The 72,089-nt window shown below is 33.1% G+C and overlaps 5 protein-coding genes, 1 non-coding gene and 1 pseudogene across 7 annotated transcripts; 5 read left to right on the plus strand and 2 right to left on the minus strand.

Moving 5' to 3' along the window:
* Window positions 1-9,506: 9,506 nt before the first annotated feature.
* LOC147929835 (uncharacterized) lies at window positions 9,507-11,765 on the minus strand. Its single transcript, XM_087480743.1, has 5 exons — window positions 11,488-11,765; window positions 10,637-11,405; window positions 9,994-10,127; window positions 9,806-9,891; window positions 9,507-9,640 (listed from the first exon to the last, which is right to left on the minus strand). The coding sequence occupies exons 1-5, from the start codon at window positions 11,763-11,765 to the stop codon at window positions 9,507-9,509; spliced, it is 1,401 nt and encodes a 466-aa protein (XP_087336869.1).
* A 10,605-nt stretch (window positions 11,766-22,370) lies between these two features.
* LOC104737124 (uncharacterized) lies at window positions 22,371-28,128 on the plus strand. Of its 2 annotated transcripts, XR_015577891.1 has the most exons (10): window positions 22,497-22,739; window positions 22,976-25,409; window positions 25,496-25,549; window positions 25,636-25,739; window positions 25,836-25,893; window positions 26,020-26,823; window positions 26,941-27,143; window positions 27,223-27,346; window positions 27,457-27,663; window positions 27,767-28,128. XR_015577891.1 is itself a non-coding variant. In XM_010457230.3 (9 exons), exons 1-9 carry the CDS (start codon window positions 22,581-22,583, stop codon window positions 27,908-27,910), a joined length of 4,377 nt encoding a protein of 1,458 aa, XP_010455532.2. In that variant the 5' UTR covers window positions 22,371-22,580; the 3' UTR covers window positions 27,911-28,128. The 2 variants fall into 2 exon arrangements, 1 of the variants encoding a protein (XP_010455532.2); XM_010457230.3 differs by having other exon boundaries at window positions 22,371-22,739; window positions 22,976-25,549.
* Window positions 28,129-30,186: 2,058 nt separating this feature from the next.
* Window positions 30,187-32,591, plus strand: LOC104737126 (1-aminocyclopropane-1-carboxylate synthase 6-like). The gene is made up of 4 exons (XM_010457232.2): window positions 30,187-30,813; window positions 30,914-31,045; window positions 31,130-31,290; window positions 31,382-32,591. The coding sequence occupies exons 1-4, from the start codon at window positions 30,634-30,636 to the stop codon at window positions 32,394-32,396; spliced, it is 1,488 nt and encodes a 495-aa protein (XP_010455534.1). The 5' UTR covers window positions 30,187-30,633; the 3' UTR covers window positions 32,397-32,591.
* A 5,080-nt stretch (window positions 32,592-37,671) lies between these two features.
* LOC104737127 (peroxidase 39-like) lies at window positions 37,672-39,450 on the plus strand. The gene is made up of 4 exons (XM_010457233.3): window positions 37,672-38,013; window positions 38,210-38,404; window positions 38,490-38,652; window positions 38,819-39,450. Exons 1-4 carry the CDS (start codon window positions 37,804-37,806, stop codon window positions 39,229-39,231), a joined length of 981 nt encoding a protein of 326 aa, XP_010455535.1. The 5' UTR covers window positions 37,672-37,803; the 3' UTR covers window positions 39,232-39,450.
* Window positions 39,451-61,088: 21,638 nt separating this feature from the next.
* On the plus strand, window positions 61,089-61,574 carry LOC147929836 (uncharacterized). The gene has a single exon (XM_087480744.1). It carries the CDS (start codon window positions 61,089-61,091, stop codon window positions 61,572-61,574), a length of 486 nt encoding a protein of 161 aa, XP_087336870.1.
* A 189-nt stretch (window positions 61,575-61,763) lies between these two features.
* LOC147929837 (uncharacterized) lies at window positions 61,764-62,273 on the plus strand (annotated as a pseudogene).
* Window positions 62,274-65,395: 3,122 nt separating this feature from the next.
* Window positions 65,396-66,984, minus strand: LOC104737129 (protein ROH1A). The gene has a single exon (XR_015577360.1). It is a non-coding gene; the product is annotated as a protein ROH1A (transcript).
* Window positions 66,985-72,089: the final 5,105 nt, after the last annotated feature.

Raw genomic sequence — 72,089 nt, forward strand, 5'->3', positions numbered from 1 at the left:
CTTGAAACAATCCATGATTTCAACACCTTTCTGTTTAAACTCTTATGACTTGGACTTCTCTTTGTGCCATTGTGAAGCCTAACAGAACCCGTCATCAAGCTACCATCTTGCTAGATAAACTTTCGACACAAACCCTGATCCAAACATCTTGTTTAAACTGAACCTTGCTGACAAGTAAACTTCCTGTTGAATCAACTGCAGAAATAACTCTTAAGTCACTCATGCTTCATTTCCTTGAAACAGTCTTTGACTTACTCTTCACCTGTTTGAGCACCTTTGATTTGAGCATCACTTTGTACCGCTGTTGTTACCAACAGAACACGCCGCCTAACTCCACCTAGCTAGGAAGACTTTTGACACAAATTTCTTTGCTTATCCTTTGCTTAAACTATTATGCATCAGTGCACTGCACACTCACATATTCAAAACCATGGTTGCCTCCTTTGAACTTGTCTTACACTTATCACCAGCTTACAGCCTTTTCCACACTTCCTTGTTGTAACCACGACATTTAGCAAAACTGAGATTGAACTAACTGCCTTTGTTTCAACAACCACAACCCTGAATCCATCTTGTACTGCCATCATCATCCCTGAATCCATCTTGTACATTCGTCCAAACTAATCCCATTTGGAAGACGTTTGATACAACTTTCGATTCAGGTATTGTGCTTAAATATCCCCTTTTACTAGCAGGTTTCACCACTAGCAAACTTAATATCAATCTCTTGTCAATTGCTAAACCATAACACAAGAGACTTCTCATTTACAGCAACTTCCTGTCACACCACACTTGTGACAACCTTGTTTTTTCCTGTAAAACCTATTCCACACGATACTATTCCTTGTATTAGGGAATCCACTAACACATCAATGCTTGCTTAACAACCAGCCCTCTATTCTCTTCTTGTGATAAAAAAGGAAAAAACCAAGTATAATCTTTCCTTCTGTCAATGCATCCATGCATTGACCTCCATTAAACCTAAGACTAAAAACTTTCATCCAATACTTCTCAAACCTTACTGAATTCTTTCAGAGTTATCGACCTGCTTTGCCTCAAGCAGTTTCTAGCTTCATACTCATCTGCTCTGAACTTTTTTCCTTGAATCTTCAACATCCTTCTTGAACACCAAACTTACTGACTTTCAACGACTCGACAAGCAAGATACAATCTGATTGTACAGCAAAAAATCTTGACTTTTCCTTTGTTGAAATCAGTCTACCTCCTTGTGTTCTTCCAAGCTAAAGATTCCTTCAACTTAAGCAGCCTTGAGTATCCTGAAACTTAAGTAAAGAACATCACAAATATCTTGTGATGGCAGCGCCGATTTGAGCCTTTTGGATGAGTATTTGATTCCTCTTACCACAACCTTGAGTTAGTCACCTTAACCCATGCTTTCTTAAACTTGAATCGAACTTACTGCAGAGAACCTCCACCTTAAACCAACTCACTGTTGATTTAGTCTTCATAGACCAAGAACGCCTTCAAGATCTTGTGTCTTCTGCAATAGTCTCCAACCTTCTTTTTTTTTTTTTTTTACTGGCATACTTGGACCTGAACCATAACCACAACTCCCGCTTGTTGCAGCTCTCTTGTGTCGTGTCATTAGAGGATTTCCTGATCTCCAAACCTGAGATCTCTGCTACAGACTCAAACTTCACCTGAGAGTCTGTTATCCTCCAAACAAGATGACTTCAACCTTTAACTGTCATCTCCTTCTTCCTCCTTTAGATCTTATGAATCAGAGAGCCTGTGCTCTGATACCACTTGTGAGGATAATTGTTGCTTTTGGTCCCTCATCGCCTCACACCCGATTAAAGATTCATACATCTAAAACTTGAACATAACACATGATGACACAAGAGAATTTGATCACCGAGTTCTCGACCTCTAACCGGTACGTCTCGGGGGGGAACCGTCTCCCACAACTTCCACTATATGAAGAGGTTACACACACCACTAACTTGTGATGTTCTTTTGGTTTATAAATTTTGGCACACAAGAGGATACAAGAACAAGAACACAACAAAGAAATGTGAAAACTTCTTGAAGAGGAACCCTCTTTTCTTCTCTTTCTTTAGAACTCTCTTTAATGTCTTGTCTCTCATCTACCTCCAGTTTCTTGATCGATAAAACACACTTATACTTATATATATGTATGCATATGACCAAATCATTTCCAGAATCTTCTTCTCCTTTCCTTAATGCCAATTTCGTCTGGCCCATTATGGCCCATTTGTTTTGTGTTTGTCAAACCCAACAACAGCTTGCCCCAACACATTCCATTTTCTTCAACTTCTTCGTAATATTTACAATGAAAGATATATATATATATATATATATATATATATATATATATATATATATAATGCTCTTCGATTAAGTCTCTCTCTCTGATACAGATCGATCTCTTAGCACATTGTTATACATTGTTGTTGTGTTTACGATGTAGTATAGTACTTTCTGGAATCTTTGTTGTTGTGTTTACGATGTAGTATAGTACTTTCTGAAATCATTGTTGTCGTCAAGAATTTTATTTTTCCCCCAATTAAAACTGTCCATCCCGTGATCAATTACACGTCGTTTGCTACATCGTTCTCTACTTCTCTTCTTTGTTCAGTAGTGTTCACCTCATCTTTAACTTACATACGATAATTAAGCTATCCCAAATTAACAACTACAATTGAAGGAGGTATATATGGAATGGAATAATCGAAAATTTGATAAATATAGATCGTGAAAGTAGTGGAAGTCGATTTAGAAATACATTTTTATTTGACTTAATTAAATACTGTTTTGTTTTTTAAACATTTAAAAGCACAAAATATCTTAGTTAATACAATGACATTTTTTTTAATTTAAACACAAAGCCTTAGAAAAAGAAAAAAAAACTCTCAAATCGTAATATTGATGTATAACATATTTCTTTACAAAGGATTAAAATAATATATATATATATACTAGATAATCACCAGCGTGGGGTAGCGCGGTTTTTTTTTTTAATTTTGTTATTTATTTATATTTGTTAAGATTATATTTATGTTGTATCATTTATTCACATCCTATATAATATAGTACTATATGGTGAGTTTTAAGTCATATTAAACTACTGATAGGTAGGTCTAGACACTAATATTCGTTACCCGTATGTTACTCGACTTGTATCCATCCTGAAAAAATGATATCTGCAACTTTAGGGTCGAGTGAGAGTATTATAATTATATTACTCGTGAGTAAGGATCTAGTGAGGGTATTAATTTAATTTTTATTACCCGTCCCATTACATATCCTGTTATCCATCCATTTACCCGTTCCGTTACCTGTCCCATTACCCGTTTTGTTACCCAACCCGTAAATATCCGTTAATATTTTGTAGTATTATCATTTATTAATAATATATATATACCCGTTTATATATATATATATATATATTCTAAAATAAAAGTTAAAGCCTAAATTTTATGGAAAATGATTGTTATTTGTACATTTTGTTATTTATATATGAAATTAGTACAAATGATGAAATATGTGGATATTAGAATAAGCATGTGATTAAAGTTGGTTTAAGGTGGTTAATTAGTTTATGTTTGCGGGTCAACAAATTTTTAAAACATTATAAAACATAAAATTGCCAATGAGTTAATAAACTAAGGCATTGTTTTATTTTCCAAAAGTTGTAGTTTTATTGTTTCGGTAGACCCGGCCCAGGCCCACGAAGTAATAGGGAAGTAGTATTTTTTTTTATGTCCGATTCAAGAACAATGAGGATATTTCATACTCTTCTTTTCTTTGCGTTTCGAGCAAAAATATTTTTAGTAAACAGAAATCAATATTTAAGAGACTCCGGAAATCTATCGATTTAGACAATCATCGAAGTATATTTGAAAATAAAATTTGATCCCCGAATTTTGGTTAACTTTGATTGTAAATTTTTCCCCAATTAATTGTTAATCCTCTTGATGATATAATGGACGGAGATTACTGTTATAAGGTGAACATAGATGTTCACGAATACAGAGAAATCATATTGGATTGTATTCTATATGTTATTCAAGTTGCCGTTTAGTTAATCTACTATAGTCTCATAGATGTCCTAATTTCCCTAATATCTAGTTTTTTTTTTTCACAATAGTCTCATTTTATTTCATCCAATGTTACAAAGACAAAGATGGATACTTAAATTGCTAACAAATACGGGAAAGTACCGTAGCGACAAGCCCAAACGAGGGAATCAAAACGCAAAAGAAGGAATCAAAGCCGGAAATATCTGATTTTCCGGAGACAAAAGCTGGCTAGTTGAAAGAACTAAACCCCATAGACAAACCCCAAAAAGGGGAGACAAAAGGAGGAGTTAAATCTCAAAATCAAACATAAAAGATTGAAATTTGAAATTCTATATAATTAAAACCAAAAAATCTATCCAAATGCTTCCGATAAACATTTCCACAGAACAGGTAGATGACGAAGAGGAGCTACAGACAGGAGCCTCGAGCAGAACCGATCAAAAGAAAGCCTCCAAAACTGAAAGCCTAAGAAGGGATCTATATCGAGCTCACACAGCCACAATGACGGAAATGAAAACGACAAAGCAGCAAGGAAAGAGCACATAACCAAACCCATCACAGCCACTTCAAAGAACCAGAAGAATCGAGAAAGCGAAGGTTCAAAGGACAACCTTGAAATCCGATTGGGGAAAACGCCAAAGAGGATACCCATTCCTTAACACGGACATTCGTCGGCCTAGTCAAAGGCCACCTACAGACCAAAAACTGGTAACGCCACGCAAGAGAAGGAATAGAGATCGAACTCACCGCATCGTCTTGAAACCAAACCTGAGCCCAACAAGAACTTAGAGAAGGGTAGTAGATACCTTTGCAGAAAATTACCTTCCGAATGATGAACCCACAAATCGAAACCTTAGCCAACGCAAAACACCAGCAACTCAAGAGGAGGTGACAGAGTCGAAGTAAAAGGAATCACAAATTGCAACCCAACAACTAAAACTAAGACATAACCCACAACAAACCACAAACAGAAGCAAAGAACCCCACATAAGCTAAGCCAACAGAAGCAGAGACAAACAGAGAGATTGAGGCCAACGAAAAAGCCTTCACAACTCCTTCATCAAAGGATGAAGTCGTTGCAAAGAAAGTACCACCGTTAAGAACGTCTGCCGGATGCAGATCTGAAATCGCACCACCACACCCAGAACCTTAATCTCAACATTACCGCTTAGCCTAGATTCATCCGATCCTAGAGAAAAATCTAGAAACAAAAAGCAATTAAACTAACTAATTCCCCTCACAGCGTCGTGGTGGCCGCCGGAGAGGAACCACCGACGATTCTGATTTTTTGAAACCAGAAGAAGAAGAGGAGAGAGAAGAGAGAGTTCCCTCGAAGAAGGAAAATCCCTAATATCTATTTAGAAAACAACTTTAAGAGATTTTGCCCAAAAAGAAAAAAACAACTTTAAAGATATAATTGTTTAAGTTTTGGATTATATATGCTGATAATTCAAATCTCTTTCATTTTCTACGCTCACATACTAAAAAAATACAGAAAATATGTACATCACAATTTTTAATATACTGACTATTTCACTGCCATTATTATGACTAAACTAACGCATAAAAAAAACTTTAGATGATTAACTAATTAGTGCTTAGTTAATTAGTCATAGTCAATGGTTAATAATTAAGTTAAACTACATTTGGTGAAGCATTGTACAAGTTTGCATCTCAGGCAATTTCGACAAAAGCCTATTTTCATGTAAACCCATGCTCATACTGACGTAATTGTCTACTAATTTCTTCATTTATTTGAATTCGATTATGTTATATATAATAGAATTTGTTTTAATTGCTATTTTTGTGGGTAACAATTTACCATCTAGCCTTTTGCATATCTAAATGGTTTCAACATACTGTTTCATTTTAATAGGTTCGGTTTCATTTGCTATTTTTTTGGGTAATCATTTTCTGGTTACAACATATTAATAATAAGATTCTGTTATTATATTTTGTAATTAAATACAGTGATATTTTGTGTAATATATCATATAGAGTAGGGTTAATTGTTTAAAGGGTTGCTTAAATAATATAATAGAGATATATGAACCCAATATTGGACCAAAATTCTTTAATCCATGTTTTAGATATCGTTAGACGCTAGTCGGGCGGTCTGTGTGGGCTTAGCGCCTAGCAAAAAAATCAGAGATTAAATAAGAATTAATCGGGGACTGGTTTTAGGGTTATTTTATTAAATTAATAATGAAATTAAAAGATAGTACCAAATATATGTATAATTCTATTGATGTTAAACTATAAAATATCAAATAAAATATAAAACTATAGCTCTGTCTTTAAAAATTATGGTAAACACATAAAAATATAATTTCAAAAGAAAATTTTATGATTTTTATTAAAAGTTTGTACAGTAATTGTAAAACATTATAAACTCTTTATTTAAATGTTTAAATAACAAAAAATAATATTTGATTTATATTTGTTTCCAAAAACAATCAATATACACAAAATTAAGTGGAAAGTAATCGGATTAGACGGGTTACAATCAAATTAGACAAGCATAATCGGATAATCGATACTTGAGATTAATCATTAATCGAGGCGAACAGGGTGGACCTAACGGTTTTATGAGGCGTAATTGGGATTAGGCGGGGATTTTTAAAACGGGACCAAATTATTGAAATACGATAAGGCCCACTACAACACAAGTGTGAAAACACTGAGCCTAAAGAATGAGGTTCATATGGTTAGCATCCGGGACTTCGACGGCGGCTACATCGGTGTTGGGGTTTACTAGTTGTTCAACTTCTTCAATCACGTCGACGGCGGCGTTGGAGTTTACTAGTGGTTCGATTTCTTCAATCACGTCGACAGCAGCGTTGGTGTTTACTAGTGGTTCGACTTCTTCAACTTCCATTTCGTCACTGAGATCAGATTCGTTATCACCTTGGTAATCTCGAAAAAATCATCTCCAACCTCACTGAGATCAGATTCCATTTCGTCACTGAGATCAGATTCGATTTCTTCGTGATCTTCTTCTAATGTCATTGTCAACCTCGAAAAAATCATCTCCAACCTCAAAAAATTCATCTTCAATGTCGGAATCATCATCGTCAACGTCGAAAACATTATCTTGAACTGAGAGGGGAAACAATTCCGGCTTGAGAAACGTAAATTGGATTACCATTGCCAAGACCAGTGTGTTCAACTGAGAAAGAACTCGACACTAGGTTGCGAAGAGCAAACCATCTGAGACACCAATGTCTTCGTCTACTCCAAACTCAATATCTACGACAAGAACGTAGACGTAAAAGAACGCCGCTGCAAGATAAGGTGACCAACCTTCTTGATCTTTCATATAGCTCCCAATCCAGTAGAAGAAGTTGAAGAACACTACCAACCCTGCAGTTCTAACGACTGCATATACGTCGTTCCTGAGAATCTCCCGGAGATTGATACGATTCTGCGGAGCAAATTTGGGAAGAGTCGCCAGAAACGAAAATAATAATATAGCAGTTATGGATTCTGTATCCCCCAAGCTGTGAGATTATAGAAAACATAGGTTAGAAGAAAACACAAGATATAAAAGTATTCCTCACTTTTATTAGCTTAAGAAAAATGTCTCAACAACTTAAGCTCTCAATCTCTCCTTCTCTCAAACCCTCATAAGTTATGTCACACGTCCACATATCATTATATACTACTTTGCTAATCCTAATCCTAGTAGGAACTCTTATATTTAGATATCTCCTAAATATACATTGATCCTTATCTCTTGTAAACACAACTATCCTAGGATTAGGACTAATTTCCAACTCAAGCTTCTTTCAAGCTTATCCCAACAATCTCCTTCTTAAGCTTGAAAGTTGTTCCTGCCAAATCTTGGACTCCCATGAGACTTCTCATTTCTCTGAACTTTATCTTGTCTAAAGCTTTGGTGAGTATGTCGGCTCTTTGTTCATTTCTCGGAACATGTTCCACCTCAATTTGACCTTTCTCAAATCGTTCTCTTATGAAGTGGTAGCGCCTATGTATGTGCTTGCTTCTCCCATGAAAAACAAGGTTCTTTGTAAGAGCGATAGCCGATTGATTATCAATTTGAATAGTGAATTTCTCTTCAACAGCTCCAGTAATCTCGACCAGCAACTCCTGCAGCCATATGGCTTGTTTTGCAGCCTCAGTCCCAACCATGAACTTTGCTTCACAGGAGGATAGAGTAACCACGTCCCTTTTCTCCAAACACCAAGTGATAGGGCTATATGCGAGATACAAAATATGTCCTGAGGTGTTATTTCCATCATCTGCATCAATGTGATGACTACTATTGCTCTAGCCTATTAGCCGAGGCACCTTCATTCTTCCATAGGATAACCCAAGAGTAGTAGTTCCTCTTAGGTATCTTAAAGACTGTTTCATAGCTGCTCCATGTGACTCCCTTGGTCTGGTGTGCAACAGATATCGAAAACAACCAACAAGCAGTTGCATTAATCTCCTTCTCATTCTCCGCATTAGACAATTTCAGCTCTGGTTCCATAGGTATAAGCACTGAGTTGCATTTTGACATTCCTGTTTCCTTTAATATCCTGCAAGCGTAACGAGCTTGGCTTAATGTTATACCATCTTGTTGTTGATCCACTTGCATACCAAGGTAGTATGTTAGTCTTCGAAGGTCACTCATTTCAAATTTAGAAGACATCTCCTCCTTAAATTTGTTAATAACTACCAAGCTCGTTCATGTGATAAATAAGTCATCGACATAAACATCAATAATTAGAATATCAGTGCCAATGTTTTTCCGATAGATAGAGGGCTCCTTCGAGCACTTAATGAATCGCAGCTCCTGGAGAATGTGATTCAAATTGTTATTCGAAGCTCTAGGCGCCTGTCTCAAACCATACAAGGCTTTCTTGAGCTTATAAACCTTCCCCTCATTGCCTTTTTCTCAAATCCCTCTGGTTGAGAAACATACACAGTCTCCTTAATCTCACCATGTAGAAAGACAGTTTTGACATCAAGATGATGAATCTCCCAACCATGTGACGTTGCAAGATCGATGAGTAGCCTTATGGTTTCTATCCTAGCAACCGGAGCAAAGACTTCTTCGAAATCAACACCATACTTCTGAACATATCTTTTAGCAACTAGTCGCGCTTTATATTTGTTGATACTACCATCAGAATTTATCTTCAACTTAAACACCCACTTTAAGCCAATTGGTTTTGCTCCTATAGGCAAATCAACAAGGTCCCATGTCCTGAGCTTCTCGATCGAGCCTATTTCTTCTTCACACGCCCTTGTCCACTCCTTAGACTCTTTTGCTTCATCAAAAACTCCTAGGCACATTTTTGAGACTAAGCAATAAAAGTTCACCTTCTTCTCCTGCAAGCAAGACATAATCTGTCGAGTTGATCTCCGTAGCTCTGGAGCTGATGAAACTGCAGGAGAATTTGTAGTCTCCGCTGTAGTTTCGTGTGATTTGTGCTATGTATCTTCCTTTTGATTTGCTTCAACGAGGCTCTCTGGATGTTCATCACCTACAGTCTCGCTTAAAGGCTCTTCGTCAACATTCTGAACTGCATTAGTATCTTCATCATATTCCCGAAGACCATGACTCCCTAAGACATCATAACTAAACTTAAAACTCTCATCACCATTCTCTGTTTCGGTATTTTTCGACCAACTCCATCATTTGGATTCGTCGAATACAACATCTCGGCTTACTATAATTCGTTTTGACTGAGGATCTAACAAACAATATGCCTTAAAACCATGTTCAGTACCTAAGTGCACAATAATCCTCGTTCTATCGTCTAGTTTCTTAAGATTCGGTTTCTCTACTTTGGCATAACCAATACAATCGAAAATCCTGATATGTTCAACAATAGGTCTCTTGTCCTGAAATAGCTCATATGGTGTCTTATCCTTCAAAGCTCTTGTCACAACCCTGTTTAACTAGTAGGTAGAATGCCTCAAATCTTCTCCCCAGAGGTAGTTTGGCATATGCATATGCTTCAAGATACTTTTGGTCATTTCCATCAAAGTCCTGTTGCGTCTCGCTACTACACCATTCTGTTGTGGAGTGTATGGTGCTGTCAAGTGCCTCTTAATGCCAGAATTTTCACAGAAAAAAATAAACTCATTTGATACAAACTCTCCTCCTCTATTTGTTCTAAAAGTCAGTATCCTTTTTGCAACTTCTTTCTCCACCATAGCCTTGAATTTTTGGAAATTATGAAACTCTTCACTTTTCTCCTTTAGCAGCATTGTCCACATATACCGTGAGAAGTCATCAATAATCACAAAACATATATATTCCCTGCCGGTGTACTTGGTGTAGTAGGACCACAAAGGTCTCCATGTAAGAGTTCTAGCCTCCTTTTAGCTCGAAAACTGGTTGCTTGTGGAAACACACGCCTAGTTCGCTTCCTAAGTAGACACGAGCTACATATCTCTTTCCCAATGGAGAGTTTTGGAGCTCCTAAGACCATTTCTTTTCTCAACATTGAGGCTAAAGTAACATAGTTGACATGCCCTAACCTCGCATGCCACTTACTTGGCTCACTTACATCTGCAAAATTCAAAAAAATGTTATCTTTTAACCCCATTTGTACCTTGTACAATCGGTTCCTAGACTTCTTTGTTCTCACCAACAAGTTTCCTTCTTGATCACTCATTGTCAAATAATTTCCTCTCAATCGTATGTCACAACCTGCTTCAGTGGCTTGACCGAGAGTTATGATGTTGCTTTTAAGTTCAGGAATGAAGTAAACATCGGTCATTACTCGTGACTTTCCATTATGATCAGTAAAGGCAATTGTCCTTTTACCTTTGATATCAATCCTAGAGTCATCTCCGAAATGCACCTTTCCGGTCACTGTATCATCAAGCTTACTGAAGTTCTTTCTATCTCCAGTCATATGGTTACTCGCACCATTATCAAGATACCATATGTTATCCCTACCTGTACTTGCCTCATATTTACTCGGTACACCGTATTTTTTGTTTAAGTAGACCACTTCATGTATTAAGAGCTCCTCTGCATCATGTGTGTCCTTAATATAAATTTCTTCCACTTCTTGCAGCTTGAGTAGTCGATTTGGGCATTGTGATTCATAATGACTAGTCTGATCACAAGGGAAACATGTGATTTGCGATAGATTTCTACCTCCATAGCGGTCTCTTCCTTGACCTCTATAGATAGATCTATCTCCACGACCTCTTCCTCTAAAACTTCCGGTTTCACCATTGTATTCTCGATAATTTTGACTCGGTTGTGACTCTGTATTGGCATACATCAGCTTACTCTGATCTTCTTGAGTTTTTTCTTGTTCAAAGATTCGCTCTTCATAAGCTTTCAAACGCCCAACTATATCTTCAAAGCTGATAGTTTTCAGATATAGAACTTGTTCTAGAGAAGCAACTTTGTGGATGAATTTCCGCTTGAGGTAGACTGTTTAAAAACTTCTTCACAATCTTTAATTCTTCTATGTTTGCTCCAAGTGCAGCAGAGTTTGATGAAATAGTAGCTAACTTACCAGAAAAATCATAAATGCTCTCAGATTCTTTCATCTTCATTCGGTCAAACTCAGCCATTAAGGTCTGAAGTCTAGCTTCCCGAACTCTCCCTGCTCCAACGTGTCTTGAGCGAATTGCTTCCCACACCTTCTTTGTTGTATCAAGTTCTCCGACTTGCAGTGTTAAGCTTTCAGGTATTAACTGAAACAATAGAGCCATAGCCATGTCGTTTTGTTCTGAGCCTACTTGATCGGTTTCTGCTTCAATGGTGTCCTAAACTTTGTGTACTCTTAGGGCAATTCTCATCTTCATCGCCCAAACAGTGTAATTTGTCGAGTTTAACATCGGGCAGACAATAGAAAGAGATCCTCCTCCTTCTTTGGATCGTGGTGTGGGTATGGCGATTTCGGACATGACTCTTTAGTGAATAACCTTGATCTGATACCAAATATAGAAAACAGAGGTTAGAAGAAAACACAAGATAGAAAAGTATTCCTCACTTTTATTAGCTTAAGAAAACTGTCTCAAAAACTTAAGATCTCAATATCTCCTTCTCTCAAAACCTCATGAGTTAGGTCTCACCTCAACATATCCTTATATACTACTTATCTAATCCTAATCCTAGTAGGAAACTCTTTTATTTAGATATCTCCTAAATATACATTGATCTTTATCTCTTGTATACACAACTATCCTAGGATTAGGACTAACTTCCAACTCAAGCTTCATTCAAGCTTATCCCAACATAGATGACGACGAGGATACACTGATCGGGTAAACCAATCGTGTTCTTGCAACGAAAGCCATAGAAGAAGAAGATGATTCGTAGAGAAGAAAAAAGAAAAAGAAAAGATTTCTAAAGAAGAACGAAGGAGGTTTTGTTTCCTCTCGATAGAAGAAGAACAAGATGAGTGATTCTGTTTTTTTTTTCCAAGACTGCAACAGAATCGGTTTAAAAATTAAAAAGTGTCTTAGTGACTCCCTTTTATAGAAAATAAATGATCTCTCTCTCACTCTCTCACTTATCAGAAAAGTGATTTGAATGGAAATTTTAATAAAATCATCCCAAGGGACAAGGGCAGGAGATAATAATGTATGAACTATCTTAGTGAACTCAGCTCTTCTGTATCAAAGGATTATTCTTTATGAATAAGTTAATAACTTAATCTATCTTTGAGTACATCATATGAAGATGTATTGGTTTGTCTGAAGTAGTGTCTGTGTGATACAAGACGTGATACGAGATTGTTGTTGTTTTATGTGCCTGAGAAGTTTCTAGAAGGTTTGAGAAGACAATATTGAAGGACGGATTGAGGATGAATTGAGGAGGAAAACTACTATTTATTGGGTTGATTAAATTGGAGTTTTAGAAAGAAAAGGAAAATAGTAAAAAGGAAAAAGACATTTTCTTATGAAATTTGGAAATCTTTTCGTATGGTGATTAGGAAGTCTTGATGGATATATAACGAGATGTTGGGCACGTCCTAGAGAAGCAAGAGAGCTGAGAGATAAAGATAAAAACCCTAGAGAGCTTTCTGATTGTGTGCGGCTTAGTTTTGTGGTTTGGTGCTTGTGTTATTCAAGCTTCTTTTTTCGTCGGTGTGACGTGTGTGTGTGAAGGTTGCGCAAGAGAGTTGAAGATCTGAAGTCTAGGCTAAGGGGGAGTTTAGCCAAGGGTTAGGTTATCTTGGTTTGAATCTAGGCTCATTGTGAGTTTAGTTAAGGGTAGAGATTTATCCTTAAGATTTCATGTTATTGAACGGAGCGGTTAATTAAGAGGGTTGTGCTTGATTTACGCGTTTGCGAATAGGTTATATATGCTTTCTTGTTCTAGTGAAACCAAAATCTGGACGTGGTCCCGGGGAGTAGGAAAAACTGAACCTCGTTAACAAAGCTCTTGTGTTATTTACTTTCTGCACTTTATTATTTGCACCTCATCCACATTTGCAAGTGGTATCAGAGCGGGTTCTCGATAGAGATTTAGTCTAGTTTCGGGTAAATCAAGGGTGGGGGTAGTTCAGGAAGTAAGGCAGAGCTTTGAATCAGTTGTGATGAATTCATACAGAGAAGGCACATCTATGTCAAGACCACCGTTGCTTGATTCAACGAATTACGGATATTGGAAGGTTGGAATGCAAGCGTTTATTAGTAACCTTGATGAAGATTGTTGGAATTCGATTGAACTTGGTTGGGAGCCTCCTAAAGGTGTGGATGATAAAGGAGTTGAGAGTATTAATCCAAAAGATAAGTGGACTGCTGCAGAGAAAAAGCTATCAAGTTGTAATTCAACGGCCAAGACAGCGATTTACAATGCTATTGATTCAAGCCACTTCAAGTTAATTTCTCAATGTGTATCAGCTCAGAAAGCATGAAAGTCATTGGAGAATATGTTTGAAGGTACTTCAAGTGTTAAGAGAACAAAGTTGGATATGTTGGCATCACAATTTGATACTCTTAGGATGGAAGAATAAGAAATTGTGGCTGAGTTCAGGGCTAAGTTATGTGATATATCTAATGAGGCTTTTGCTATTGGAAAGCAGTACAAAGACAAAAAAAACTTGTAAAGAAGCTGAAGGTTCATGAAAGTTTTCCTTAAGCTTTTTTCCCTGCTCTTGTGAGTTTTGTCTTTGTGGTTGGATATCTAAGGCTGAGAGCGTGGGGAAAGCTTGTAGTGGTGTGTTTTTCGTCATTGTTGGTGAGATCTCTCTGCTTTGCAAAGGTGAGTGCATGACCATGGTTTAGCTAAGTTAAAATCTCTATTTATGTGACTTTATGTGTTGTGTGATTGATTTCTTTTGAAGTTTATGTGCTTTTAATGGCTCATGTGGCTTGGATTCACTTCGGGGAATACCTTGGACGCATGTGAGGTGTTTGGAGGCAAAATTTGGAGCTGGAGATCGAAGGAAAACAATGCTCAACATCGGTGTTGATCGACACCATGAGGGTGCTGGTCGACACCAATGCTAGTACGGCGCGAGAGATTTGGTGAGTGTCGATCAACACCATGTGGAGGTGTCGATCGATACTGCTATAGTTTTCGAAGATGTCGAGCAGGTGTCGGTGTTGATCGACACCAGGTGACCAGTGTCGGTCGACACCATCCTAAGCAGGCGGCTGATGTTGTGATTGCTTTGTGTAATGCTTGGTTTGTTTGTTGTTTGTTGATTGTGGCATGAGGAGATTTTATTGCTTGTGTGTATAGCCCAGTAGATGGGAGGATTGCCTCACTAAGTGTTTATGACAATACTTATGCATCTCAATTTGTGTTTGTGGTGCAGGTAAAAGCAAAGTATGATCGTGGAATCAAGGCGATGAGGAAGAGGATGTTCTAGAGGCTTGATTGATTGTGGTCTAGCTATTGTTAGGTTGCTAGAGTTGAGTTGATAGAACGATGTTGGAATTGGCTATTGACTTTGTTGGTGATGTAAGAACGGGAGCTGAACTACTGGCTGTAGCAGTGGCTGAAGTACTACTTGACAGACTTCTTGATGTACAACTTGACGAACTTTCCGATAGACTGCCTGAAGTACTTTTTGGAGAGAACCAGCTCGTACCAGTTAAGGAGAACTATGATATCCTTCCGATATGTGCAAGAATCAGAAACAAATATGTTTTAGAAGTTATGCGGATCTTCAACGAGCTGAAAGATCATATCGTTGGAATTGACCGTTGCACTCTTTTTCCCTTATCTAGGGTTTTTCCCAATGGTTTTACCTAGAAAGGTTTTTAATGAGGCAACATCTTTCCACATATCCTCCTACGCATATTTTAAGGAGGAAGATCAAAGAAAATACCCTTATTTCGAGCTAGTTCAAGACAAGGTTCAGGGAGCCTTTTCGCAAGTCAATTAACACTCAAAAGGGATCTTTACATAAATGACTCAAACCAAAGCATCCCTTGGCGTCCTGGAGAGCTTCTATATCATTTGGAGACTTCACCACACATCTTAGGATGCACCCCACCTCACTTGACTAGGCCGATCAAATTAAAGTGCAACTTTCCTTATTTGGATATGTTTGTCTTTATGTCATAACGGCTTTTTCCTTATTTTGCGCCTTTGTGAGACTCTTAAGACCATCCAAAAGCTTCCTAGAATGTATCTAGACGTCCCAAGAAACCACAACTTCGGCCCCAAGTTATCAAGACTCAAGGTGCATCACAACTTTCCCAATTTGGCCGATATTCTCATTCAGTTTCTAAAGGTCATGATTTTCATTAATTGTTGTGATTCTTTATTTATTTTAGCATTTAGAAGTTGTAATTGAGCCCCTTTATAAGCTCTATTACTTTGTACTTTGAGAGACACAGTTTTGATTAATAAGAAATTTCAGTTTGCTTCAACACTTTGTGTTTTGAATCAAATCATTGTTCTTGCGAGTTCTAGGTAGTTTGTGGAATCAACCAACTTAGGTTTCGTGTAGAGTCTCTGATCCTTGTGAGGAATAGCCTTTGGATCATATTATCTAGCCCTCGGTGTTGTGGATTCAACATCAAACGGTTACTCTCCATCAGATCGCTTCCGTCTAAGTTTCTAAGTTTTTAAGTCCATGAGCCTTGTCATGATGGATTCTGAGGCTTCTATCAGTTGGTTTAATAGATTATTATTGTTAGAATCATTATCGGTTTAATAGTATTGTTTGGTTATTTGGTGTTGTTGTGTAATATTAATGGGTATGAGAACACTAGCCATTATATTATTAAAAAAAAAAAGGGTTGTTTACAAGTAACATTATGAAAATTTATACAAGTAATAAGAAATATATAGAATCTCGAAATACAAGAACACGTTAGTAATGATTAATGAATCTTTATTAATACTAAATAAAATAGCAATATTCACAAAAAAAATTATTAACCATTATAAGGAATGAATATAGGTTAATTAATCCTTCTTTCTTAATGTGTATTTTTGTGCAGGCGCTAGTTGTCTCTACCCTTTCTCTTTGTTAATCATGTTCATATGAAAAAGCATCAAATTTATAATATCTTTCCTTTCTTTTTTGGAATATTTGTAATTTTTTTGATATTATTATTATTATTATTATTATTATTATTATTATTATTATTATTATTATTATTATTATTATTATTATTATTATGATTATTATTATTATTATTATTATTATCATTTCAATACTTTCTTCACTCAACTTTGAAACAAAAGTTTGATCTTGGAAAAAAACCCAAAAGAACAACATTAAATAGTAATTAATATATTTATGATAACTTATTAAAATATAATTTTAGAGTTTTGTTCCCTAGAAAATAAGGAGGAATAAGAGTATAATAATATAGTAATAGAGAAGCACTTTCTGTTACCGTTAGCTAATATGAATGGGAAGCCGTTAAATGTTAACGGAAAAATGCAAAGATTTCGTTACTTACTTGTACAATAAAACCTTTATACATTAATAATGTTGGACCACCATTTTTATAAATTAGTATCCATTATTTTATAGTATAAATTAATAATTTCCTTTAAAATTTGAATTCCAAAACTATAAATTTATAATATTCAAATACTAATCTTATTGTTTATAAAATATCTCAATTCATATTTTCAAGAAGATTAATTTATAGTGTTTTTTTTTAATTTTAAAATTCTTGAAAATATGAATTGAGATAATTTTATAAACAATAAGATTAGTATTTGGATGTTATAAAATTTTTAGTTTTGGAATTGAAAATTATATATATATATATAAAATTTTATCAACGATAAATTACAAATGCATTAGATAAATTCACTTATATATATGATATACATAAATTCAAGTTTATGATTACTGATCTCAATTGTCGTATTTTAACAATTTATAAGACTTTCAAAATGGAAATTATGCATATTGTTAGAAATTGAAAATTTAAAGAAAATTTTAGTTATTTCATAACTTCTTATAGAGTATACTACAACATTATTGAAATATAAAAAAAAACCATTCTGTTAGAGATGAGCTTTGGGATAAAATTCAGTTTATAAAAAAAAAAAACATACACTAGTATACCAATATATATATATATATATATATATTATTGTCAATTTAATTATTAATTTATGATATCATTGTGAATATATTTTGCATAGAGTTATTATCTTATTATTTTATTGAATTTTGCTAATTTTTACACTAGTCCAAATTTAGACTGACAAAATTTATTATTATTATTATTATTTTATTATTATTATTGACCTAATTTTTTATTTTATTGTGTCTATTAATTTACAGAGATTTACTATATTGGAAAGAAGCTATGTATTATTGACCAATATATATCCAGCCTTTAGAGATCACGTGATGAGCCCTTTTTGTTAAATTTGTAATAATTAATACCTAAATTTGTAATAATCAAAATTGGGGATACAAGATCAAAGACAGAAAATATCTTCAGTCAAAGTGATTATAGCACCACATTTACGATTGATTTCATGGGAGTTTTACTCCACCAAATTGTGTTATCCCGCATAGCAGGGATTGACTAAGGATCGGGAGTTATGATTCAATGTTAACCAAAAAAGATCAGAGACGTTTGGTAATGTGAATCAGATTTGTGTATGAATTATCAAACCGGTTATTAAATTAACAGCAACGCCTTGTCAGTTCAACTGACTCAGTTGTAACAATTTATACTTTAACGGGCCTTATTGATTCGAGAGGCCCATAACTCATTAGTTAATTTATCGTTTCTTTTAATTACTGTAGTTCCTTTTTCATATTGTAAGTTTAATAGGCCTTATTGATTCGAGAGATTATAATTTTTTTTTGGAGAGATTATGGCCTTGAATGGCAAGTAGATTCTACTATAGTTTTTGGATTTTGTTTTTTAAAAACCAATTTTTTCTCCATTCAAGATTTTACATTAAATAGATTTCCTAAAAGATAGGAAAACTAGTTTTTAGCTTTTCTTTACAAATATTAACAAAAACTAGAATCCACATAATTACAGATTTTAGGGAAAACTTACATTCTTTTTATTTTTTTATGTTTCTTTATGTAATTATTTTAAAAATAATTTTCTTACAAAAAACTAAAATCTCAAAAACTAAAAACCAAAATCTATAATCTAAAAACCATTTAAAAAGCATCTTCCATTCATGGCCTATAATTTTTTTTTCCCCGATTAAAACTCTCCCTCCGCCGTGATCACAAATAAGTAATAGCACGTCGTTTACTACATGTCCTCCTCTTCCTTGTTCAGTGATCACCTCGACGAAAGATGTTCATCTTTAACTTACAATAGGTGATTTGACAAACACTACAATTAAAAGAGATTAATGGAATCAATGACCAATCTTCTTGAACTTTCATATACTTCTCAATCCAGTAGAAAATGTTAAAGAACACTGCCAACCCCGCAGTTCTGACGACGTATATGAGAGCTAATGGCTATGAGACTATCTTAAACTGCAAAGCATTTGTTCCATGCATGTTCAATAAAACGTAACTTTAAGATTCCAAATTAAGATCAGGGAATATGAATTATCCTCCTTTTTTTTTTTGGTTGAACGTTTTGTCTCTTCTCTCTTTAAGCAGGAACTTGAAACTAGATTTGTTAAAGAGATAATCCTCTGAATCGGTTAGAAGTGTGTAAGTGGAAATTTTCTCATCAAGAGAGCATAATTCATTCGAAAACGTATACAAATTAAAACCTTTTACTTTTAGTTACATGATAATATAAAATTTACATATATATATATATATATATATATATATATATATATGAAATATGTCACCCATCGAGAATCACTCTTTCGTATATTTTGATACAATATTTAATTTAACATTAAGTTAAAATAAAATAATATCAATAATGGATTAACACAAAATATATGTTAACAAACGAATAATAGATAAAACACAAAAAAATTTGATCATATGTGAGAAGATAACACTAAATCCTCAAATACTAACTATTTAAAAAGTTAAAATTGATTCATTAAACTTTTGTTGGAGCATATAATATGTATAGTCCCCCTAACCAGGTTTTCGAAGTAAAAGAACAAAAATATTAGAGATAGAGATTAGAGAGTCATAGAGATGAGAGGGTTGTGGTGGAAGTAATTAATAGCGACAATGTCGTTACTGGGCATCTCCGTTCACTTTACAGGCTATGTCCTTCAGCATGTTCGTTGCAATACACAAGCATCGGTGGCACAACCTTGTACGTGGTGATGTTACTTATGTTACACTTCGCGATCACTATTCGGATTTATAAAGAACATGCTGCATGCACCTCCTTTACCCGGTCCACGAGCGTTCTTTTCCATCATTCTTGTGACGGCAATCTACTACATCACCTTCAATGACCCAAGTGTGGATGTCTTGGTCCAAACTTACTCCATGTTCGTTTTCGGAACTGCCATGTTCCAGCTCAATTCTCCCGTGCATATACAACATGTACAATGGAAATTTCACCTTTTACAAAAAAAAAAAAAAAAAAAAAAAAAAAAAAAAAAAACATGTACAATGGACCTTGTTCGTCGGACTGTACATCGGTTGTTCCGGACGCGTGTTTGGTGCCTTCTTTTTTTGGGATTTATTTCCATGCAAAGGCTCTCTTTATTGTTAATGGCTACTGTATTTAGGGTTCTTTTTATTTCACTTATATTCCCATAATTTTTTATTGGAAATAAAATTTATATTTCCAAGTTATATTTATAGAAATTTTATCTGATATTGCAAAATACCAATTTCTCTAGTTTAGTAATTGGAAAAAAGAAAATCTAAAAAATTTGAAGTGTTTTTTTATTCTTCCAACAATTACCATTATTAGTAGTTATTTTCCCTCAAAAATACCATTAAAATATTTGTTTTCGGAAAAATATACCACATCATTAAACTAATTGTAAACCATAAAAATATCCTAAACCGTAATAACTAAACACTAAGGGTGGTGTATTCAATCTAATATTCCAAGTGATTTGAGTTTTCATGAGACTCTAAATAATTTTAAGGAAGTTGATATGATTTATTGTAAAATTCTTTCAAATCCCACATAAAACAATTAGATTTAGATTTCTATATTTTTAACTAAAGAAATCCTCTCAAATCATCAAGAATCCCTAAAAATCATTAAAATCAAAATCTACAAACAATTTTGAATAACAATGGATTTTTAAATCATTAGTTCAATAATTGTAGATTTTCAGAGACTTTTTAAAATCCATGATTAAATAGCATATGATTTGTAAATTTTACACAAATCACTTAAAATGTCAAACCCCCTAAATCTAAAATAATAAACCAAATCCATTATAAACTATTAAAAATCATTTTTAGTGTTTGTAAAAACGAAAACAAAAACTAAAAAGATTGTAACTAATTAAAATCAAATTCAAATGACTATATTATAATAATAGTAATAATAATAACAATAATAATAATAATAATAATAATAATAATAATAATAATAATAATAATAATAATAATAATAATAATAATCTGAATAAATGCCACCAAAAGTTAAGTTTTTCGTACATTTTGGATAATTTTTCAAAAAAATATGTAAAAAACTTTAATTGTGTGTTTTACGAAAAGTTGCGATTGTTCATTGTAACGGTTTTTTTTGTAAAGTTGCAATTGTTCATTGTAGAGTTGTGTTTATTCGAATATTCATATCTTTTGAAATCTATATATATTTGTGTGTTTGAACTGTTTTCATTTTTTTGTCATTACACAAAATAATATAATATTCTCTAGCATTCATTCTTTTAAAAGTAAAAAAAAATTCCTCCAATTCTTATAACTTTTAGTTAATTAGAAAAATTAAATGAAAATACCCAAAGGTTTTTTCCATAAGCTAAAATGTAACTGTTAGATGGATTATATAGTGAGTTTTTAGATTTGATTTTTGAATACGGTAATAAAGATGCCTTCTATTTAAAAGCAATTTATGAAGTTTTATCCTTATTTATTATTTTCTTCTTTGAGATAATTTTTAATTTTATTATTAAGAATATATTTTAAAACAATTTTATAATATATAATTCTAAGTTTGATATTTAATCTAACTTGTTTTGAAATACTTATAATAATAATAATTCAGATTTAAGTATAGCTAGGTAGACTAATTACTGTATTTTACTATTTTTCACAATGTAAAAACTCATCTATTTGCCGTGATCACTAATACGACGTTGTCTGTCTCTTTGTTCTTCGTTCTTCATTCTTCGTTCTTCTCTACCTTGTTCTCTCACCCTGACTCGATTGAAGCTTTGTATCGCTTGATTCGAGGCGATGAAGTGCCGATCCGTGGCTTGTCTATGTCCTCGAGCATCTCCATCTCATCGAGTCACCACCACAACCGCTTTTGGAAAATTTGATATTTATAGTTGTGTCTATGATACTAAAATATAATTAAATAATTTTTTGTTATCATTTAAATAAATTAAAGTTATTTGTCAAACAAGTGCACTTTTGGTTTTTTATCGTAAATTTTTGTTATGATTGTTTATATTTATAACCGTCTAACATTTTCTTTTATAAAATGTCATATTTTCATTACAACTCTTCTTTTTTATTTAGATATGTGGATTTGAGTACATCAAATTTTATTTTAAAAATGCAATTACCTATCATATGTTTATAGTATTAATCATTATTTATTTAATCTTAAAGATTTTTTTAATCATATGTCTTTAGTATTAATTATTTATTTAATTACATGTGAAGGTAAAAGTTATTTTTTAAAATATTTATCAATAAATATTTGAAAAAAGTTTCAAAATTTTTGATTTTTTGAGTTTATTATTAAATAACTTAATAAAGATAAATAATTAAAGATATTTTGTAATAACTATTTTATTAAAATGAGTTCTTCCACTATATTGGGGGGGGCTTGATACCTACTACTTTAATAGTAACAATAACAATAATAATAGGGATTTAACTATTTAAGTATAGAGAACGACTAATAATTACTTTATTTTACTATTAATCCAAGCCATCTATTTGCCGTGATCACTAATACGACGACGTCGTATGTCTCTTCCTTCTTTGTTCTTCTGACTCGGCGAAGCTTTGTATAGCTTGATTCCAAACGATGAAGTGCCGATCCGTGGCGTGCCTATGGTCTCAAGCGCCTCCATCTCATCGAGTCACCGCCACAGCCGCTCTGACCAATCTAGCAACTCTTTATACCGGTGGATCTGATGGGTCAATCATTTGGTGGAGCATCTCGTCGTCCTCCGAGTCCAATTCGGTAACTCGTCTCTCTCATCCGTTGCTCAATCGTATAGCTTCCTCCAACTGATTCTCTTATTTTTCGTAATACCTATGCTTTTAGTTAAAATTTGATTTACAATGAAAGATATATATATATAGACTCTTCGGTTAAGTCTCTCTCTGATGCAGATCTCTTAGCACATTGTTATACATTGACCATTGAGGATAATTTCAGATTTATCAATCTTTTGTTTGCTCATTTTGATCCATCAGGAGGTTAAACCGATTGCTATGTTGTGTGGCCATACTGCAACAATAGTGGATCTTGCTGTTTGTGATCCTACTACTACGGTTTCAGGGAATGGGGTTACATCAGATTGTACAGATAGTAGTAATGTGGATCCCTTTGTTAACTGTTCTGCACTGATTAGTGCTTGTACTGATGGTGTGCTGTGCGTTTGGAGTAGAAGTAGCGGGCACTGTAGGAGACGAAGAAAGTTACCTCCTTGGGTGGGAAGTCCATCGATTTTGTGCACTTTGCCATCAGAGCCTAGATATGTATGTGTTGGATGTTCTTATATCGATACTCATTCTGCTGATACTGTTGATGGGCCTGAGTCTTTAGCAGATAGTGATTTTCAGAACAGAAAACCGTCGAGATGCACTGTGGTGGTGGTTGATACTTATACTCTTACGATCGTTCATACAGTTTTCCATGGGAATTTATCTATTGGTTATTTGAATTTCATGGGTGTGGTTCAGTTGGAGGAGCAGGAGTTGTTGCTCATGGCAGATTCATATGGTAGGATGCAGTTGGTTCCAGTGTCAGAGAACTCTGAGAAGGGTGAAGATGTATCTGAACCAAGCAAAGGCTCAACCCTGTCCAGAAACTGGTTGAATGAAGGGGAGATAGCTATATCAGTAATAACTCGAGGGAATCTTGTTGCTTTTTTCTCAAAGAATAGGGGTGTCTTTTGGTTGTTGAATAGCGAGGAGGCAATAGGAGAGATATCTTTCGTTGACAGTTCTCTGTGTTCTGAAAATTGTTCTTCAAATTTTCAGTTCAAAGAAGCAATGATACTTTACTCTAGTACGTCAACTATCGAAGGTGATGGAGATGATAGAATTTCTGAAAATTTTGTGCTGTGGGATGAAAGTGGTTCTGCTGTGCTGTTTGTTATGTCATATATAGATGGAGCTTTTACATATAAAAACCTGGGTGAGATTGTTACTGCCCCTGATAGGCATTCAGTGAAATCAACATTTTGTTTTGTACAGTTGAGGCAGTGTCTTCTTCGCGTTGAGTCTACCTGTTGTGATATTAAACAACCTTCTCAGTGGAGGCCTCATATAACCGTCTGGTCACTATGCCTAGGAAAAGGTAGTGAAAAAGAATTTCAACGCAAATTGCTTGGAGAAGGCTCCTATTTTGCTGATTGGATTTCAAACTCTTGTTTAGATACTGAAGGCTCGGTTAGTGCAGAAAATGGTGTTTCTCATTCAGGAACTCAATGCAGTACCGAAAGTGATGTACAAACCTCTGTTAGTGACAATGGGCAGTGCGTGTCATCGTCCATGGTTATTTCTGAGAACATGTATGTCCCATATGTTGTTGTCTATGGTTTCTTTAGTGGTGAGATAGAAATTGCAAAGTTTGATTTTCTTCATGGACTTGATTCACCTGCTTCAAGCCCGAGATCAGACACTGATCCTTTCGTCTATAGACAGCGTCTATTGGGGCATACAGGATCTGTTCTATGCTTAGCAGCGCATCGAATGTTTAGGGATACAAATGGATGTAATTCTTCTCATGTTTTGATCTCCGGAAGTATGGACTGTACCATCCGCATTTGGGATCTCGAAAGCGGAAATGTAGTCATGATCATGCACCATCATGTTGATCCGGTGCGCCAGATCATTTTAGCACCAGCTCGAACAGAACGACCGTGGAGCAATTGCTTTCTATCTGTTGGGGATGATTCATGTGTTGCTCTTTCTTCTCTTGAGACTTTGCGGGTCGAAAGGATGTTTCCTGGGCACCCAAACTATCCTACAAAAGTCGTTTGGGATGGTACAAGAGGCTACATTGCATGTCTTTTCCGCTCCCTTTCGAGAAAATCAGACCCAGTTGATGTCTTGTACATTTGGGATGTGAAGACAGGTGCTAGAGAACGTGTCCTCCATGGGGCAGCTTCACATTCCATGTTTGATTATTTCTGCGCAGGCATCAGTGAGAAATCTCATTCTGGCGCTGTGTTAAATGGAAATACATCAGTTTCTTCTTTGCTTTTTCCAGTAGACGAAGAGAGGAAACCGTTTTATTTGAAGAACTACGAGCGAGCAGCCTCTTTATCAACATCAAAACCAAGTGCTTCCCAGGAAAAGACTAGAGAAGAGAGTTCTGGCGCTTCGTCTCTTCTCCAAAGCATTAGATACGCTCCCATCAATTGCACTTGCCCATTCCCTGGAATATCTACTTTGACTTTCGATCTTTCGTCTTTAGCAGTTTCTTGTCAAACACATGAAAACTCTGATATGCATAAGATGCTAGAAGAGAAGAATGATAAGACAACTATCCAGCAGATGACTTCAAATGACAAGTCTCCTGTCCAGAAGACTTTAGATAACCCTGCAGAAGTTGTTCACATGGACAAGACAATTGGGGAATATCTAATTCGATTTAGTTTATCCTTTCTGCATTTGTGGGGTATAGATTCTGAACTTGATCAAATGCTAGTAGCACATCTAAAGCTAAAAAGACCAGAGAGTTTTACTGTAACCTCCGGTTTGCAGGGGGACAAAGGGTCATTGACATTAGCATTTCCGGGTTTGAGTGCAACACTTGAGGTATTCTTGATGTCCTCTATTAATGTCACAACTGCACATATTTCAACAATATCGTTCTTTCTCTGAGGTTTCATAAAACATTCCAGCTCTGGAAATCATCTTCGGAGTTTTCTGCTTTGAGGTCAGTGATGATGGTGTCGCTTGCTCAGTGCATGATAAGTCTGTCACATTCCACTGCCACATATAGCAGGTACATCATGTGATCCTTTAAACATCTCTTTCTTGCAAAGGTATCTTCATGTTTTATTCCCTCATGTGAAAACTATTTTCGTTTTTTTTCTTACAGTAACTTAGCAGCATTCTACACACGAAATCTGGCAGAGAAATATCCACCATTACTCCAGGTGAGTTCTTTGGCTATCTGCACCAGATATTATGTGGCTTGAGATGATATTGTATAATATCTAAATAGTTGCAAAATTGCTAAAGTTGTCCTCAATATATATATTTTTTTGTTTTGTTTATTGTAGCTTTTGGTAACTTTCTGGCAAGATAACAGCGAACAAGTCCGTATGGCTGCTCGGTCTTTATTCCACCACACGGCTTCTTTAGCAATACCTCTTCCATTATGCAGTGATCACGCATCTGAACACGCCAAATTGGTGAGATCCCTGTCTGGAATCAGTCTGAACGAACCTAAAATTCTTAGCACAGGGGAAGAACACCCCGCAAACAGTCTCGACTCTGAGCATATCAATCAAGCTCAACGACTTTCTCAGGCTGAGGAGGCAGAACTACTCTCCTGGCTTGAATCTTTTGAAATGCAAGATTGGATTTCTTGCGTTGGGGGAACAAGTCAGGACGCAATGGCAGCTCACATCATTGTTGCAGCTGCCTTATCAATCTGGTACCCAAGCCTAGTAAAACCTGGTCTAGCCATGCTAGTCGTCCACAAATTGTTGAACCTGGTTATGGCCATGAGTGAGAAATACAGTTCGACTGCGGCGGAGCTTCTCTCAGAAGGAATGGAGACTACATGGAAACCATGGATCGGACCTGACATTCCTCGGATAGTTTCAGACATATTTTTCCAGATAGAGTGTGTCAGTTCCTCAGCCGGAGCACATCAAGCGGTACCATCGTCTATAGAGGAGACTCTGGTCGAAGTTCTTCTTCCAAGTTTAGCCATGGCAGATGTTCTTGGCTTTCTTAGCATAATAGAGAGCCAAATATGGTCAACCGCTTCTGATTCTCCTGTTCATGTAGTATCTCTCAGAACTCTCATCAGAGTAGTCCGTGCTGCTCCGAGAAATCTGGTGCTGCATCTTGAGAAGGTTTGTCGCATCTACTTTTACATTTCAGTGAGGAGAGTTTAGATTTGAATAAACAAGACGTTTTGTCTGATATATGTCCGTAATGAGATTTGTAACACAGTTCGGAAAATCTTGCAGGTAGTTAATTTTGTTCTTCAAACAATGGACCCAAGCAACACTGTCATGCGTAAAACTTGCTTGCAAACCTCAATGGCTACGCTGAGAGAAATTGTACGTGTATTTCCAATGGTAATCTTAAACGATTCATCAACAAGGTTAGCAATTGGGGATGCTATCACAGAGATCAACAATACCCGTATCCGCATATATGACATGCAAAGGTACAAAACCTTCCATGCTTTGTATTTTAGTCCCACTTTTATATCAGTTTCTTAGTGGTTTCTGTAATTTGCATTGCAGTATGACAAAAATAAGGGTTTTGGATGCAAGTGGACCTCCGGGTCTTCCAAATTTTCTGAGAGGAGCTTCAGAATCTGCCGTAACAACAGCTATATCAGCTCTCAGCTTTTCACGAGATGGAGAGGTACAATTTATAAAAAGAAATTTTACCATCTGCACTAAACTTTCAAGTTCACAAGTTTCCTGTAAAACAAGTCTTGAGATCCTTAAGAATGAAATCTCTTTGCATTGTAGGGTTTGGTTGCGTTTTCAGAAAACGGTTTGATGATCAGATGGTGGTCACTAGGATCAGTTTGGTGGGAAAAACTAAGCCGAAGCCTCACACCAGTTCAATGCACAAAACTGATATTTATTCATCCATGGGAGGGATTTTCATCGAACTCTTCTCGGACAAGTGTGATCTCAAGCATCACAAGCGACGAACAAGAACTTGCTCTTCAGGTACTTATACTGTTTATCATTGTCTCATTTTTAAAACTCAACAAAGCCCTTTTATATGTGGCGTTAAACCAATACTTAATATTCTCGGTGTGACCCCAAACAGGAAAACTCAAAGAACATAAGCCACGCAGAGCGGCTAAAGCAGCTTGTTCACCATCTTGACCTCTCTTATCGCCTAGAATGGGCCAGTGAACGCAAAGTAGTTCTAACAAGACACGGTGTTGAGTTGGGCACTTGCTTATTGTAACAGCCAATGCCAGGACAGTCTATAATACATGTTCCTCGTTTTGCTCGGGTTTTTGTTTTAGAGGGCTCATGTTGAGTCCATATCTATGTTCTCAGGAGGCTATCCTAAGAAGTAAGAACGAGAACGTTCCTCTGTGTGTCTGAAAACAAGAATGACATTTTCCTATTTGTATATGAAAAAAAATTTACTTAAATATACACGAGATCGTAATTGAATCAGATATACATATTTCTTTTTACAAAAGTGTTGACAAAAAAAAAAAAAAATCAATTGTGTTGTAAAATGGTTTTTTTTGAAATGAATTTTCTGTATTGACATTTTGACAAAGTTAATTTTTTTTTTTGAAGTCTACATTGTTATCGAATGTGTTTTACACGTAGTTAGTCTGAAAATCTCAAATTACTCTTGCATTCCTTTTCTATACGAACACTAATAAATTTTGACTTTGCAATAAAAATTTATATTTAAACACTTAGTTAGTTTGTATTTTAATAATTGCTCTTAACCATTAATATTTGCACGAGTATTAACGTGGCATTTTTAGATTTGTTATAAGATAATAAGCTGAGTGATGTGAATTATGAACGACTTTGAAGATATATAAACGCTTGAAAACACTTGAAGTTTCCCAATTTGACGGCATTTAATTAAATATGTGTGTTTACTTAAGTTTTATGATTTTAATTTATCATCAAAACATATGATTAAAATGGCGAATGGCATATAAGCCATATAGATACGGTAAACCACAAAGTCGATAGTCCACATAAAATGGCGAAAAACTGTCTAATAACGAATTGTCGGTCGCAAAACGACAAATTGCCACAATAAAATATAAAGATTTTGACGGGTTTTTAAAAACCTAACTCGCACTAATGACGAATCATCAGCTCCGTGCAAAGTGTACGGTTAACTTTGCTGTTAAATTAAGCAATTAAGTGGAAACTAGACTTAACTATTTTCATTTAGGATTAGTTTATTGACCAAACAAAATTGGTCTGCTTATAGTAAAATTAAATTTAAAAAAAATCGGTGTGATTAAAGTGAAATTAAAGAAACATTTCCTTGAATTCAATTTATCTGAAAAAAATTAAGAAACAAAAAAGTCTTTAAAATTTAAATAAACGCCTGAATAAAGATATGAACCAAAAAAATAAAAGAAAAAGTCGTTGAGATTTTGGTGGTCAAAGTGAAGGCTTCAAAAAAATCTTTGTGGAATGTTACTGGTCTTTAAGGCTGCCATTTATTTCGTTCACGACAATTATGTGGTCCAATGTCTGCCACTATCATTATAATCACTGATTCTAGCTTTTATGCAATACTAATAACGATTTGAGCCATATAATATTCGCACTACTTATAAAGGCATTCTAAAAATGTAGAAACAAATCGAATTTTGTGATTTTCTATATGTTTAATACAAAAGCTTACACTTTTTCATATTAGCTTTTTCTAAGCTGTCAAGTGAAACATCATTAGTTAATGAAAACAACATTAAAGAATGATGTAAAGAGGAGAAAAAACAAGTAAATGGAGTTGATGAGTGTATTATTAATGAGAAGGTGGAGATCCCAACCTTCTCCAATGACTAATAATTTACATAAAAGACTCTTATACACACAAAAAAAAGACTCTAATACTAATAAAAAGCGTTTGATAAAAAAAAATACTAATAAAAAGCAAGAACAGTCCTAATATTATAATGTATATTAAAAGGGGCACAGTTCAACTGTTCCAACCTTTAATTCTTGTTTATGCCGACGTGATGTTTAAGTGTAATTCTCTAATATTGTTATTGCTAGTTACGCAAATCGGTAACATAGGGCAATATGCCAATTCTTACTAGAGATTTGTTGTCACCATGACGATATAAACATGACCTAATTGCCTTGCCAAAACCTACATACAGAATGATATAATAATAACTGCTTTTTTTACATATATCTAAAAGTATTGACTAAAAATCAGTATTTTCATAATTTTTATTTTAATTTCTTTCATATGGAAATATTAAGGGATTCTCTTTTTCGACGAAATTATATATGAAAATTTATACATTTGGTCCCCCTTGAAATAAAACACTTTCGTTTACAAAATAAAAGTATTAAAGAGTCAGTCTATTCGAATGTTGTGTTTGTTGCACCTGGATTTTATTTTTATTATTTTATGGAAGTAGAAATTTGTGGTTCCATTAGTCAACAAAATATACTTGTTTTCCCCGGTCCATTTTTCCCCCCATCAAAATATAAAATTTATGATCTTCTAAAATTCAAGTTGATGACTCATTTCCAAATATAGAATTGGACTTGAATGTTCATGTCCACAGGTCCCCCCACCACTTAATTTCGTTCCAATATCCCCCCCCCCCCCCCCCCCCCCCCCCCCCCACAATGACCACTCTTTTTCACAAAATTTGGTTCAAATCCACCCTCCAAAACACACAAAAAACAAAACAAATCAAAATTTAGGGAAGTCAAACAAAACTATAACAAACAATTAAGGACCAATTTTGTAATTTATACGTTCTTTCATGGAACTTTCGTTGTAATCTACTACAACGCTACACTTACTCGGTGTGTACACCTGAAAACTAAACCCTCTATATATATACAACACAATCTCACTTCCCCAATACATCAGATCAAACCCATATCTTCTAAATCTCAACACCACCCAAAAGAAACAACAAAGAAGAAACCTTTTTTAAAGAAGCAAAAAAAAAAATGGTATCTTTAGCAACAGAGAAGAAGCAAGATCTTAACCTATTGTCTAGAATCGCATCCGGTGACGGCCACGGCGAGAACTCTTCTTATTTCGATGGTTGGAAAGCTTATGAAGCGAACCCATTTCACCCAATTGATAGACCTGATGGTGTTATCCAAATGGGTCTCGCTGAAAATCAGGTAATTTTTACAAATAAAAATCCAAACTTTATTTTTCTTCTTCCTCTGTCTCTGTTTCTGTAACCTAACTTTGGTGGATTTGTTTTCTTAAATTTTATAGCTTTGTGGTGATTTGATGCGTCAATGGGTTATAGAACATCCAGAAGCTTCGATTTGTACAGAACAAGGTGTGAATCAGTTCAGTGACATTGCAATCTACCAGGATTATCATGGCTTACCTGAATTCAGACAAGTAAGTATATCTCAAAGCCAGTTTCATCTCTTTTGGGTTGTTATTTGGTTTCAAAAGATTCTAACTTTATTGTTCCTATTTCAGGCTGTAGCGAAATTTATGGAGAAGACAAGAAACAACAGAGTTAAGTTTGATCCTGACCGGATCGTTATGAGCGGTGGCGCAACCGGAGCACACGAGACGGTTGCTTTCTGTTTAGCTAATCCTGGTGATGGTTTCTTAGTACCAACTCCTTATTATCCAGGGTATGTTATGTTCAACACATATTGTTCATTGAGTCACATTAGAGTTTGGTTTGATCTGGTTAACTAAATTTTGGTTTGGTTTGGTTTTCAGGTTTGATAGAGATTTGAGATGGAGAACCGGAGTGAATCTTGTACCTGTTACTTGTCATAGCTCTGATGGGTTTAAGATCACGGTGAAAGCTTTGGAAGATGCGTATGAAAAGGCGCGGTTATCGAATATTCCGGTTAAGGGTTTGCTCATGACGAATCCTTCGAATCCGCTTGGTACGACGTTAGACTGGGAATGTTTGAAGTCTCTTGTTAACTTCACTAATGAGAAAAGGATTCATCTTATCGCGGATGAGATCTACGCTGCAACTACTTTTGGTCAATCTGAGTTTATAAGTGTTGCTGAAGTGATCGAGGAGATTGAAGATTGTAACCGTGATTTGATTCATATTGTGTACAGTTTATCCAAAGACATGGGGCTGCCCGGTTTTAGAGTTGGTATAGTATACTCTTACAATGACCGGGTGGTTCAGATCGCGAGGAAAATGTCGAGTTTCGGTTTGGTTTCGTCGCAAACGCAGCGTTTGATCGGTAAAATGTTGTCTGATGAAGACTTTGTCGAGGAGTTCATCCGCGAGAGCAAATTGCGTTTAGCTGCAAGACACAAAGAGTTAACCACCGGTTTAGATGGTTTAGGAATTGGTTGGTTAAAAGCCGAAGCCGGTTTGTTCTTATGGATGGATTTAAGAAATCTCTTGAAGACAGCTACATTTGATTCGGAAACCGAACTATGGCGCGTGATCGTGCACCAGGTGAAGCTGAACGTGTCTCCTGGAGGTTCGTTCCATTGCCACGAACCGGGATGGTTCAGAGTGTGTTTTGCGAACATGGACCACAAGACTATGGAGACAGCTCTAGAGAGGATTAGAGTGTTCACTAGTCAACTCGAGGAGGAGACTAAACCGATGGCTGCAGCAACTATGATGGCTAAGAAGAAGAAGAAGTGTTGGCAGAGTAACCTCAGGTTAAGCTTTAGTGATAAAAGGCGGTTCGATGATGGCTTCTTCTCGCCTCATTCACCTGTGACGCCTTCTCCGCTAGTCCGTGCACAGACTTAAAAAGACCGTTTCATATTTTGACTAGAGACTAGTCGTAAATTTGAAAGATCAATTTCTTTTAACATTGATTGTGACATTTGTCTAATTTAATGTATAGCTACGACTATCAAAGTTGAATTATTTTATTATGTTATCTCTCTATGTAATGTAATGTTAACCAATTGAATAATATAAATGAGAAATCATAATTTGCAATTGTTATCAAACCGGTTTATAACGATTACTCAGATCTCAATGAATTAGTTCCAAGTAGGTGTTCTGATGCCTAAAAAGTTTGTAATCATACTCAAACCAAACGTTGGTTCAACCAGCATAACCGGGAATGGTAAACCGGTAAATTGACCGGTCCATTGTGGAATCTCCGTTTTAAAAACAGCTTAACGACCGGTAAATTGGAAAATACATGTGCAGGAAGTTGAAGAATTTGGCATATTGTCCAAGAAGATAAACAATTGTTTGAAGTATTTGAGCATAAAATCAGCACAAGATATTGGGCTATTGTTGCAAATTGTTTTTGGCCCATAAATTAAGTGGAAACGGTATGCACATCACACATCAGATTTAAAACGTTTAATTACGATTAGTCATTACTAATTAACAATTTTAAATTATATTTTCTATATAAAAAAAAACAACTTATGAAAATAACACAAATATAAGATATTTCTATTTAAGACAATCCATTACTAACCAGTTGGACATTGTAGATGCACTTCATCTCCGCCTAATGCCTAGTAAATAAGTAATTAAGGGCATAAAAAGTCTGAGTTCATCAACCCACTAATAAAAACAATCAATTATTATTAGTCTAACTAAATTATGTTAAATTTGTTCACATATATGAAATAAATTTGTTTATATTTACTTTTAATAGATATATCTCAACCGATAGATCTCTTTACATTATATTATTACTAAGACCAAAATTTCATAAAGGCTGGTTATAAAAATGATAATATTGCCAAAAGAGTATTTTAAAGGAATTGATTACATCATAAAATACTAATGAAAACTGAATCAAAGAGGAAATTACAATTGTAAGTCTTAAAAAAAAGAATATACAACTGAATTACCTATAGAAAAGTTGAATCAATAACTTTCCAGTCATATTCGTATATTCATAGGTATTCTCCTCAAAATTTTGAATTCAACCTTTAGCTTTGACTTTCCCAAATTGTTGGCAAATTCTGTACAAGATGGATCATTTTAAACGGTCATAATGTAAATAATACAAAATAAGTTAATTTAGTGAACATGTTAAAGTTGCAATAAGAATTTACTATGATATGAAAGTGATCTTAATAGTTGTGGTTAAAAGTTAAATAATTTTTTCTTTTTGTTGGGAAAACTGAGCAAAACTTAAGTTTTTGAAGAAAGACCACTATATGCCAATTAATAATATAAACGTTAGTTCAAAAAAAAAAGACCACTATATGTCAACTAAAAATGTACAAACTTTTTTATAAGAAAGAAAAATGAATAATTTGATTTTGTATATTGTGAGATAATGTATTAATAATATAAAGGTTTTATGGCAATTTTAAATATTTTTGACTTGGAGTTTTTAGTTTTAATTTTTGCAAATAAGAATTTCAAGAATTTTATTGTAATTAACGTTTAACATTGCATAAAAATATAAAATACAACAATAAAAATAGTTTACCTTATGTGTTGTGACTTCAAAGATCAAGTAAATATTATAAGATGGTTTAGTCTTAATATTGATTTTGTATTTAAAGTAAAAAAGTTCTTCTCGATAGTTATAATAAATTAAATATTCAAAAGATTAAACAACTACAAAAAAAATTGTATCGTGGATACATATTATTACTAAAACAGATGTATAAATAAATAACATTTTAACAACTATCATTAATCGTATATATAAAAAAAACTCAACCGTAGCCAGGGTCGCCCAGTAAAATTTGTGGCCGAACACAAAACAATTTTTTTTCTTATGGATTTTATAGCTATAAATTTAAAACTGAAACAAAATCTTAAAACTTCAGAAATTGAGGCCTATTTTTGAAAAAAAAATATATTTTGAGGCCTATTTTTGTTACTAAAAGTCTTAAAAAAATTGGAGGCCCAACACCAATGTTTCTTGAAAATGTGTGAAGGGTCGGGCCTGAGCGTAGCATGGATTTGAAACCTAGTGCAAAAGTAAATTTAAGAACTATGTCGTTCAAAACATTTTGTTGTTGTTGGGAAGTTCAAAACATTTTGTTGTTGTTGGGAAATCTAAAAATCGACATACTTAAAACAAAATATCTTACTCATAACTTTTTCTCTCAGGGATGGTTTGGTAAAATGCATTACAAGACATGGTGGAGTACAAACTAAGACATAATACAAACACAAAATCTATACAAGAAAAAAACACATATTTAATCCTCTTTGCACAACAAATCTTTATATAACAAATACACAAAACTCACATACCGTTTTATTTGTTTAGGTTTTGGTTAGGAAAATATTTTGACCTATGTAGATATGCTGTTAGATTTTTTTTTTTTTTTTGGTAAAAGTTATACATTAGAATATAATACAACTTTAATTTTGTCTACATTGGTTATTTTCCATATATAGAATTCTATGCAATATATAAGTATAAATTAGTACATTGAAGTGGATAACTGTGTGCTCAGTTTGTTTGTCTACCTCGTTTAATTTTGAATTTCGTTTGAAGTTGATAATCGTATAAAACTGAAACAGAAATAACTAGAGATAATACTTAGGTTCATTCTTAGGGGTGAACTTCTTTGTTCACCTCTTTATAAAATAAGTAAACAAAATTTGTATACATTATTGTAAAATAAAAAATTCAAACCGCTTTTTTATAAATCAAACTAATATATAATTTTGTTCTTTTTGTTAAATATAAACTCTAATCACCTCGTTTGTAAACCCAGACCGACATATATTTTTGTTCTAATTGTAAAATCTAAAACCTAACCACCTCATTTGTAAACTCAAACTGACATATGATTTTGTTCTAATTGTAAAATCTAAATCTTAACCACCTCATTTGTAAACCCAAACCGACATATAATTTCGTTCTAATTGTAAAACCTAAACCCTAACCACCTCATTTATAAACTCAAACCGACATATCATTTTGTTTTAATTGTAAAATTTAAACTCTAGCCACCTCATTTGTAAATCCAAACGGACATATAATTTCGTTTTAATTGTAAAATCTAAATTCTAATTTTTATTTATAAATTCAAACCGATCTATAACGTCGTTTAATTGTAAAAACTAAATCAAGCCAACATTTAACTTTCCTTAATTAAAAATATACATAATTTGTTTTTTTTTAATTTGTTTTGTTTTTTAATTTAATTTTGATTTATTTTTCAAATAAAATATTAGATAAAATATTCTGATTAGTTGAAAAGGAAGGAGATGAATACAAGCTTAACCTTAAGTATTTTTCATTATAGAAAAAGCAGTGTCTGCGTTACTGATCCACATACAATAATGGATTAACATTTGGATATATATATAAATTGATAACTAATACTAATGTCCTTATGTTCTTGAATTTATTCAGAATATATATATAAATGCTATAGATAAATTATTATTTTTTGTCAAGTAAACTATATGTATCAATAATGTTTGAAATCTGTAAACTATATGTATCAATAATATGTATCCTGGCCAGGCCCATGGCGGCTAACAATGGTGGGAGCAGGTTCCGGGGTAACATACAATAATACCATTCGAAGGTTGTGTTTAAGGATTGTTTATTAAATATTGAAAAGTTTTTCGTAAGCATTATATTTAATTGCATTGTGTATATAAAGTACAAAATCCACACATGACTCTACTACCTAGCTATATGCATATAGTTAAACGAAAAAGTCTATGAATTGATTAATAAATTGTAAGATTTTCATACCCAAAAGAAAAGAAAGAAAAAGTTTTTAAGAATCGAATTAGATTTGTAATTATGACCAGACCAAAACTAAAATAATATCGTAAAAATGAAAATGAAATTCGCCATGCTATTTTTCCCCAAATATCTAGTCTAGTCTAGTCCTTTTATTACAACATACATAAGTGTTTACATTCGCTAACGTAAAACCCATATAGAGTTTTCTGTTTTAGCATGAAATACGTGTTATCATGTTAACATTAATTAATTTTACAGGTTGAATAATTAAATAAAGAAACTGGCAGATTTATTATATTAACCAAAGAAAAATGTAAATTATTATGAATGTTTTTTAAGAAGGTAAATTTAGTTAATAATAAAAAAAGAAGCTGATCAATATTATATGAATTTTTTTTCTCGTAAAGAACATTCGTCAATATATGTTAGTTGTTGTTTGTTAATTGGGTTGTTAATCAACAACCGTTATTTAAAAAAATGGTTTCTGCAAATGCAATGATCTGTCTACGCCAAATACAATTAATGAACTTTACCTACTTTCTCGACAAAATAAAAAGATTTATCGAATGTCTTCTTATCTATGTAAATGTAACCTCTTACCAAAAAAAAAAAAAAATCTACGTAAATGTTAACCTTTATTTCCAAGAGCTATCATACGTATCATCAAGCCACACACACACACACAAAAACTAGCTTGGAGTGTCCTGGCATGGCAAAGAATCTATGTCAAAGTGTTTTGGTCTAATGATTACGGTTTTAATTTAATTGCTTTTACATTAAGTTTGGGGTTCCATCCTTACAAAACACAAATTGTCATTAAAATATCAAAGTGTTGCAGGGAGAGTTGCACGTCATAAATTATTCATGAAGTTGTCAATCGTATGTGTTGCATAGAGGTTGATTTGATAATTGATCATCATTTAATAGAATTATGATGATAATGCAACAAAATGACCAAAGAAAAGAAGAATAAAACCTTGAAAATCTATGAAAATATTTGATGAAGTACTTGTACTATAGTGTCTCTCTCTCCCCATTTTTGTTTCATAATATAGTTTTACATGTGAATATAATAAACTATGTTTCATATAATTAATTGAAGCTTATTAATTTTCTTTAAATAAATATTTTCAAAATAATTTTGTTTTATTTATTAAATTTTATTGATTTCACTTTTATTAACATTTGGGTAAAAATTTGCTCTCTTCATTTTTCTTTTAAAACTATATACACTATTTTTAAAATTATTTATAAACAAATTGAAAAATCATTAATTACGTAATAACAATAAGAAAAGACAAGGCAATATATTATTTTAGTGATGATAATCCAAATCAAACAGGAATAAATAGAACATGCTAGTTTAGCTTCTTTCTTCTTGTTCTCTTCTCCTCGTTGTGTTATCCTCTCACGACCAAAACCATATATAATCCTAACTTGGGAATTCTTATTCTCCATCAAACATATATTGTCAAATCAAATCTTCTAAGTGTCACATAAAATAATATGGCGAGATTCAGGTTAGCTCTTGTAATGATTCTTGTGATTCTAGGATCTGTGAGCTTTTCAGAAGCTCAACTGAAGATGGGATTCTACGGCAAAACTTGCCCTAACGCAGAGAAGATTGTACAAGATGTTGTCAACCAACATATCAACAACGCACCTTCTTTGGCTGCTGGCCTTATTAGGATGCATTTCCACGATTGCTTCGTTCGGGTATTCTTAATTAATTCATAAATTTATCAACTATTAATTTTATCGCAGTACATATATGTATATATATACATATAATTTTGTGTTGGTATCATAAGAATTACTTTGGAAATTTTTTATAAGGCTACCATAGAATATATGCAAAAACGTTATTTTATATACGTATGATATATAAATACGTACGTATTGGTGTTGACAGGGTTGTGATGGTTCCATCTTGATCAACGCGACATCGAGCAACCAACAAGTCGAGAAGCTTGCTCCTCCGAATCTAACTGTTAGAGGTTTCGACTTCATTGATAAAGTAAAGTCTGCTTTAGAATCAAAATGCCCTGGAATCGTCTCGTGCGCCGATATCATCACCCTCGCAACTAGAGACTCTATTGTTGCTATTGTGAGTATATATGCTAATTACTTAATTACCTCGTTTGGTCAACCCGATTAAAAAGCTAACCGGTGTTTCAATAATTTTGGCTTAGGGTGGACCAACATGGAATGTTCCAACTGGACGTAGAGACGGACGTATCTCTAACTTTGCCGAGGCTAGAAACAATATTCCTCCTCCTTTCGGAAACTTCACGACTTTGATAACCCTCTTTGCAAACCAAGGCCTTGATGTTAAAGACCTCGTCTTGTTATCCGGTAAACTTCAACTCCAAATTGTATATTTTCTTGGGTTTGGTTGAGACTTGAGAGCTAACGTCATAAAATAAAAATAAACGTTACGTGTGTTGACTTAAATGGTTTATTTAAAATGTCGTCGTTTAGTGTATCGTATTTATAAACAGTGTCAATTTAAACGTTTTAGGTGCGCACACGATTGGAGTGTCTCATTGCTCATCCTTCTCAAACCGTCTCTTCAATTTCACCGGTGTTGGAGACGAAGACCCATCGCTAGACAGCGAATATGCCGCCAATCTCAAGTCACGGAGATGTTTATCTCTCGCTGACAATACAACAAAGGTCGAAATGGATCCCGGTAGTAGAAACACCTTCGATCTTAGCTACTTCAAGCTTGTCCTGAAACGTCGTGGGCTTTTCGAGTCTGACGCTGCATTAACTATGAATCCTGCAGCGTTGGCTCAGGTCAGACGTTTCGCGGGAGGATCGGAGCAAGATTTCTTTAGTGAGTTCTCGAAGGCTATGGAGAAAATGGGAAGGATTGGTGTCAAAACCGGGTCAGCTGGGGAGATCCGTAGAACATGTGCATTTGTTAATTGAAAATGTTAATTACTTTTTGTTTTTAGATTTTTTTTTTCTAATATCGTTAATTTTCGTGTTTTTTCTCGACTTTTTGGGTGTTTACAACTTCGTGGCATGTATGTATGTATGGTGGACATGTGATTTCTCGAATAAATTTCACGTTTGTGAAATATATAGTTGTACGAAATCATTCTTCTATCCATTTTTTTTCAATAATAACTTGCTTTGCCTTTCTGATTTTTTTTTTTTTACAGATGCATTAGCATTATTAAAAAAAAAAAAAGATAAACTTTAGAAAATTTTAGTGTATAATATAACAGAAAATGTTTTCTGTTTTGTTCATCTTAATCTTTAGAAAATATAAATTTATTAACCAGTTGTATGAAGTGACTAGATTTGACGAATAAAGCTACCTGTACAAGAAAAGCAAATTTTGATATATGGTGCTAACTGCTAAGTAATCTTGAGATAAAATATTTAATTTAAGATCAACTAGAGGAAGTATTAAATCGAGAATGAAACAAGTTATGACCAATACTTTTTAAACTTTTTTTTTTTATTTATATTGATAACTAGTTTATTTTCAAATATCTTAATATTGATGTCAAACAATAAAAATAAAAAATCTCAGTTTTTTCTTTTTAACTATTGTAAGTAGGCCATGATTTAAAATGGCAACCTCAACGGTGGACTATAAATTAAATTGGGCTTATAAAAAGCTCACTTGTAACCTAATCTAATATACTAAAGGAGAAGTCGAAATGACTCACAACCATTCTCACAAAAATTGACGTCATTTATCCATAATGAAAAATACCATTAAAAAAAATTTGGACAAACTTTTTTTACCTATTTAGATTGCTGAAACGCACCACATTCACGCTCAGACTTAAGATTACTAATTTGCCATTAATGAGATTCAGAATTAGACCTTTATACCCTTTAGAATAATTAAAAAAATTAAAAAGAATAATTTTCTTAATTATCTAATCTATATAATCGTCAAAAACGTGATTTCTATAAGTTATAAAACCCTAAAACCTGAAATAATAATGGGCTTAATAGAAATCCCAACCAAATTATACCGACTTCTTTGAAACCCTAAAAATATAGGTTATTCGTTAATATAAATAGGTACATCCCTAACCATTCTCCATAATTCGAAATCTTTTAAAAAAAAGAAACCCTAAATTACTCTCATATTCTCGAATTTATATTTGTATTATAGTCTTGATAATCTTTTATATGGATCTTTGTATTCGTGTTCGTGTTCTAATTATTCATATACTTTTTCTGTAGTATTTGTTTGGAACGCAAGTTCAAGCATCACCAGAACTTTGTGTATTGTTTCTTTACTAATTGAATAATATTGTATATTTTCTTGAATTATTAAAATATTTGTAAATCAAATTATACTAATCCCTATGTTTCAGGTGAGTTAGTAGATGGTCGTGATCTTAGTTCTATGTACCCACACAAGAAAATTAGATATATATATATATTTTTTTTTGTATACCTAAACTAATTTCCTTTATACCTTGATGCTGCTAAATTAAAAGACTCATGTTTATAGTTACAGGAACACTTTGGAAGATGCTACTATTAATGAAAGATGTTTGGTAATTGTAATAGAAAAATATTCTATCATCTTTATTGACATTTATTCATGTGTTTCTGGCTCTAATAATTAAATATAAATCAATAGGTAGAGCTGGCAAAGTCTATCGAATGTTTTTGTTTAGGTGAATCCACCAATGTTCATATGCTGAAACTCAGGTATTGTTTAAAATTTTATAAGAAAGATTATTAATATTATACTTTTGATTTAAAAATCATACTAATATTTTGTATTTACTTTTTTTTTGTTGTAGAAAGTCTATTATTGGTGCTAATAGTATCCCAAAATCTATGGTATAAACTTAATTTAACTAAATGTTAATGTTCAAAATTACTTAATCTTATTTTCTCGGATATAGCATAATTTAGATTGATTAATTATTCAGCAGGTGAAATATGCATGGTTAGCAATACGACGTCTTACAGCTATTGCTCAGTAATTGTTTATGTTAAAAAAGTAGTAATAATGTTATAATGTTTGTTAAAATTGCTTAATTTGGTATTATCATGGTAACAATTTGTGTCTAAAGGTCACCCTGATATTAAACCTTTTACAAAAACATGATACTAGCGTTTATTCGTAAATCTTTAACTCTAACCCTATTCTTTGATATTATCTGCAAAGAAGGAATTTATCGCAATGAATCTAAGTCGTTTCCTTTTTATTTAAGATACACGGTAATTACCGAAATATATTCTAATTAGATTTTATTATATCTAATCTAACATATTTTTTTATTTAAAAACAGACTGCATATGGAAGGAAAAATAATAGGTGTCGTAGCAAATATTCTGGCATGAAGCGAGTAGCAGAACATATTTTAGAGAATAATATGATGAATGTTCCGAGATCTTATAATTGCTGTTTTCTGGATATTGTTTAATATGGATGAATAATTTATGAAATAATAATATTCCTATAAAGTTTAATTTTAAAATAAAGTGTTTATAATGACGTTCTTAAAGTAAATGAGATGAGACGTGTTAACAATGAAAATGTGCGTACCGAAGTTACATTAGTAGCAATACAAAAAGCTGAAGTTCTTGAATCATTATATAAATTTCAATATATCGTGAGATTGTATATTTAAATACTGAAATTGTATATATGAATGATAGAAGTAAACGAATGAAGTACCCGTATTAAATATATGAAAATAGTTTATATATAACTTTTTCAGTCTGAATTTATGAAAATCTAATAATAATTATTTTTTGATGGAATATTAAAATTTATTAATTTTACGTTATGTCAAGCAGGGTGGATAAACTTAAGAAGTATTCCATATTCAAAACAGAACATAATAAAGTTTAATATCACGATTAATGTAAAAATGGAAAATATATATACGCATTAAAAGTCGTAATGATAAACATTAAGAAATTTACTATTATCTCTAAAATAAATGGAAGTGTAATAAAAATATTTATGTCTGGAGATCTATACAAAATATTTTTTAAAAAATGGTAAACATATATTCTTATATATCACTTATCAAAAAAAAAGTAAATATCTTTTATATATAAAATTACATGTATATATACGTCTATTCGACTCTTTTGACATTCAACCTAAAATAACGAAGAAAACAAAAAACAGAAAACTATGGTTAGGTATAGCCTTTTCGATGATGTTTCGCGTTTGAATTCATCGAAATATGAATGGAAAATACGTGTGAAAGTTTTGTGTTTGTGGGAAGAAAAAGGTCCATGTTTGGAGATGGTCTTATCTGATATTAAGGTATTTACTTTATTATAATAATTAGCTCATTATGTATTCCAAAAATAAAGCGTATATGCAGTTATACCTGAAAGTTTTGATTTGCAAGCGTTGAGCATATTATTTTGACATATAAAATCATATTATGTGACAATATTAATACTATGTGTTATTAGGGTGTAAAGGTCCAATGTTCCTTTCGTGGAGATGTTTATGATCGTTTTGCCTCCAAGTTCAACGTTGGTGATTGGTTCGATTTCGAAGACTTTAAGGTTGTTGAGCAGAATGGTTCATGTTTAGCTACCACACATCGTTACAAAATTGTTATTTTGTATAATACCACAATCAAAGAGAATTCAATTGTTGGAGCGGAAGATTTCTATGATTTCGTCGATTTAAAACTCATTAATGATGGTACACAATGTGAAGATTACTTAGTCGGTGAGTAGTTGTTTTAGATATTAAAAAATTAATTTCAATTATTATTAGTAAATATTTGTATTTGAACTAACTTTATTTTTATACAGACGTCATCGGTGAGGTTGTCAATGTTGGGGTATTCAGCTGTAATTTCAGGAAATTACAAAAAAAAGACGAGATCAATAAGTCTGAAAATCATGAGAAATCTGATGACGCATCACAAAGTGACAATATTCATATGTTGTTTAAGTATTGTACTCGATTTGGTTTTGAAAAAAAAAGAAAAACGCATCTTACCATGATCACTCAGAAACAGATTGTACAGTCTTTGAAGAATCTGATGACGACAATAATGTTGGAGATCAGGACGATTCTGATTATATACAAGAAGGAAGCGACGAAGAAGATGATGTTTCTTATGATGTAATGGATGAAGAATATGATGATATTGATGAAGAAACCGATTATGAGGTCGAATACCATTCAGATGATAGTGATAACGATGATCATAATGAGGATAGATATATCCAAGATTTAGATGAGGATGAAGATAACGTTGAGATGCAAAGTTCTGAAAATCTTGCAATAAATTGCAGAGCAGAAGATAACTCTATTAACCACAAAATATCTTTTGATCTACGTGATTTCAGGTGAATTAAAATACTCTTATTATATATATATATATATATATATATATTATACAAAATTATGATCTTGAATTATATTGAAGCATAAGGTTTTGATTCTTGACATTTTAGTGGAACCCTAATTAGGTGTGAGTTATTCGAAAGATCGGCTGCAAAATTCTACGATACTTATAAATCTTACCGGGGTGATCACTTAATTTGTGTTATTCGATGGGGTGTTATTGAAGTTTTCCAAGGTATACATTTAATTTGATGATATTTATTGCTCAGTATTTTTGAACAAATATTAAAGTATTATTTATGTTCTAATTTTACAGAAAAAGAAGTATATTTTCTACAGTTTGTACGGAAATAATACTCAATCCGCAAATTCCAGATGAGTCGAAAATGATGAAATTGTAAGATTATCATCTCTGTTCATGTTATATATAAAATGAAAACATTGTAAAAATTCGTTTATAATTTTTTTCATGTATACCTATGAACTAAATTATAGGAGACTAAGGAAGAGGACTCGCAAATAGAAGACTAACGACTTCTTATTTTGTTTTTGTTTACTATAGATTTTATGGGGTTTTAATATTTTATATTCAAATGATATATGGATTCTAATTTTTTTAATTTAAATAGATAACAGTTTGAATTTCATTACATATATCGAAGATTAAATTATTCATAATATTATTCTTTTATCAGTATCTTGATAAAAATATCTACATATTAAATACTTAGAAAAAAATGTAAAGACAAAGACTTTGAAGTTTCCAATAAAGTTCAGCAAAAATCGTAACAAATATATGAAAGACTAATGCATGTTGATAAAAAAATTTAGCATGCAAGTTGATAAATGCAAAGATAGACATACAATTTGAAATTTAGAGTTTCAACTGTCCAGTTAATTTTTTAAAAATAAAGTATTTTATTTAAAAAAACAAAACATTGATCATTCTTATCGAACAGAGACACATGCAGCTTTCTCTGTGTAGACCACGGGTTTTTATACAATCCACACAAATCTAGAAATCTGATTCTTATAATCCTTATCTTCTTTAGTTTATGAATATTTGAACTACAGATCAGTTACTGTAATATTTGAACTTCTCTCTCAAACTTCTTCTTGCTTCTAAAAACTCGACAAAAAGGAAAAAATTCCCAAACAGGATGGTGCTGTACGTAAAAGATCTGAATCCGACCTTACATAACCCGGAAGTTGCTGTGAAAATTTTAAGAGAGTGGCCACCTCATTTTATTCAAGGACAGCCTTTTTATCAAAGTTTGATTTTGGTAGACGAGAGGGTAGTTTTTCTTCTTCTTCCCAATTTTCCATAATTATTTTCAAATACCAGATGAGATATACAACAAAAATAAAACAATTGAATGCTAAATTGTGTTTCTATTATAGGGAAATAGGATTGATGCCAAGATAGTTGCGGATCTTTATGTATCAAAATACTATGGAAAAATTAAGGAAGGAGACTGGTACGAGATTACTGGATTTTTAGTGATTGAAGGTCAACAATCATTCAGGAACTCAAACCATCCGTTTCAGATCCTGATCCATGATAAAACAAAAATGATCCCAACATGTCCGCGAAGTACTGACAATTTTATCCTTTGTTATGATGCATTGAGAATGAATAATTCGACGTCTAACGAGAAGAACCGCTGTGTAGGTAAGTTTTTATATTCAACTAAACTTAAAAAATCTGTTCTTATGTGATGATATTCTATTTTAAAGATGATGACTTCTTTTGTTTTTTATATTGTTGTTTTTTCGTTGGAATTTTATTTTTTGTTAGATGTCATGGGAATGCTAAAACACGTAAACGAGTCTCATACAATTGATTTTCTTGAACATCAAAATGGGTACATTTCAGAACATGAAGTTGTGACATTCACTATCCTTGAACACAAGTAAGATAATTAGCGAAACTTTCGATATCCTCAAATTTTGATATATTTACTGGTTGTTTAACTTATAAACAATCAATTTTTTCAAAGTGGCCTAGAGATTGAATGTGTTGCTGTTGGTTCGGTTTGTTCTGCATTTTTCGAGAAACGGAAAAAAATAATGTCTTCCCCTACCTTTGCTGATCAACAAATAATGTGTACTCTTCGATTTTGGAGGATCTCTGTTTACGAAGGTACTGTTAAATAGTCTTATAAACCACTTGAAACTATCATTTTCTTACTTAATTTCTACTTTGCTAGGAATCCAATGTTTGATGTCTCAGTTACGATGTTCGAAGGTCATTCTTGAAGATGAAATTGATGGATTTAATACTGGCGATATGCTGTAATGTTATTAATCAAATAAATGGAATAAATTTAGTATGAACATAATTATACGGGAATTATCAATCTGAGTTATTCGAATTTTACAGGCGCTGGCTAGACGTCGATTCCAGTGATGAAGACAATGAAGATGAAGTTTGAGATTGTGGTTCAAGCAGCTGGCTATAGTTCTACTTCTCAATATTTCTTATTATGTTCACTTTGCTATTGTTGATTTAGAATTTAAAATAATTATTTGTAGAATTTTGAACATGAAATTTTCGTCTTAAATTATGTTTGGAATTATTTTTTTTCTTCTTGGACCACACGTTAAATTTAATATCACTATTTTACTAATACATCTTTATTAAAAAGTTTGGTTTTACTAATACATATGTATTTTACTAATACATCTAATTGAGCTTAAAGAGAATTGAAGGTTATTATTGGTTAATTTAGATGGGCCTGGCCTTAAGTTACGCCAATATGAAAGCCTCCGCCGCTCTTTAAACAAATATTTAAGCATTCTACGTCTTCTCATTATTTTCTGACCTTTTGTTATCCCCTCTCAACAAAGGACAGAATGTCTATTATCATCCATATCCTTTTGGTAAGATCTCAATCGATAGTTAATAAACTTTTCGTATCTTGGATTCTTGGTTTGGAAGTTTAAACCTTTTCAACAAGGTGGAAGTTCTAGGAAACGAAAAGGGCTCATGTTAGATTTCGAATGGGAAGATGGAGCAATCGTTCCAAAAATCGAGAGATGTGGTATTAAAGGAAACGACGAGACGTATCACCGCGATACTTGATATGTTGAAAGATTATATCAAGAAAAAGGAAGAATCTATAGGCCTAATCTGTCAACTTGAGATAGTCGATGCTCAAATCTCGCTAATGAATGATATCTTAGAGGGGCGAATCGACTTAATTGCAGAGCGTAACAGGCTAGAAGATGTTAGGGTTGTTATTGAGAAAGATGTCAAAGATTGTATTGTTCCTAATATTGATTGGGAAAAACTTCATGTTCCTTTTAATGGTTAACAATGTTAGAGTTTAAACTTATGCGTTTAAAGATTTTTTTAAAAAAAAATTATATTATCTGTCAGAAATTAGCAGGGTATTTATTTCTTATTCTAAAAACTAAGAGTTCATTAAAACGATACTATAAATTAGAGATATTGACATGTATACAAAATTTAATTAGAAATATATAAAAGTTTTTAATCAATAATCGGAACAAAAAAATCCGGAATTAAATATTTTATAGAAGTATTCATGGTGATATAGTTTCTATATTCATTGAATGAAATATCTATAAAAATATTTAAAACTTTTTTAAATCTTGTTTTTCTAGAAAGTAATAGGAAATCTAATAATATATTCCGTGATAAGTGTAAATGTATAGACACCATTTAAGTTTATCCAATGATAAAGAAATTGGAGTTTTGACGAAATCGTAAAATGAAAAAATTCCAAAAAATTAACTATATTATATTATATATATTTACGTTAATATAATTTAGAAGTCATGATCGTAGTTTTCGCCTTTTGAGAACATGGCAAACCTTCTATCCAATGCTATCAAAAAAAGATACCAGAAGAGAGACTATTTTTACGATGTTGACGACCTAAACCCCTTCATTCATGAGTGGAAAATTAACGTCAAAATACTGAGAAAGTTTGAGTGTCGTCATCCTTTTTTCAGATCAACAGACTTGATTGTTGTTGATGATAAGGTATATTTGCAGTATACATCGCGTTTTTTATAAAATTTTTCTAAACTTATGATGCTTACAAATTTTTGGATATGTAGGGCAAAAAAATTCATGTGATGATGCGTCCCCCTTATCGTGATATCTTTATAAACGATCTTGAAGAAGGTGAATGGATAACGTTATCAAGATTCTCACTAACCATTGTTGATGGGATTTTAAAAGTAACTGATCATCGTTTTATGATACTTTGGGGAGACGAAACATGGTTTAGAAAAATTCATCCTTTGTCTTCCAAGCAGTTTTATTCTTTTGTATCATTTAATGATATCAAAAGTGGATTTTTAAACCCTGATTATTGTGTAGGTGAGATAAAAAAACTATATTATAAAATTTAATTATTTCTAATAATTTATCTTCTAATGAAAAATCTATGATCACACATTATTGGAAGAGTGTACACTGTTGGAAATCGTTTTGAAGAAGGTCCACCATATCAAGAATGGAATGAGTTGTTTGTTGTTTTGGAAAATATTGAGTAAGTCATTCTATTTTAAAAAATTTAAATTTAAATATTATCATACTTATTAATGTTTTAATTCTAAAAGAAGCAAAATGTTAGGGGTGATCGATTGTCATGTCGTTTATCAAAAGACTACGCGAACGCCTTTTTCAATGATTGGTTCATTGTGTTTGTGATATCATATGTGTGTTATGTTTTGCCAAACTTGAGACTCAAAAAGGTTCGTATTATTCGTTCACGTTTCAAAAAACATTATTGCTTAGATTATTAAATATGTTAATTAATTAGATACTGTTATTGTAGATACATGGATGGCAACAACTGTGGATAATTGTACAATGGTCATGATTAATCCTAAGTGTCCTCAAGTCACGCAGATGTTTCATTCCTTTGCCGAAATGGAGAACTGAATTATAAGATTTTAATGTGTAATTTGCTAAATTTTAAATCGTTACGATATTGATCTTGGATTTTAATTTTATATATTTATATTTGAATATATTATAAATTTGGTGATTATTTTACATGATTATTATTCTTAAAGAAATTTTCATAGATATTATTATTAATAGATTGATTAATATTAAGATTTTTTGAAATGAAATTTAATAATTTCCGAAACTATATTAAAGAACTAATCATCATGAATTTTATTATAGTATGATTTAAATATTTATTTATATTATAGTACAAATATATACAAACTAACTAAATATGGTAGTTACAAAATTAGTTATAAATATAATATAAAATTTTAAAATGAAATATAATCTTTTTTAAAAAAAGGTTTTAAATCGAATTCAGAAAAAGAAAAACACTACTTAATTATTCGATTATCTCTAAATGTTTATGGAAATTATTTAAAGTTCTGGAAATATATATAATATATTTGTACTTGATGATAATTGTACAATTACCATTTAAGTTTTGCTAATGATAAATATTTGAAGTTTGAAAATATTTTAAAATGTAAATTTTCTCAAAAACATATATTCTGTATTATGTATATATAAATACCTTTAAAAGTCAGAATCGTAAGTTTCGTTTAAGTCTAGGTCTTTCAAAGAAAAAAATGGCTAACCTTCTATCCAATGCTATAAAAAATAGGATCGGGAAGAGAGACTATTATTTTGATGTGGACGACCTAAACCCCTACGTTCATGAGTGGAAAATCAACGTAAAAATACTGAGGAAGTTTGAGTGCCGTCATCCTCTTTTCATATCAACAGACTTGATTGTAGTTGATGAGAAGGTATAATTTAAATTATATAATGTTCATTCAAATTTATTTTAATCTTTACTTACTTATGTACAACGTTAACGTAGGGTACAAAAATTCATGTATTGATGGGTTCTCCTTATCGTGACATCTTTATAAACGATTTGGAAGAAGGTGAATGGATAATGTTATCAAGTTTCTCATTAAGCAATGTTGATGGCGCTTTTAGGCCAACTGATCATTGCTTTAGAATACATTGGAGAGACGTGACATGGTTTAAGAAAATTCCTCCTTTGTCTTCAGATCAATTTTACTCTTTCGTATCATTCAATGATATTAAAAGTGGATATTTAGATTCCGCTTATTGTGTAGGTAATGAAAGCAATATATTTTTTTATTGTAAGATAAGTTTGAAGTGGTTGATTACTTTAACTATTGAGAAATATTTGCAGACCTTATCGGAAGAGTGTTTAGTGTTGGAAATAGCTTTGAACAAGGCCCACCATACAAAGAATGGAATGAGTTGTTTGTTTATCTAGAAAATATTGAGTAAGTTGTTCTAATGTTATAAGATTTACGTTTTTAATTCACATTAATTTTAAAAATACTCAAAGAAATACAATTGTAGGGGTTATCGTTTATCCTATCATTTGCCAAAGGACTATGCGAACGCATTCTATGATCATTGGATACATTGGGTCAGTGATATCATATGCGTGATACGCTTTGCCAAGCTTGGGAGTAATAAAGGTTCAAATTAATTCTTGCTATTACTATTATAATGAATATATTTTTTAAAACGTTATTTAATTATTAAAATTTTCTAAATCTAGATACATGGATGGCAACCACGGTGCACAATTGTACGAGTGTCATGATCAATCCTCCATGTCCTCAAGTCACGCAGATGTTAGATGCCTTTGCTGATATGGAAATTTGATTTTTAGATTAAAACTGTATTGGTTTAAATGATTTTATATAAATATATGATACTTTAAAACGTTGTGATCCTGAGTTTGGATTTTAATTCGATATAATACTATTTCATTTAATACATTACATAAATCAAAGTCTTTTATTATATTAGTTCCCCATTGCATTCAAATCAGATTTTCGTTTGTATAATTTGATGATATATCCATATTCATAAATCTTTCAGTTATTTAATCAATAGGTGTGAGTGGTAACGTCTCTTGGAGTCAATACTCCCAATGTAACCATTAACACACTATAAATTCATAATCTCGAATTGTAAATCTAAGAACTAAAACATTAACTTTTCCACTTCTACATTTAACGCTCTTGCAAAACTTTTCTCTAGTCCCTATTTTTAATTCTTTAAAAAGAAATGACGAGAGTTGTGTCGCTCGACAAACTGAATCCTTGGACAACGCAATGGATGATTTGTGTCAAGGTTTTACGTGCATGGAGAGTGAAAAATTGTTTGAATGACGTGTCGACAGAGCTAATCTTAGTTGACGAAGAGGTATGTTCTGTATATATATTTCTTTGTTTCTTCATATGAATGATGTCTCTAATTACCTTGGTAAATTATATTCTGAAATAGGGAACATTCGGACATGCTATCATCCCGGCATCACTCTATGGTGTCCCGTCTTTTAATATGTCTGAGAATCAAACCTATGTTATAGAAAAGTTCAGAGTTAAGGACGACAGCGAACAAATTCAGAAAACTAATCTCGGTTGTCGGATCTTTTTCACAGATGACACTATAATCAGTTTTGCAAGAGATCCTATAATTTGCAAACCTTTTAATAATGTAGATTTTAAACGTGTTTATGATAATGTGTTTCATGGAAGATGGCCTTACGGTAAGATATACTTTATAATGTATTTAGTAAACTTTAAATTGTTATTTATAATACATATATTAATCAATTTTATGGCAGTTAATCTGATTGGATGCATCAGAAATATGGGCGAAATCAAAAGTTTCGAAAAAGAAGATAGTGCTGATCGTTGGAGTTTGATTAATCGTTACATAAAATTCACTATCGAGTCAATTGAGTAAGTTTTTTAAACATGATATATGCAAAGTATAACTATTAATTATAAGTAATATAATAAATAGATAGACATATCATTTGAATGATTTATATGTACTTGATAAAAATACGTTTGATAACCTTTTCATTTCATTTATCCTTTTATAAGGCGATATGTACTTGACTGTTTCGCGACAGGATGTTATGCAAATCATATGTTCAAAAATTTCAAGCTGGGGAATGGGAAGAGGGTTTGTCTGTTCAAGATGTGGAAAGCAGTCAGATTTGGAGGTGATTAAATATGTTTATGAAATTTTGTTTGTTTAAATTCAATCCTGAAAAATTATTATAATGAAATTATTAATGTGTGATCGTTGGAGTTTCGAAATATGGGCGAAATCAAAAGTTTCGAAAAAGAAGATAGTGCTGATCGTTGGAGTTTGATTAATCGTTACATAAAATTCACTATCGAGTCAATTGAGTAAGTTTTTTAAACATGATATATGCAAAGTATAACTATTAATTATAAGTAATATAATAAATAGATAGACATATCATTTGAATGATTTATATGTACTTGATAAAAATACGTTTGATAACCTTTTCATTTCATTTATCCTTTTATAAGGCGATATGTACTTGACTGTTTCGCGACAGGATGTTATGCAAATCATATGTTCAAAAATTTCAAGCTGGGGAATGGGAAGAGGGTTTGTCTGTTCAAGATGTGGAAAGCAGTCAGATTTGGAGGTGATTAAATATGTTTATGAAATTTTGTTTGTTTAAATTCAATCCTGAAAAATTATTATAATGAAATTATTAATGTGTTTACTTAATATCTACAATCATTGATGCTAGATGATAATGTTCTCCTAACCAACGGTGATGGATGCTCGGACATAATAGATGATCCAAAGAGCGAGGACGTTGCAGATTACATGGACATGTAAATCAAATTCGTATTACGTAACATTTTCAATTAAATATAAAAATATTTGGATATATAATATATTATATGTTTATCGAAACTTACATTTAGGTACAATTTCATTGATCATGGAGAGACCAGAATAAAAGATTTAGATGATACCGACTATCGTTTCGTTATGGACTTAAGGTAAATAACAATTTTTTTTTGTCTAATGATTAATTGATATGGGCAATACTGATTTAGATTATTTCTCCTCCAAATTACAGTGATGCACTTGACTCCTATATTCATCTTGCTGTTGAGGATTCTTTTGAGAAGCATTGAATTCCTTATTGAGTATTTAATTTTTTTAATGATAAACATATTTGGTTAATATTTGATTTTTAAAGAGTCTGATTTATATTTAATTTAAATATCGTGAATTCAAATTCTATATTATTTGCAAAATAACGTTGATTGCAAATTATGACATGTAGGGATTTGCGAAATGGTTTAATATAGAGTCCATTGTTATAATTTACAGGAAAGTATTTTTTCCTAATGTCAACATATAGTAATATATAACTTCTTGATGATATTCATTAAAATTATTGAAGAATTATTTTGTAAAATTTACTTAACAATTCAGTAAACATATTTAGAATATTCATTTATGATATGTTTACATTCTTCATCATAAGTCGGTTGTATAACATCTCTATATATATTACGCTAATGTGTTAAAAAGTCATATCCAGAACTCAATATGACTTCTAAAAAGATGAATGTTTGTCCCTTTGTTCAGCTATGCGATCTCAACCCTGCGCTAGACCATTACAAAATTAGAGTCCGTATCATAAGACTTTGGAAGTCATTCAAGTCTCTAGAGATGGTCTTCGTTGACAGTGATGTAAGATTTACTAAGATTCCTTTAAGCGTAATGTTTAGTTAGAATCTCTATCATATTTTAAGAAAAATCTCGATAATAGCTTACTAACTTCTAAACGTTATATATAGGGTACAAGGATACATGCATCTATTGAAGACGGTTTGGTCAGCAGGTTTCAGAACCAACTCGCTGTCGGCGAGTCTAAGATAGTTGATACATTCAGCTTAGTAGATTATGATAGTAGTTATAAGACAAGTTCTTTGGGATTTAAAAACGTATTTTATAGAACCACTATAGTGAAACCATGTGATGAATTCCCAGTTCGTGTCCCAGAAAAATATTTTCAGAATTTTGCTTCTATATTGGCTGGAGAATTAGACAAGAATGTATTGTTTGGTGAGTTGTTAATTTCATATTTTAAATTTTATTTAAAGAAAAAATTATCAATTCATACGTATTTTTGGTAGATGTTATCGGTCAGATCGTTGGTGTAGGAAATCTTGACAGCGTCAAAACAAAAGGGAAGGATAACGTCAAATTGAGTTTGGATCTGCAAGATTTAACGTATAATTCCTTAATAGATACCCTTTATAGTTAAAATTATTTGGGAATATAATGTCTAATTATGTATTTTTAATTCATATATTCGTAATATAGTGGAACCTGGTTGAATTGCACTGTGTGGGGTGATCTTGCAAAGGCCTTTGATACACTGATAAAAGAACATCAAGATATTGTTGTCGTTTGTGTAGTACGATTTGCATGCTTGAAGGAATGGAAAGGTGATTTCTGACTTTCTTATAATCTTCGAACTTATGATCATTAAATCTAACATTGCCAATTAAATCAAAATTTCAGGGAACTATAGTATTTCCAATGCGTTCAACTCAACCGATATTATGATAAATCCAGTTATGCCTGAAGTGGAAGCGTTCCGAAAAAAATAAATATATATATATATATCCCTTCTATATTACTCAACGATACATGATATAAACGTTTATATGTTCTTATTATTATCATAACTTTACAGGTTGCCCACTGATGCTATAGATTTAGTACAACTTGAAGATGAACCAAGTCCCCAAAAATCAAAGGTGACATTATATGAGGAGTAGTTTGTTATTAACGAGAAATATAGTATGGACCAAATCGTTTATGCACTTGAGGTAATGTTTGTAAAAATTTAATTGATATCATCTAATTTGAATTGTTTTGAAAAATTGTTTAAGTTAACAAACGTTTGGTTAATTCATTATAGACGCGAACATGTGTGAAAATCGCCACAATATATTTTGTTGAAGTATTGCCTAAATGGTATTATATTGCCTGTAAAGTTTGCAATAAGAAGGTGCAGCCGTACCCACTAGAATCTCAATCTGGAAAAGAACTACTTTACAGTTGTGGGTTTTTGATGCTGATGTTACAGATGTTGATTACAAGTAAGTATCTCTTGAATTGTTATAATGTTTCTTAATATTTGTTATTTGGAACTATTTATACATTTTAATTTATGTTAAACTGTTTGAAAGGTATAAACTCATACTTCATGTCGGTTATGGAAGTTCACAAAAGATTAAACTGCTCTTCTTTGACGGTCTTGCTCAACTATTTATTGGAAAAAAAGCCGAAGAACTGGCTTTGGAAAATTCAAAAGTAAGTATATTATATTTGACCTCTGTTTAGTTTTAAAGATATATAAACAAATATTGAAACATGTGTCTACCTATGGTCAGGAGGATATTACAGCTATTCCCGAATCTCTTTCGGTCTTAGTAGGGAAGACTATGTTGTTTAAAATTTCGATTAAAATCGATAATTTAAAGAGCAACAAATCTGCTTATGTTGTTGAAAACTTTTGGGAAAAGGATGACATGGTTGTTCAATTCGGCAAGGTACTAAAGAAAAAACAAAAACTCATAATACCATTATTAATATTATATTATTTAAATGTTTTTTAATCTTAATGTATAAAATTTAATTGTAGGAACTTTATGGAAGGAATGAGCTTTCAAATATTACTTCGGATAAGAATGATTATAAGTTGCAAATCGCCCCAGCTGAATCGAGTTTGGCTTCGTCTAAGAGAGATCATTCAGAAACCGATGTTGTGTCGGCCGGGAGTCATAGCATGAAGACAAGGAAAAAGATCAAAACTGAATCTAAAGACTGAGAAATTTCCATCACTTCAGATCATTTTCCGTTTTGTTATTGCTTTTTATTTATTTATACTTTCAATGGGATTATGTTTTTAGAGAATTTTAAAAATTTCAAACCATTTCAGTCACTTTATACAAAGATTTGTATATATAATTTGACATAAATAAAATAATCATGGTATACAATAGATTTGGAAATATTGAATATTTAGTATAATTAAGTAACTATTATTATAATTAAAGACAAGAATGATCCAAAAGTTAATAACTTAATGTTAAAATTAAATATTGACAAAATTCAATACGAAGTTTGAGGAAATACGATATTCTCGGATTTTAAAAACTTATCTTCTACATGTTATATATATATAATTATTATTATTGTACTATGTCAACTCGGAACAAAAAAAAACCATCTATAGAGTTCTTGCTGCTTGACGTAAGAGGTAACGCAATATTAAAGATTTTTACAATATTTTAAATCGTTGTAATTTCATACTCACATGTTTTAAATGCATATTTGAAGAATTATAATGAAACGTTCAATCGGAGTTCGTCGATTTACCAAGAAAAGTTCAAAACCTGAAGAATATGCGCTTCGTACGCAACTTCAGCCAGAACAATTGATTTTCTTTTGTGAGGATATCATTCCGGAACCAGAACAAAAAAAATCTAGAAAAACCATGAAAGAATCAAGATCTTCTGAAGAACACTCATTGGCGCATCTTAACGTTCAAAGTATCTTTGTTGACGGTGAAGATGGTATACTGAAATCAAAGAATGAGAAATCAAAATTTGATATGTGGATGGAATACAATATGATGTCTATCAACGAGACAGTTAATGCATATGATAAGGCTGCCTCTGGATCTAAATGGTGTGAGAAGAATAAGTTATGGATTCAAATATCTAACACCACAAAGGATTAACTTTCGAATATCATTCTATGATTAATATTTTAATTTTTAATAATACCTACTTTATTTAATAGTTATGAATTATGATCATGATGTTACTATAATCCGTTAATGAATTTTTATAAGAGATTTTATCATTTTCATTATTTTCTCAATATTTTGTTTCGATGAAACATTGAAATAGTTTTTTAATAATGATTACTATATGTAAATACAACCAAATCTATATTAATAATATAATGTTGCTAATAAATAATAAGATTTAATAGGTTTATATAATATGTTTGTAACTATAAATATGTTATATTAATCAGACCAATAGTATATAAATAAAGTAATGCTTAAATTTAAATCCGATATTGATATGTAGGATTATGGAAGTATAATTAAATAAAATATTGATGAACTTCAAGAAAGTAAAACTTAATAATTGTATCTGTATACGTAATTAGAAAGATAAATAACAAATGATTTTGCCTAAAAAAAAAGTTAAGATGATATATAGAAACATAAGTTAATATTCGTATTTATCAACAATTAGTACATTTTTAGTTTAGAGAATATATACGTACCATCGTCATATATAAACAGACCTAACAGCGATATTCACTAAATTACTAAGAAAATTAAGGTATAAAAAAAAAATAATCATAAATAGACGATTATATGAATTCTTGATCATAGCTTTGTTTTTTTTGCAGATCGCAATTCCTGGCATCACATAATGAGACCTTCGAAGATTCCATACCGAAGAAAGAATGCATCGACACATGCTGTCTCTAAAAAACGTAACGACATTCTCAATTTTTAACATTAAGAGATATGTTATATTCAAATCTAAAATATCGTACGCAATGACATTCAAAATCAGGTGTTAGTTATACGATAAATCTTCCTGCTTTTACGAATGCATTGAATATTCAGTATCCTAATCCACATAAGATGGCAAGGTTGAAAAGAATGCAGATATTGAAGTCTAAGAAGGCGAAAAGAAAGAAAAGAGGTCATATGTCCGGAAAGGAATTACTTAGTATTTATGTAAATAAATAAATGCTAATTAACTAATTCAATCGTTACTTTTACAGAGAATTTACTTCTTCCAGGACTACACGAAGATTTCGAATGTTACGTCGCAACTGATTCGGATACGAACGATGAAAGCGATTCTGATAGCTCTACTAATGAGAATTCATGTGAGATAAATGAAAAAAATACGATATCTGACATGTTTCTTGGGTTTCATCCCATAAAAGCTAAGTTACAAAAAAATGGTATATCTCGATGCATATGTGAATTGTTATATGATAGTTTTGTAATTATGTATTTTTTAACTAATATATATTTAAAATATTAACAAATATTTTGTATAGGTTATTATGATGATGGAGATCCTTATTTTTTATGTGAAAGTTGTGGAGCATTATGTGGTATGGAGAGCGGGTGAATAAACGGACTAAAAAGGCAAAGCCGGATTTTTCATTGTGTTGCCATCGTGGCAAAGTAATACTTCCTACGTTGAAGACTGCACCTAAATCGTTACTATCGTTGTTTATAATCATGACGACCGGAGTAAAAACTTCCGTGATAACATACGAGCATACAACATGATGTTTTCGTTCACATCTCTTGGTGGTAAAATTAACCATTCCATAAATAATGGTAGGGGTCCTAATCTATTTCAGATGTGCGGGAAAAACTATCATCGTATTGGTGATATTTTACCAGAACCTGGCAAGGAACCAATGTTTTTACAATTATATATACATGACGTATATAACGAAGTATCTAATAGAATTTCTGCATTTAGGTAATTATTAATAATGTTAAATATGTATAGAAATATTTGTAATATTTTTTTAAGTATGTAAAATATCTTTAATATTTGTTATATTTACTAATCATAATTAATATATTTTTTTAAATTGGCATTAATATAGGACATCTGGATCTGCGGGAGATTTAAGACGTGAGATTGTTGAGCTTTTAAAAAGACGCTTGATAGTCATAACCCGCATGTTAGGGCGTTTAGATCGGCACGTGAAAGCTTTAATATGGAGGACGGTAGCGAAGGTTTGCGATTGCTGTTACCTTCGGAAAGGACCACTGATGCAAGGACTCATAATCTTCCTACCAGCAACGAAGTTGCTGCTCTTATTCCGGAGACTTTACGGCTGGTGTAAATAAACGTGACATTGTTATAGAAAGTCGTTCGGGAAATTTACAGCGGATAAGTGAACTTCATCCCGCATACTTACCTTTACAATACCCATTGTTGTTCCCTTATGGTGAAGATGGTTACAGATTAGGCATCGATATAGGGTTCATGGATACCCGTGTACGTAAAAGAAAAACAGTCACCATGAGAGAATTTTATGCATCTAGAGTATTTGAAAGATATGAAGAATCTTCCATTGTTGTTATGGCAGGCAAATTATTCCAGCAGTTTTTAGTCGATGCATTCACTACTATAGAATCAAACAGGTTGAACTACATTTGGATCAACCAAAGCAAACTCCGAACTGAAAGAGTTGATAAGATAATTGAAGCTGCTGAAAAAGGACATGGAGATCTTGCACAACACGGAAAGAGAATTTTTATTCTGTCATCTTTTACAGGTGGAAAGAGATATATGATGCAACATTATCTAGACGCCATGGCTACTTGCAAGTATTATGAATTTCCTGATCTTTTTATAACATTTACGTGCAACCCAAGGCCTGAAATAGATCGTTATTTACAAAGGCATCGTCTTAGTAAAGAAGATAGACATGATATATGCAGCCGAGTTTTCAAGATGAAACTTGATAGATTATTGGACCAAGTCACAAAGGAAAAAACATTTGGTATCGTAAATTCTGGTATGTTTCATAATATTTATTATAATTTCAATCAGTCTTTCCGAAAGTGTAAATATATTAATGTTTTTTTGATTAAATATTTTTCAGCCATGTATACAATAGAATTTCAGAAAAGGAGTCTGCCTCATGCGCACATGATTCTGTTTTTACATCCAGACAATAAGATGCGTACAACATACGACATTGATAAATTCATAAGTGCTGAAATTCCTGATAAAGAGGTGGATAAGTATTTATACGAAGTTGTTTCTGATGTGATGATTCATGGTCCTTGTGGTCCATGAACAGAGATAGTGTCTGCATGAATAATGGACAATGCACTAAATTATTCCCAAAGCCATACATGGATAATACTATTGTCGACGATGCTGGTTATCCAATATATAGACGACAAAACGATGGGAGAGTTTTGGAAAAAAGGGATTTTCAATACGATAATAGTTATGTTATTCCCTATAATCGTGATTTTTCTCTTCGTTTTCGTGCTCATATAAATGTTGAGTGGTGCAATCAGACAAGTTCAGTAAAGTATTTGTTCAAGTACATCACTAAAGGTCTGGATTATGTTAGAGCCAACGTAGGAGGAGAAGATCAAGAAAATGAAATCAAAAAGTATTTCAATTGCAGGTAATAACTGTTTATACAATTTGTAAAACATTCTCGTATTTTTTCTCCAACTAATTCAAGCCTTTTTAGATACGTATCTGCATGTGAGGCCCCTTGGCGAATATTTGCTTTCCCGATCTGTTATCGTACTACACCTATAGAAAAGCTCCCATTTCATCTTCCAGGACAAGAATTGGCTATTTACAAAGAGGATAATCCAATAGAAGATGTCTTGTACCGTACAACGAATAGAACTTCTAAATTTTTGGGCTGGATAATGCAACAAGATATATCCCCAAGCTAGAGAACTCATGTATGCTGAATTTCCATCTAAATTTGTGTGGAATAAGAAAGAAAAACTTTGGAAGCCAAGGTCGGAGAAGCGAAAAAGTTTTGCAATAGGCAGGATTACATACGTACCGCCATCTGTAGGACAAGCCTATTACTTGAGAGTTTTGCTTAATAAGATTCCAGTACCAACAATCTTTGACTATTTAAAAACAGTCAACGGTGTTTGTTATAAGGATTTTCAGGAAGCTTGCTATGCATTGGGATTACTAGACGATGGTAAGGAATACATTGCGGCTATAAATGAAGCAGGTGAATGGTGTTTTGGGGAATTTTTAAGAAAATTATTTGCGATCCTACTGCATACAAAGAGTTTAACTGTTCCTCTTGAAGTTTGGAATAAAACAAAGGACATCTTGTGCGAGGATATTTTGTTTAAAGAAAGGAGACACATAAATGATCAAGGTATATCAAAATGATTTTAATTTAATCGAAAATATTTTTTTTTTCCGCATGACAAGATTATAAATAAGTGTTTAACTTACAATGGCAGGTCTAATGTTGACACGGGCTCAGATAGAAAATATATGTTTAACTGAAATAGAACTTATGTTGCGCTTGAATGGGACGTCTCTTACAGCTTTCGAGAAAATGCCTAAACCAGATGAAAAAATATATAAGCCTCATAAACAACAGGAATTGTACGATAAGTTGTTACCAATGCTAACTGATGAGCAAAGACGTGTTTATGAAGAAATCATTCACTCTGTGAATCACGACAAAGGTGGTATGTTTTTTGTCCATGGTTTTGGTGGTACTGGAAAAACATTCATGTGGACTATTCTTGGTGCTGATATAAGAGCTAAAGGTAATATTGTTCTGAATGTTGCTTCAAGTGGTATAGCTGCATTGCTTTTGGAAGGTGGTAGAACGGCTCATTCAAGATTTGGTATTCCAATCAATCTTAATGAATATTCTGTGTGTTCGATCGATGCCGAATCTGATCTTGCTGATTTAATTAGAGAAGCAAAGCTCATAATATGGGACGAGGCTCCAATGATGAACAAGCTTTGTTATGAAACTTTGGATAGGAGTTTGCGAGATATCATGAAGTGTGACCAGATATTTGGAGGTAAAGTAGTAGTGTTAGGAGGTGATTTTAGACAAATACTACCTGTTATAACCGAAGGAGGAAGAGTGGCGACAGTTTTAGCATCTATAAACTCATCTGTTCTTTGGAATAGTTGTAAAGTTCTTAAACTTACCGAAAATTTGAGACTTCGTAAGACAAGTAATAGTATGGACACGGCTGCTCTCGCTACTTTCTCAAAGTGGCTTCTTGATATTGGGGATGGCAAAATCAACGAGTCAAATAGTGGGGATGTGGAGATTAAAATTCCTGATGATTTATTAATTAATACAAGTGGGAATCCTATTGAAGCAATAGTTAAAGAGATTTATGGAGAACGTTTTGCAATGAGGACTGATCCAAGATTCTTTAGTGAAAGAGATATTCTAAGTCCAAGGAATGACGATGTTGATAAAATAAATCAGTTTATGCTTACTAAGCTCCCAGGTATGCAAACAAAATAAATTATGGAATTTGGATATTGGAGAAAAAGTTTTTATTTAAAAATATTGATATTGAAGTAAAATTTTTTATTAAAAATGTCTATTAAAAAAAAACCTAAAATTCTTTACTTTTTGTTGATCACAGGTGAAGAGAGACGATATCTTAGCTCTGATAGTATTGAAATGTCTGACACAAGCGGACATGATGATATGATCTACACTCAGGAATTCTTAAACAGTATACAGGTTTCTGGATTGCCAAGCCATGTTTTGACGTTGAAAATAGGAGCACCTGTCATGTTGTTAAGGAATATAGATCCAAAGGGAGGTTTGTGTAACGGTACGAGACTAATTATTACTCAGATGGCCAATCATGCAATCGAAGCAAGAATCGTGACAGGAAAAAAGGTTGGTGATAGGGTATTTATTCCTAGGATGTATGTTAGTCCACCTGATGCAAAGTTTCCCTTTCGTATGAGGTGACGACAGTTTCCTGTTACCGTGGCGTTTGCAATTACTATAAATAAGAGTCAAGGTCAAACACTAGAACATGTCGGATTGTTTCTACCGAAACCGGTTTTCACACATGGACAACTTTATGTTGCCTTCTCTAGAGTCACAACCAGAAAAGGGCTAAAGGTGTTAATTACAGATAAAGATGGGAAGTGTCAGAATAAAACACTTAATGTTGTTTACAAAGAGATATTTGAGACTGTCTAATTATGTTTTGAAATTGCATTATTGTTTTGGATTGTTAGACTTGGACTTTGTTTTATCTCTTAAAATAAATTGGTTTAAATTATATTTATAAAACGTTGTTTGCCCCATTTTTTACTATATTTAAATTTAACTTCTCTCCAATGATAAGAATGTTATTTCAGAAGGGTGTAGACTTTCACATTGAAAAAAATCATATCCTTATTATCCTCTTATTCTATATTATAAAAGAAGTACTAGATGAAAATATCACATTTTATTAGTTTCAACAATGTTGATTAAAATTATGTAATTGTTATATATATCTTAAGTTTATATATTACCTATAAAATGCTTAACTCTAACATATCTTAAATAATAGGATTGTTATGTCATTATGATTTATACTTTCAATTTAGAGAAAAACAACTTCTAATATTCTCTTATTCTAAGGGCATCTTATTCTAAATTTTGCACATCATTACATTTTATTAGTCTCAATAATGTTGTTTTCAAAAATAAAATTGTTAGTAATACCATTATTAAATCTTTTATTATACATACTATAATAATTATTAAAATACTTAACAGTCTAGATAAAAGGTAAGACACGCTAACACGTATAAGACGTAACGTTTAATCGTGACTGTTTGTATTCTTGCAAATCTCCAATTCCCTTTTCGTTTTCGTTAACAGAGGATAAACAGGAAAACCCTAATTTGTGGAAATCATGAAGTACGACTGTATATCTAATCTTCATCCCGGCAGGACGAGATGGTGTATCTTGGCCAAGGTCTTAAATTCGTGGTATGTCACCGAATTCTTCACAAAATGGGTTCCTCTTCTTGTGGACGAAAAGGTTAATGTAGTTAATATAACAAGAATTCTACTTATGTTTGATTTACAAAAGTACTTAAATCATAGTTTTCTAACACAATGTTAAACAATTTTGGAAGGGTGACACAATTGAAGTTGCCTTTATACCGACTACACTACTCAAGCTCCGGAAGTACATCTACGAGGATGAATGGTATGCTATTAGGAATTTCAAAATCATCAATCCAACCCTCAAGGAGAGGAATACCCATCATCCTTATCAAATCAAGTTTACGGATGAAACAACCATGACCCTAAAGAAATCGGTAAATTCCAAAAATTATTTCCGATTCGCAGATTTGGATGATATTTTCCGAGGAAGAATCCACCATCCCATCTCCTTTGGTACGTTTTCCTTAAATTAGTTTTAAATTTATTAAGTTGAACTCCGTTAATTTAGGTTTTTGTTGCCTTTGTGTTGAGAAATCTAGAGTCTTTTTAGGAAATTTGGAACTTTCTGTAAAGGTCCCTTCCATAGAAAGATACAAATTCAACTTTAATACTAAAATAGTTATATATGAGTGTTAAATAGTTTTGGAAACATTCACTTATTTCAATGTAAAGACAAATTCTGACTTTTTCTCAAAATAGATGTTTAAACTTTGTTAATATTGTTATGAAATCTTGTGTTAAGGAATCTATAGACTTTTTAGGATATTTGGAACTTTGTGTATTGGTCCCTACCATAGAAAAGTACAAAAATAACTTTTTACCAAAATAGTTGTATGTATATGATAGATTTTGGAAATGTTCATTCATCTCATTGGGGAAAATTTGACTTTTTGCCACAATAGATGTTTGTGGATGTATAGTAGCTGTGAAGGACAACATAGATCATTATAATGAATTTGTTTTCAAGCTATTAAATGGCAGGTAAAATACATTTATTTCACCTATCATGTTAGTAAAATTTAGAGTTTGACTATTTCATAAAATGTTTCGACTATCTACATTTGAAGGAATGAAACGATCAAGTGCCGTGCAGTAAGCGTCTGTGCTACCCGTTTTATGTCTTTATGGGAGACATCTGGATGCCATCTCACATATCAAACCGAACCGGTGTTTTGTGTTCTGCGTTTCTGGAAGGTTGGAGAGTATGAAGGTATGTACTATTAATAACACTCGCTTGATTGAACAAATGCTAAACACTATGTGGTATAATCATTTACCAAACTTTTATACCACTTAAAACATCGTTAGGTAAACCGTGTATTGTAAACACATTGGCCTCCTCCAAGATATTTATAAAACCGGAGTTTGAAGGACTTGAGCATCACAAGGCCATGTAAGTTTTGAATGTTTATTAATATCAAGTAGTGTATCATGATAGGGTTTAACTTATGAATGTGTTTTCTATATCTTCAGCTTGGAATTTGCTGGACGTTATTACATAAATCATGTAATGGAGCATGTAGGAAAAACTACAGGGACGTAAGCTGAAGGCATGTTAGTTTTCAATTTTTTTGTATATGCAAACTTGATAATATGCTGAATGTTTGTATGACCAAGTACTAGAAACCCTTATATGGGTTGTTTTCTATATTATCCTAATGGTCTAAACCTTGATAATATGTTGAATGTTTGTATGACCAATTACTAGCTTTCTATATTATCTTAATGATCTAAATGAAGGAAGTCAATTAGAAAATTAGCTCATATATTTTTAGATCAAAGAATCAACCAAATACCATTAGTTCATATATTTATAGACCAAACAATAAACAAATTACATTAGTTCGTTGATTTCAAAGATCAGAATGATCTCCTTTCCTATATTATTCTAATTAAAATTAATCATAATGAATGTTTTGGGCTCATTAAATACTTGAAAATATGAAAATGAGCCTTTAAATCTTAATAAAGATAATATATATGTAGAATATTATAGTAAACATCTTATTGAGATCTTTTATTTGTTTCCATTTTTAAAAATGGAATTGAGAAAATTTAAACATTAAAAAGTAAAAAATAAAATTATTTTAGTATTTTAGAAAGAAAAATTGAATTGATTTTCTATTAAATTTCTGCCCGCAGAGGCGTGCGGGTAACTCGGCCTGTGCCGGTAACTCTCCTAGTTACCTGTAATTTGGATGTGTTCATCATGTTTTTGTTTCTTTTCTCAAATTTACAAGTGGGCTTATGATAAGCTACAGACAAGTGTAAAACTGTGTTTGTAAGAACTTAAACTTGTAAAGACTAAATTTAATTTACCAGTCTTTAGAAGATAAGCAACATCTCTAGACTTTCACATTCACATAAAAACCTCAACGTGAAAAACAAAGACTAAAATTTATAAATTTGAGAAGAAACATGGTGTATACATATCTTTAAATTACAAACTGTAATTTATATACATCAAAGATTATCATTCATAAATAAAATAAAACAATCAAGACCTATAATTTTTTTTTCTCTTTTTCTTAAGTCACTCAAAGATTAGATTTTTCACAACAAAGTTAAAGATTACTAATCAGTGATCAATCACTTCAAGAATCTCACTTCTGCTTTTAACCAACCTATGAAACACTTCCCTAACTCGTGTTTGTAACCCTTCAAGGCCATCTTCCATTTTCCGACATATCTCCTCCATCTCCGCCACTTCCGCCGTCACATCCTCCTCCCCATTAAACCTAAACCCTTCACTAAACTCCATCAGCTTCAACCCTATCCTCTCCATCCTCTGCATCTCCTCCATCAATCCACCGCAACGCGTCTCCTTCTTCTTCATCTCTTCACCGATCCTCTCGGAGATGCTCACGGCGGCGTTAGCCCAAACCTGATGCTTCGGCAACGGCAAATGAACTAATAAGCCGTTACTTGTCTGACAAGGAACCGCCGCAACTAACGTCCACATCACCATTACCATCACACTACTCATTATGTATATCGGCGACGCCTCTCCACCACGTGGCGCTACGAGGTTCGCCGTCATTGCTTGAATCTGTTTAGCCGCCGACCAGTTCTTGCTCACACACCCTCCTCCTCCTCCGCTTCCGCCGCTACGCCTACCAAAGGAAGACCACTGTTCCGACGTTGACCTCCTACCACTTCCTCCGCCGCTGTTTTTATCGGCGTTCAAAGCGGCGAGGAGGCTCGCTAGAGCTCGTTTAGCTCTCCTAACGCTTCCGTCACTCAACGGCGTTTGTTTCAACGCCGTAACAGCGATCTCCGCAAGACGCTGGATTTGTCTGACTGAGTCAACGCCGTTAACCACGGCGGTACAGATATCAAGAGCCTTAACGATCCGGTCAAGCATCTCCGGTACAAGCTTATCCAACGGTGGTTTAGAGATCTGAGACGGGTTCGATGTCAAAACAGAGTGGAACTCCGATTCACAAGACATGAAAACATCAAGAAGCTTCTTTAGCCACTGGATCGATAGAACCGGGTGAGATTCCGGCGAATCAGACGGTGGTGGTTGTGGTAGTAACTCGGCGAAACGCTCAGCTACGTGTTTTTGGAAATCTTCGAGTTCTTCGAGCTCTTGCTCGTGGTTAACGTCCATGGACACGACTTGATTGCGACGGCTGAGTCGACTTAGGAAAGAACTCTGATGTTCCGTCACCGGTGCCATTAAAACCGGCGAAATTACAAACAAGATTTGTGGGGGAAGAAGGAGAGAATCTTGATAAAGCAAGAAAAGGGTGTTTCTCTTACGGAGTATTATATTTTGAGATTATTATTGATTGACCAGAGAACAGAGAGTTATTATATGGGAGAAGAGTTTTTGTCTGGTAGCTAGACCAAAGAGCAGAGACTTGTTCTTCTCTCTCTCTCTCTCTCTTTTTTTTGTCAAATAATTGTTTTTTTTTTTTACTTCACTGTTAAGTGTTATTATACCTTTCAATTTAATGTTTCAAGAAAACTTGATTTAAATGCAAAACTGTAACTTGTCTAAATATATACAAAAGTATTTTTCTACTTTTTATATATAAAAAAGTTCTACTATCAATAATTTTTTTAACATATACAAAAGTATTTTTTTTACTTTTTATTCACTAAAACAAAAATTTTAATAATATTTTTTTTTTGCGTAGAAAAATAATCATTATTCAAATCTTGCTACGTATAACATAATTACATAAGTTATTATTAAAAATTCGTAACATATTTTATACAACTACAGATTTCAATAAACTATAATTCACTATTATTAAAATAATTAATCATTTTAAATCATGCTTCAAAATATAGTGTTATTAAATCTTATATTTATAGAATTTAATCCGTTCTTTGTAAAATTAAACCACAATCTGCTTTTCAGTTTTCACCAATATATATATATATATATATATATATATATACATATAATATGTTATATTTAACCACATATAGTATTTACACTATTATATCTTATAAGTTAGCTAGTCTCCATCAAATATCCAGTCCACTGTTATTAAATCGTAAAAGTATAAACAGTACCGTTAGGGTTGATCATCAACGTACCGCTGGCACTGGGCTAACAGGCTAACACTCCTAATTGAGTGGTCAAGGGAGTTCCATGAAGGCTTGGGACCATCTAACCTAATTTAAGAAGAATCATAAAATCCTTCTTCCATGATAATCTATTATAAAAATATCATCTATCCTAATATTACACACAGTTATTTCTAGCTTACGTAAATGTATGTTTTTTTAGAAAATTATTATTTTCTCTAAGAAATGAATATAGAGCAAAATCCCCTACTTCAAAATTGTTTGAGAAATGGAACCTACACTAATTTTTACTTGGAAAATAGCTTAATTACATTAAAATATGCTAAATACAACCCTTTACATGTAGAAGTCTTCTAATTTTTGTTTTCCAACTATAATTCCTCTCATGACAAAATAGGGATTTAATTTGACCATTGTATTAAATATCAGAAAAGGCCTTATCAATATGTTCAGATACTTTTACGGGAGATAGTTTTTTTTTTTTGGTCAACTGGATTATATTGATGAGATATATATCGAAAGATTACATAGCTGTTACATGGGATCTAAAACTATAAGATCACCCACAGTTAGACTAATGTCTAAGCTATACTTTGCCATTTATGAAAACATGGCTCTATCCAAAAAATGCCTACCTATCGAAACAAAAGGCATACTATCAGCAACTATACAGAGGATATAACTCTCTCATTTTTAAGAACAAAATGCAACCACGCTGGCGGACCTGCTGCTACATATGTTTGAAGTCTACACTCACTTGTTATACTATGAGTGATGAGAAAAGCTCTTCTGTTAGTTCCTGCTAATTTCATTTCCACTCTCCACCTATCCATAAAGACCAAAAGCCTTGACAATTCACCTGATTCATAAGTGAAAGAAGGTCAAGCTTTTGGTCGCAAAACACAACGAACCAAACTCGCATCTTCCATGGCAATAATAACTTTGTCACATCTATGGCTGATTAAACACTCGATAGTCCATTTGGTGACTAAAAAGCTGGCCTCATCTTTCCTTACCACATTGGTAAAGGCTCTTCGACTGTGTAAAAGGATATCACCTTTTTCATTCCGCAGTAACCAAGCACCTCCTGCAAGTTGATTCCTTCTCGACCACGACACCCCAACATTACATTTCAGCCAAGGTAAGGGGGTGGTTCCGAAACTTCATTCCTTTTCGGTTGTCCTGTTATTGTTTGGTTGTGAAGATTCACTATCGTTGTTGTCTCAGGTACAACCTCTCCATTAGTGTCCAAACTCTGAGCAATGAACCATTCTTCCACATCTTCCCTAATTTTTTTAACCGAATCGAGGACAGTAAAGGACTTTGCCTCAAAAAGGAAAGTATTTCGGTTCTTCCATATTCTCCAAATAATCCAAGGGAAGCTTTTTTCTTAGCTGGGAAGGCCAATTCTTATTATCTCTATTTATCAGTAGGTGATGAAGATTCGAGTATACTGAGCCCTTGTCAAAACCAAATTCAGGAGAGGGGTAGTTTGAAAGAGCCCATACATGTCTTGCCCCGGAACACTGAAACAGCACATGGTTAATTGACTCTTCCTGCTGTCCACATAATTGGTATCTATCTTCCACTCTAATACCTCTGCCTTTGAGTTTTGAAATAACCGGTAAAGCTCCACTCAACACCTTCCAGAGAAAAACTTTCAGCTTGGGGTCAGTTTGAAGTTTCCAAACCTGTGCTTTTAACTCGTTTATCGAAGGCTGAATGTTCGCTTCAAGGTGGAGCTCTTGGTTATAAACGTTGTCTGCCAACCAATAAGCAGATTTAACAGTAAATTCACCGCTTTTTTTATGTTTCCACACATAGAAGTCTTCAATGTCTACCACCGGTTTTTTTTTCAGAATCTTCACGATGTCATTAGGAAGGAAGTGAAACTCCAACTTTTGCGAATCCCATTCTCTTCTCTCAAAGTCTATGAGTTCCTTGACATTCAGATTAATGTCAATAATTGAGTTTTTTATCCAAGGGGGTCGCATCTCTCCATCCTCTATCCATGGATCCATACATACTTTTAGAGAAGCTCCATTTCCTACTCTGCGTTTCAGTCCTTTTAATAGGAGCTCTCTACCAAAGAGAATACTTCTCCAACCAAATGAGGGTCTATTACCTAATCGTGCTTCAAGGAACCCCGCATTTGGGAAATATCTCGACTTCATTAGCTTTGAGAAAAGGCAGGTAGGTTCCTGTAGTAGCCTCCATGCTTGTTTGGCTAAAAGAGTCTGATTAAATAATATGAGGTCTCTAAACCCCATCCCTCCCAGGTCTTTTGATAAGAACATTTTCTTCCAACTAACCCAGTGAATCTTGCGTTGATGATCATTGGCACTCCACCAGTAGTTTGCGATCACACTAGATAGATTAGCACATGTTGTCTTTGGCAACTTGAAACAAGTCATTGCAAAAATAGGCATTGCCAGAGCCACTGATTTGATCATGATTTCCTTACCTCCCATTGATAGAGTTTTTGCATGCCAACCAGATACCGTGGAGTTTAACCTGTCCTTAGTGTAGCTCAACATTTCCACCTTTGAACCGCTAAAGCACTCAGGGAGACCCAAGTATTTACCTGCTCCACCTTCACTGTATATCCCCAGAATGTTCTGTATGGTCTGTTTGGTATTTGCAGGAACCTTTGATCCAAATGAGATGGATGACTTGACTTGATTGATTTCCTGACCAGTGACCTTACCGTACTTGGTTAGGATCGACTGCAACTCCAAGGCTTGATCCGTTTTGGCTTTGCACATAAACAGACTGTCGTCTGCAAAGAGCAAATGGTGGAGAAACCGCCCCGCTTCATTCAGACAGATACCAGAAATTTTACCTTCTGATTGCGCTTTGTTGAGCAGATGAGAGAGACCTTCAGCACAAATGACAAAAAGGAAAGGAGACAAAGGATCTCCTTGCCTCAATCCCCTTTGCGGTTTGATGAGTCCATGCGGCTGATCGTTAATGAGAACTGAATAGATAACTGAAGATACACAAAACATTATCCAGTTCACCCACTTTAAATGAAACCCTATGGCCCGTAACAGAGATCTGAGACAGCACCACTCCACTCTGTCAAAAGCCTTTGACATGTCTGACTTTATGGTCATATATTCGGAAGAGACCCTAGGTAAAGTGTGTAAGCTGTGAACTATCTCGTGAGCGACCAGAATGTTGTCTGATATGAGCCTATCAGTGACAAAGGCCGTCTGGTTCTCTGAGACGATTACAGGGAGCATGGGCTGAAGTCTTTTTACCATTATCTTGGAGATGAATTTGTATAGAACTGAGCAGAGGCTAATTGGTCTCAAATCTTTCATCAAGCTTGGGTTGGGAATTTTGGGAAGCAAACATAGATGCGTGTAGTTCTATTCTTCTGGGAAAATCCCTTCTTCAAAGAAAAGCTTTACCTCTTTTATTACTTGCTCACCTACTATGTCCCAGTAATGCTGAAAGAACAATGCCGACATCCCATCTGGACCTGGAGCGCTTGAAGGTTTAATGGAGAACATGGCTTCTTTTATTTCTTCTTTGGTAACATCCTTCAGCAAAACGTCATCCATGGATTGAGAAACTCGCGGGGGTAAATCAGAGAACCAAGTTGTGAAAGGAGTCGGATTCGAAGAAGTGAAAAGAGTCTGGAAATAATCAGTGGCAACTGCACCTTTAGTCGCTTCAGACTTTTGTTCTGCTCCAAACTTGTCCAACAGAAACTCAACTCTCAGTCTAGATCTGTTTCCATTCACAAAAGCATGAAAAAATCTAGAATTCCTATTCCCACTCTTTAGCCATTGGTATCTGCTTCTTTGTCTCCAGAAATTTTCTTCCTCTCGATAAGCTGCTGCTAAATCTCTTTTAATGGTATTGACAATCATAGCTCTAGGGAATGATGAAGAGATTTCCAGCTCAAGGTCAGATTCCAAACGCGTGATGGATTCTTTTGCATTCAGGGTATTAGTTTTTTTCCAGGAACTGAGTGCTTTTCTACATAACCTTAGTCTATGGGAGACACTGGTTGCATCTCTTGCAGATGAATTTCCCCATGCCTGCGCTATTGCTTCTTCAACATTTGGCTTAAAAAGCAAACGCCTGTCAAACCTGAAGTGCCCCCTATACTCTTCTTGCGAGTCCAAGAGCTTTAGAAGGACAGGTCTATGGTCTGAGCCTCTCATATCTAAAAAACGCTGGTTAGAAGCCGGGAAATAGGAGAACCAATCTTTGTTACCAAAAGCTCTATCCAGCCGACTCTGGATCCATAAGTCATAGCGTTTCCCTGCCCATGTAAACTGGTTTCCTTTGCCTGCAAGTGCCACCATATCACAAGTATCAATCATATCTGAGAAAGACTTGAAATTTGAATCACATCTTCTGGGGTCTCCTAATTTCTCTCCATTGTGTAAAATATCATTGAAGTCGCCTATGATACACCATCTATCCTTACGGCCAACTCCAATTCTGTTCATCCTCTCCCAATTTTCTATTCTTTTTTTGAAGACTGGATCACCATATATACACGACACA

This window comes from Camelina sativa, chromosome 13, assembly GCF_030686135.1.
Source record: "Camelina sativa cultivar CO46 ecotype springtype chromosome 13, ASM3068613v1".
NCBI lineage: Eukaryota > Viridiplantae > Streptophyta > Magnoliopsida > Brassicales > Brassicaceae > Camelina > Camelina sativa.

Excerpts from the sequence above, each read along its gene's own strand:
- LOC104737127 (XM_010457233.3), top strand. The coding sequence starts at position 37,804 with ATGGCGAGATTCAGGTTAGCTCTTGTAATGATTCTTGTGATTCTAGGA. Across the intron at positions 38,014-38,209 it reads TCCACGATTGCTTCGTTCGG|GGTTGTGATGGTTCCATCTT; the intron begins GTATTCTTAATT and ends TGGTGTTGACAG. Across the intron at positions 38,653-38,818 it reads AGACCTCGTCTTGTTATCCG|GTGCGCACACGATTGGAGTG; the intron begins GTAAACTTCAAC and ends TAAACGTTTTAG.
- LOC104737124 (XM_010457230.3), top strand. The coding sequence starts at position 22,581 with ATGAAGTGCCGATCCGTGGCGTGCCTATGGTCTCAAGCGCCTCCATCT. Across the intron at positions 25,740-25,835 it reads TCCACTGCCACATATAGCAG|TAACTTAGCAGCATTCTACA; the intron begins GTACATCATGTG and ends TTTTTCTTACAG. Across the intron at positions 26,824-26,940 it reads TGGTGCTGCATCTTGAGAAG|GTAGTTAATTTTGTTCTTCA; the intron begins GTTTGTCGCATC and ends AAAATCTTGCAG.
- LOC147929835 (XM_087480743.1), bottom strand. The coding sequence starts at position 11,765 with ATGGCTATGGCTCTATTGTTTCAGTTAATACCTGAAAGCTTAACACTG. Across the intron at positions 11,406-11,487 it reads GAATTAAAGATTGTGAAGAA|CTTTGAAGATATAGTTGGGC; the intron begins GTTTTTAAACAG and ends GAAAACTATCAG. Across the intron at positions 9,641-9,805 it reads GAGGATTATTGTGCACTTAG|GGAGTCATGGTCTTCGGGAA; the intron begins GTACTGAACATG and ends ATGATGTCTTAG.
- LOC147929836 (XM_087480744.1), top strand. The coding sequence starts at position 61,089 with ATGAAGTGTGACCAGATATTTGGAGGTAAAGTAGTAGTGTTAGGAGGT.
- LOC104737126 (XM_010457232.2), top strand. The coding sequence starts at position 30,634 with ATGGTATCTTTAGCAACAGAGAAGAAGCAAGATCTTAACCTATTGTCT. Across the intron at positions 31,046-31,129 it reads GCTTACCTGAATTCAGACAA|GCTGTAGCGAAATTTATGGA; the intron begins GTAAGTATATCT and ends TTCCTATTTCAG. Across the intron at positions 31,291-31,381 it reads CCAACTCCTTATTATCCAGG|GTTTGATAGAGATTTGAGAT; the intron begins GTATGTTATGTT and ends TTTGGTTTTCAG.